Source organism: Salvelinus sp. IW2-2015, linkage group LG20 (genome assembly GCF_002910315.2).
Source record: "Salvelinus sp. IW2-2015 linkage group LG20, ASM291031v2, whole genome shotgun sequence".
Classification (NCBI taxonomy): Eukaryota; Metazoa; Chordata; class Actinopteri; order Salmoniformes; family Salmonidae; genus Salvelinus; species Salvelinus sp. IW2-2015.
Genome location: NC_036860.1, coordinates 9,748,876 through 9,820,964, shown reverse-complemented (window position 1 = coordinate 9,820,964; position 72,089 = coordinate 9,748,876). Strand labels below are relative to the sequence as shown.

The 72,089-nt window shown below is 42.2% G+C and overlaps 3 protein-coding genes across 5 annotated transcripts; 1 reads left to right on the top strand and 2 right to left on the bottom strand.

The window, feature by feature from the left end:
• Positions 1-20,541: 20,541 nt before the first annotated feature.
• Positions 20,542-29,588, bottom strand: LOC111981503 (coatomer subunit zeta-1). The gene is made up of 11 exons (XM_024012791.2): positions 29,480-29,588; positions 27,849-27,917; positions 27,616-27,700; positions 26,727-26,787; positions 26,509-26,521; positions 24,691-24,746; positions 23,880-23,957; positions 23,529-23,580; positions 22,563-22,601; positions 21,667-21,699; positions 20,542-20,740 (listed from the first exon to the last, which is right to left on the bottom strand). The coding sequence occupies exons 1-11, from the start codon at positions 29,537-29,539 to the stop codon at positions 20,693-20,695; spliced, it is 594 nt and encodes a 197-aa protein (XP_023868559.1). The 5' UTR covers positions 29,540-29,588; the 3' UTR covers positions 20,542-20,692.
• Positions 29,589-32,000: 2,412 nt separating this feature from the next.
• On the top strand, positions 32,001-41,396 carry LOC111981506 (endoplasmic reticulum membrane sensor NFE2L1). 2 transcript variants are annotated; one of them, XM_024012794.2, is made up of 5 exons: positions 32,001-32,678; positions 38,312-38,464; positions 39,132-39,221; positions 39,321-39,479; positions 39,626-41,396. In XM_024012794.2, exons 1-5 carry the CDS (start codon positions 32,133-32,135, stop codon positions 40,946-40,948), a joined length of 2,271 nt encoding a protein of 756 aa, XP_023868562.1. In that variant the 5' UTR covers positions 32,001-32,132; the 3' UTR covers positions 40,949-41,396. The 2 variants fall into 2 exon arrangements, with proteins under 2 accessions (XP_023868562.1, XP_023868563.1); XM_024012795.2 differs by having other exon boundaries at positions 32,033-32,678; positions 39,671-41,396.
• A 5,348-nt stretch (positions 41,397-46,744) lies between these two features.
• LOC111980392 (chromobox protein homolog 1) lies at positions 46,745-64,161 on the bottom strand. 2 transcript variants are annotated; one of them, XM_024011118.2, is made up of 6 exons: positions 63,951-64,161; positions 61,675-61,833; positions 51,073-51,247; positions 47,412-47,595; positions 47,193-47,287; positions 46,745-47,070 (listed from the first exon to the last, which is right to left on the bottom strand). In XM_024011118.2, exons 2-6 carry the CDS (start codon positions 61,781-61,783, stop codon positions 46,926-46,928), a joined length of 708 nt encoding a protein of 235 aa, XP_023866886.1. In that variant the 5' UTR covers positions 61,784-61,833; positions 63,951-64,161; the 3' UTR covers positions 46,745-46,925. The 2 variants fall into 2 exon arrangements, with proteins under 2 accessions (XP_023866886.1, XP_023866887.1); XM_024011119.2 differs by lacking the exon at positions 63,951-64,161 and adding an exon at positions 62,069-62,133.
• Positions 64,162-72,089: the final 7,928 nt, after the last annotated feature.

Genomic DNA, 72,089 nt, shown 5'->3' with positions numbered 1-72,089 from the left:
GAGCAGGTTGAGAGCTTCAAGGTCCTTGGTGTCCACATCACCAACAAACGAACATGGTCCAACCACCACACAATGGTCCAAGCACACCAAGACAGTCGTGAAGAGGCACGACAAACCCATTCCCCCTCAGGAGACTGAAAATATTTGCATGGGTCCTCAGATCCTCAAAAGGTTCTACAGCTGCACCATCGAGAGCATCCTGACTGTTGCATCATTACCTGATATAGCAACTGCTCAGCCTTTGACCGCAAGTACTACAGAGGGTAGTGCGTACGGCCCAGTACATCACTGTGGCCAAGCTTCCTGCCATCCAGACCTCATACCAGGAATATCAGAGGAAGGCCCTAAAATTGTCAAGACTCCAGCCACCCTAGTCATAGACTGTTCTCTCTGGTACCGCTGGAGCGCCAAGTCTAGGTCCAAGAGGCTTCTAAACAGCTTCTAACCCTAAGCCATAAGACTCCTGAACATCTAATCAAATGGCTACCCAGAACTATTGCATCCCCCATTCTTTTACACTGCTGCTACTCTCTGTTATTATCTATGCATAGTCACTTAATAACCTCAATTACCTCAAACTAACCCGGTGACCCGCACATTGACTCTGTACTGTACCCCTGTATATAGCCTCGCTATTGTTATTTTACTGCTGCTCTTTAATTATTTGTTACTTCTATATCTTATTCTTATTTATTTTCTTTACTACATTGTTGGTAAGTAAGCATTTCACTGTAAGGTCTACACCTGTTGTATTCGGCTCATGTGACAAATTCAATTTGATTTGATCAGCAAAACACCCCCACACCATCACACCTCTTCCTCCATACTTCTAGGGGGAACCACACACGCAGAGATCATCCGTTCACCTACTCTGCGTCTCACAAAGACACCAACAATCTTAAAGGACAGATTTCCACTTTTAACAAGGCACACCTGTTAATTGAAAATGCATCCAGTCATCTCCTTTGTCTTGATCACGTTGAGGGAGAGGTTGTTTTCCTGGCACCACACGGCCAGGTCTCTGACCTCCTCCCTATAGGCTGTCTCATCGTTGTCGGTGATCAGGCCTACCACTGTTGTGTCATCGGCAAACTTAATGATGGATTTGGAGTCGTGCCTGGCCGTGCAGTCATGAGTGAACAGGGAGTACAGGAGGGGACTGAGCACGTACCCCTGAGGGGCCCCAGTGTTGAGGATCAGCATTGAGAATGTGTTGTTACCTACCCTTACCACCTGGGGGTGGCCCGTCAGGAAGTCCAGGATCCAGTTGMACAGGGGAGTGTTTAGTCCCAGGGTCCTTAGCTTAGTGATGAGCTTTGAGGGCACTATGGTGTTAAACGCTGAGCTGTAGTCAATRAATAGCATTCTCACATAGGTGTTCCTTTTGTCCAGGTGGTACAGGGCAGTGTGGAGTGCAATGGAGATTGCATCATCTGTGGATCTGTTAGGACGTTATGCAAATGGATGTTGGTCTAGGGTTTCTGGTATAATGGTGTTGATGTGAGCCATGACCAGCCTTTCAAAGCTCTTCATGGCTACAGACGTGAGTGCTACGGGTCGGTAGTCATTTAGGCAGGTTACCTTAGTGCTCTTGGGCACAGGGACTATGGGGGTCTGCTTGAAACATGTTGGTATTACAGACTCAGACAGGGAGAGGTTGAAAATGTTAGTGAAGACACTTGCCAGTTGGTCAGCGCATGCTCGGAGTATGCCTCAAATGACCTGGCCTCCAAAATCACCGGACCTCAAACCAATTGAGATGGTTTGGGATAGGTTGGACCGCAAAGTGAAGGAAAAGCAGCCAACAAGTGCTCAGCATATGTGGGAACTTCTTCAAGACTGTTGGAAAAGCATTCATCATGAATGCTGGTTGAGAGAATGCCCATAGTGTGCAAAGCTGTCATCAAGGCATCAAGTGTGGCTACTTTGAAGAATCTAAAATCTAAAATCTATATTTTTTTGTTAAACACTTTTTTGGTTACTACATGATTCCACATGTGTTATTTCATAGTTTTGATGTCTTCACGCTTATTATAAAATGTAGAAAATAGTAAAAATAAAGAAACACCCTTGAATGATTAGGTGTGTCCAAACTTTTGACTGGTACTGTATATAGATCTAACTTCATTGGAATATTTAAAAAAAATTATAATAAATGTTATCAATTTACCACAAAATCGTTTTGTTGAAATATCTCCAAAAGTTGTTATGACACAGAGGACATGTTTTGTTGAGCAGAGGCAGTGGCAGCCAGTGAGTGTTGGAAAATAACATCTTGTGTTGTTATTGTAAATTACAGGGGGGGCAGTTACCCCAGGGGGCTAGTTACCCCCTAGTACACTACAGTTTAGGCTAGGCTACTGTCCCTTACAAAAAACACATGATTTTGATGTGATCTTATGTGAAATGATAACATGTAAAAGCAACATGTGATGACATGAAACTACACATGTGAAAACATTTGAACACATGACCTCGTCAAATATATGTGACAACATAGGGATGCAAAATGTCAACATGTGATACCATGAAACCACACGTGACAAAATTTGGAACATTTTTCATGTGAAAATGCAATTCCACATGTAAGAGTTCGATTTTCATGTGACATTTTTCCACATTTGAAACTGAAAATTCCACTTGAGAGTTAGATTTTCACGTGAAAATTGTTCACGTGAAAGTGCACATACGTTTTCACACGTGAAAATGCAATTCGATATGTGAGAGTTAGGTTTCACATGTAAAATGGCAAATTTCACATGTGAATCTACAATTCACGTGACGTGTGTCACGATCGTGTGGAAGAGATTCGGACCAAAACGCAGCATGAGGAAAATAAGCCATCTTCTTTTAATAAATGAACGAAGATGAACATGAAACGAAAACACTATACAAACAAACAAACAAAAAACAACAAATGATCGTGAAGCTAAATAACGCAAGTGCACAGACAAGCAACAAACGTTAAACAAGACAACTACCCACAAAAGCCTACTGCCTATGGCTACCTTAAATATGGCTCCCAATCAGAGACAAATGAATGACAGCTGTCTCTGATTGAGACCCAATCTAGGCAGCCATAGACATAACTAGACAACCTAACAAACTCTATCCCATACACATACAACACCCATAGACTAACCAAAACACACACAACATACAATGCCCACCCCAACTCACGCCCTGACCAACTAAACAATAATCAAAATAACATAAAAATAGGTCAGGAACGTGACAACGTGAAAACATGTTGTCCTCCTCACATGCGAAAAGTTGGTGTGAACTCTATATTGAATACATGTGAACATGTAGTTTCACATGTGAACAACTGACCTCACGTGTCTCTTTTGTTTTCACATGAACATTTCAGCTCAATATGTGAAAACAGTTATTTCACATGTGAAACTGAAAATGTCAMATTTTTGTTTGTTTGTAAGGCAAGTAATTCAATGGTATGGGGATTTTAAGTTATGTTCAGCTAAAATGTGTACAAAAAAATACATCTTTAATCAATGAGAATATGATTACATTTGACGTGATCACTTAGYGCTGACTATTCAATATGACCCCACCTAGGATTTAAASACATAACCTTTWGATTTGGGGTACGCTGATCTTTCTGCTGCGCTACAAAATCTATAGCATTTTCTGAAGTCCCCTACACATTCATTATCTATAATACATCTCYGCACTTGGCAAAAGTGCCAWCTGCACTGCTATTTTAGTTATCAGTTAATCTGGCTATTCTCTATTCCTTGATTTCATTGACTTATYTTAGCAATTCAAGGGTTTTCTGTATAGTTGTCTAATGTTGTAGGGGYRTATTACTCCTGAATCACTATGATGAATATAATAGTTTTTCTTGAGTGTATTATACAAAGCTGAGAATTACTTTGAAGTCTAAAGTGTAGGACTACAGGTGAAATCAGTCAWTSACACAGACWTGATGGCATAGCAGGAAGACTGKAATGCTGTGAACCAAGAGTATGTGAGTTAAAGTCCCAGGTGAGGACATGTTGAATAATAATGCTTGTATAAATAAACAYACACAATGYATGTCAAAGTGTGTCAAGTAAGTGGGAAACACTGTGCTATTTTGTAATGTTCCAGGGACATCYTAACGACTAGTATTTSTTTGCAGGGCATCATGTGAAGATTTKAATCCACATGTGAAACTWCATGTGAAATATCATCACATGTAAWGTTTTCCAAAACGACATGGGTCATATGAGTAGCATTTKTCTCCTCTAATATTGGAGWTAKAAAGGCCTAGTTCACAAATTTTGCACCACAGGAGTCGCTAGTGTGCAATGGGACAAGGACATCCCTGCCAGCCAAACCCTCTCCTAACTCGRACAACGCTGGGCCAATTGTGCGCCGCCCCTGGGTCTCCAGTCGCGGCCGGCTGCAACAAAGCCTGGACTCAAACCCAGAATCTCTAGAGGCACAGTTAGCACTGCGATGCAGTGCCTTAGACCACTGTGCCACTCGGGAGGCCCTTTCTTGGTGTTTTCTACCCATTGGGCAAAAACTGGTTGAATCAACATTGTTTCCATGTCATTTCAACAACAAAAATGCAATGTGATGATGTTGGATCAATGTGGAAAACTGATTGGATTTGCAAAAGGTCATCAACGTAAGAATTTGGTCTTTTTTTCACCCAACTTTTAACCAATTTTTTTTTTTTGTTGATTTCACGTTTAATTCATGCTAGTTTTCAACTCAACCAAATGTAAATCCAAACTAGACGTTGAAATTACGTTTGTGCCTAACTGGTAGTGACTCATAATAACCACTGAAGTAAACAATATGACCCACAACTTGTCTCCTGATGTGCAATATGAATCAATAGCCTATTCATTAATGTACAGTTCATTCCTAATATCCTGATAGTTCCCCTTGTGCTCTTCTAATAAAATGTTTGTAGAACTTAATCTCATCGTGACCTAAAATGTCAGAACTTATATAAAGTGTGGCATTGAACTATGACATGGATATTGAGTAAGTCTATCCAAGAAGTGTACAGTTTYACTCTAGCTAGACACAAAGGAGCTACATAAATGTAACAGTCCCTTTCCCTAGCAATTGTGTCACAGATAGCACAGGGCAGCTCCCCCTAGGAATAACCTATTGATTCATCCACTGCATATTTTTCACACTTAAGTGGGTCTGACACTGAAAGAGGAGGAATATTGATAATGCATCGACGTCTATTGTTCTCTCTGAGGAGTGTTCGCCTGCAGAGCACCAGCAAGCAATCTACTCTATACTCTGCCTCCTGTCTTTGATGGAGAACAAAAATAGAGAGAGCGAGAGAGAGAGAGAGAGAGAGAGAGAGAGAGAGAAAGAGAGAGAGAGCACACAAAATACACAAACCCAACCCCAGCTATTGCGTGTTGCTTCACGCCCCTCCTTCCCATGCAATCACACTTCTTTTTAGAAGCCTATCTCCGCCAAGCCAGGTGACTGGCCCCTGCTCAGAGCTCTGACTTCCCCACTCAGGGGTGTCCCTATTGACAGCTGAGGAGCCAAACACAGATTATAGCAATATTAGAGGGGCCAGGGGTTCAAAGGAAAAAGTMATGTTTATCAGGCGGCGATAAGGTTACACACGGAACCTCTCCTCCAGAGTGAAATTGAAACTGTGGCCCCATGCCCCTGGAGATAATTGAAAAACRAAGGCTCCATCCAACAGAAGCAGGACTTTTTTCCTCCCTCCCCGGCCTGGCCCCCATTACAGATTGATAGAATGAATGGGGCTATAAAAAGAGAGGCTGGACTTTGGCATTGAGTGGGTTTTGATTGACCAGACGGGGGCATCAGGTTTGAACTTTAACCCCTTCCCCCAGCAGCCCTGTAGGGCTGTAAATGATTTCTGTGCTGATGAACAGAGCCGGTGGGGGCCGAGGTGGACACACACAAGCACTCTCATACAAACTGTAATCCACTATCATACAAACACACACACACACATACACATTCACATGGGATCAGTGACCACTGCTGAGGCCTAGACACACACAAATAGAAACACACACACACACACACACGAGAACACATACGTTACACATGAATGAAAGAAGTCATGCTTATAGACATAACACAACCCAATGTAGATGTATCTAATCATTTGTTACCCTCTTCCTGTATTTCTATCTAGTGTGTGATTGTGAATCAATRAAATGTGAGTCTGTTTGTTTCATTGTGCTGGGCATATGTGTCTGTGAGCGTAGCTTATCTGTGTGTGCCTGGCTGTCTGTGCTTCTCTGACTGTAGCATGAGTGAGTCTGTGGCTACCTGCTGTGCTTCAAGTCCACAGGCCTACCGTTGATGGACAGGTTGAAGGCTAATGTTTAGAGAACGTTCCACGCTCTGTCTCTCAGATCTGCCCCCCGCCGTGCCGATTCTTCCYCTCCGCTGACACCGTTTTGTTCGCCCCTCATGAATATGCAGCGGCTGATTTCTGGGAGAAATGATGTTTTCTGGGAGAAGCATGCTCTGGCCATAACTAAGACTGACACATGGTGTTGTGGGACAATGCTCTGGCATTCTGTGTCGCAGGCATGGCCAGGCTGTGAACAGTGAATGTCTCTCCCTGAGACACAAGTAGAGGGAAAGGCCTCAGACACGAGGAACCATGTGGAGAGCAGAAGCTCCAGCTGCTCAGCAACCCTTATAAAGACAGTGTTTTCTATTTCTCCAATGGGACTAATTCTGTTTGATAATATATGGAGGTAGTTTGGTTGAAAATGTATGGAGGTAGTTTGGTTGAAAATGTATGGAGGTAGTTTGGTTGAAAATGTATGGAGGTAGTTTTGTTTAATAATATAGGAATGTAGTTTGTTTGGCCAAGGTGCATTACTGTGATAGTTGTGAGCACAGTCATATAAAAATACAATATGGCAATGTATAGCCTTGGTATAAATCTGAAGAGAATTTAAATTCATCTGCTGAATCGATTGATACTGAGACTGGATTGACCCCAAACGTGCCAGATACAGTACATTACTACAAATGTCTTAGAGAAGTTAGCCATTGTGTCTTCAGGTGTCTGACTAGTAGTATAGTTTTGGGTGCTTTAGTTGTCCAGATGCCATTCACCCAGCCAAAAACCCTGTCAGCCAGTCTGTCACGTTTTATGTCAGCCATCTTAGCCTCTGTGTCAGCCATTTTAGCCTCTGTGTAAGCATCTTAGAGTCCTTTTTTCCTCTCTCCTCAGTGATGTCACCGATGGGAGTTTCACCGAGTCCGGATAGTGGGCTTTTTGCATGTGCTATAATTCACAGTGTTACTTTGATGATAATAGCACTAATAGTGGTGTGACAGTGACGGATGGGGCAGAGCGGCTTTAGAGGCCTACAGACTGACCCCTGGTCCAATCAGAGCACTTCCAGGTTAAAAGGCTTCTACAGCCCACCAAAGGCCTTCCTCACTGTGAATGAATGAATGGGAGAGAGAGAGAGAGAGAGAGAGAAAGAGGGGGGGGAAGAGACAGGTGCTTGGAGGTTCAATCAAGAACCCTTAGTCAGGACTATAGACAATAGACACACACACACACCAATACCTTCAAACACCATCCATCCAAACATAAATGATTTTCCTATTCATCGGAAACCACCCCACCACCATTGCTAACCAAAATGCAAAAGCGGGAAAAAAATCCCTTGGCCCGAACCAAACCACACGTCAAAATCCCTGAGAAAATCCTGTTTTGTTTGCCGCTTGCCAGAGCGGTGGTCTACGACGCCTGGCTTTCGGTTGGTTCCTCTCTTGATCAGAGAGGGCGTCTCTTCTGGAGCTCTGGTGGGAAAGTTGCGCCGGCCGATCAGGACCATGTGTTTGACATTAAGCCCAATCAGGCTGGGTCTCGTTTCTGGTGAGTGCCGAGAGATTGAGAGGACGGCAGATCCAGCGGGTGATAGATGGCTGGGCCTACTTTCCAGTGGGCGGATGGAAATCAAACATCACGACAGAACCATGGGGGCTGTTTGCTTTATTTGCAAGGCCCGTCAAGACCCTGAGATTTATTGTAAGCGCACGCGGGGTCCTGATTAGCAGAAACACGGCTCTGCGTCAAGAGAGAAGAAAGACCCACGGTGGGATGTGTGACCTGTGTCAGTCGTAGAGGTGTATTTTTATTCCTGTATGACGTAAACGAGCGTTCCAACCCGTGGAGGTTGGATCCTTTACCGTGCGTAATTGTTTCATACGTGGAGAGCTGACGTGGGGGGTAAGAGAAGACTAGAGCTCCAGCCTCACACTGCTGGGTGCAATTAGCATAATTTCCATCATAAATCTCAGCCCTCCGCCAGTATGGCCTCACACACTGATACTAATGCCTGCTTGTACTTAGAATTAGGCACTACACTCTCGGAGGTCCATTGACTTGAGATGTGCCAGTAAGTCAAAGCTTTCAATCAAATCTTCCACTGACATCAGCATAGGCTACATATTATGCATCGATGCCAATAGAAGATTCCCTTGACAGTTCGGGCCACGCCGTGACAATCAAGTCAGTCGCTTCCTTACGTGCATTTACTATTACGAGCACGTCTGACATGAGTCAGGATTTTGCTCTTCCTTCGGGCGGGAATACGTCCTCGACTCTCACTCAGCCTCACACACTCCTTCATGTAACTGCCTGCCTGTGCTTTCCTCCATGGTTCTCCTCAGAGGTCTCAATACATCAACCTGCACTCCAGGGCCTGCTGTCCCATCCCGCCCTGCTCATTGATCCTCATCCCTCTACCCCGTAACGTCTTGCACATTAAATCCATTCTAATATCATAACAGGAGCCTGCCCTGCAATTAGTTCAATTAGAATCCTCCGCCCACCCCCCCCCCCCCACCCCCCCCAACGCCATTAAATACGGACGTCCTCTGCTCGTCTGCCACTCCGACGCTCTTCCATTGATCCCCGTTCATCCTCCGGTCAGCCTTAGTCACCGACCACGGTCCCCTCGACCATAAACACCCCGCTAGACCGTGCCTTGTCAAAACCCCTAGGGGGTGGCGGAATTTATCGGATCCTTAAAGGTAGGAGTTTGCACAGGGGAAGGAGAGGAGGCCAGCGGAGTGGGCAACTTGGCGGACACCTTTGCGGGCTGCCTAGCGTGTCATAATTCAGCGCCTAAGAGACAGAGGCCCCGGGATGAAGCGTGGTTGGCGGATTGATTTAGTGTCACGGCAGGTCTCGCCCCCTTCATATGATTATGTGCCTTACTAAGTGATCCATTGAGCGTGACAGATTGACGTTATTGAGGAGCACCCACTCACTTGCCCGTCTTTTTTTATCCACCAGTGTATTGGCATTACCTTTCTTCTACCTTCAGTCACATCTGAGGTCTTCCTCTTTATTTTCAGGGAGCAACATTGGTTAGTCGTTGTTCCATTTTGTGGCGGCCATTTTGGTCTCCAGCTTTCCAGTGTTGGCATGGCCTCAAGGGGACTTGGGAGGCAGGCTGCGTTCGGTCACATCACACCTGGAGGGATTATTTTGCTGAGCTTGTACCTCTATATGTAACACAAAAGGGGTCTTTGTTCCCCATTGGTGCAGCATGTGAGCCARTTAAAATCTTTAGTACTTAATCTCTTGTTCTTCAAGTGATTTTCAGATCCTTATGCTACCATATCAAGCGGTCTTTCTTTTTTTYTTYTTTTTTTTTTACATTTCATTGAACAGTTTAGATGCAGTTAGTTAGAAGAAAAGGGAGACAAAGAAAGTAAAACTCGAACTYGAAGAAAAACTCATCAAAGCCTCAGAGCGGGGAGAACTTTACTATCTGTGGTGGATGATTCCTGGTACCCGCTAGCCACTCATGGCATCTGATTTCCTAGAAGAATAGAGCAGTTCCATCCARAGCGAGTCAGCTGAATCACCAGTTAGCAGAAATAGACAAAGCACACATAGTTGAAAGTGTGTCATCCATTTTTTACATTGAGCATTACTGCACACCTCCAGGCAAAGCTGAGGTGTCTTACGTGCTTTAACGAAACATGTTCTTTGATGTTATCTATATCTGGTACTGTTGTCCACGGAATGCAAAGAAATATCTAAGAATCTCTGAGTGTCTGAATGTAGTGTGATGTCGCTGTAATTTGCCACAGTGGTCTGCTGTGAACTCTTCTCAACACTTACAGAGAGACACATTTTGCAGGACTAATCAAACATTTGATAACAGTGTCATGCTGTATATGTATGCTCTCCAGACCGGTGGTTAATCTTACTCCGAGTTCACTATACTCCCAAGGGGGATCATGGGTCTCTATGTGGCCCGCAACAATCTCCAAAGGTAGGTAACAGCTTGAACTACTCTCTCTGAATGGGGGACATCTTCATTCAGCAGGTGTGTAACCTGGACGCTGTGTAAACCTTTCTCTCTATCACTTTTGCTTTCCCTCTCAACCTTTTTCTCTGGCGCTAACCACCCCTCTCCCCGCCTCTCTCTTGCTAAGGCTGCCCCATTACATGTGTATGTGTGTGTGATAGTCACACCCATCGTCAGACATCACAACACTCCGACTGCCCTCCACCAATTTCTGACAGACAGACAGCACAGACAGACAGACAGACAGACAGACAGACAGACAGACAACAGACAGCCAGACAGACAGACAGACAGACAGACAGAGAAATGTGTTTGTTTGTGCCTGTGTGAGCATTCTGACAAGCCTTTGTTGACTCTGTCGGCCTTTGTAAATCTGTCCAGTGACGGGGTACTGAGGCTACATCAGTCTCCCACACAACCAGCCTAACTGCCATGCTCTGTCAATCATAGCCAGCCACAGCCAAGCGAGAAGCCTTCACTTCCCAGTCACCACCACTATTTGGTCCAGCTAAATAACAGCAGTTGAAGGCATGTGACGGCCATTGAAAGCATTTGACGGCGGCAGCGTTTGAAAGTTGAATAAGCTTTGGTCCCCATCTGACCCGATCAGAYTAGACCCATGGGTGTCAAAYCCCAAAGTAACGTCATGGCAACGTTTTAAGAAYGCTGCATTCCACATATGCCTTCCTATTGACTTTATCATGTACAGGATGGGGGTGAGAGAGTGCTTGTTTACAAAACTCACACCATGACATTTTCATAATRCTCTGGCAATGGTTTGATATGCATTGTAAACCAATGGTTTGTAATTGTACTGGAAAGAACACATAAATACACTACAGCTCTGTAAACTTCTACCATGTATGTTTACCTTGTGTTTCCCACACTGTGTAACTRTTTATGTTTTAATCCTCYTCCTTTGTCTTCAAACTGTCTCACGTTTGAAGTAAATATCTTTGTTTTGGGAAGGTTCTTCTGGAACGGCAGTGACCACAATTTGCTATTGAAAACAAGTTTGATATGTCTGGGTTCATACTTTGAACTGAATGTAAGCCAATGTATGTAAGAAAGAAGCTCTAAATATGCATTGTCAGTCAAGGTGGATACCATCATTATATATCATGATAAAGATATGAGCCCACGTTGGTTGCTTTTGGTGTCGTTTTTATGTAACACACGTCACCAGTTTCATTTTACGTACAGATTGAGCGAGAGATGTGCCGGCGAGAGACTGAGGAGTGATTATAGTATGCTTGGCTTTTCTGAAGACCATTGTACTCTTCTGCCATCTACTGGTCAAAAGGAGGYACCACTTGCATGCCCATCATGTTTACGTAGCCTATCTATACACTGAGTATACAAATATTAGGAACATCTAAATATTGAGTGGCCTGTCATGGAAAGAGCAGGTGTTCTTAATGTTTGGTATACTCAGTGTATAGGGAAAACAGCTGTTGTTTCTATGAGATACTACAAATGATTATTGTTCCCCAAAATCGAATAATTATGAATAAGCCTTTAAATATGTAAGTTTAATACATATTACTAATTGATTAAGGGTTACTTAGTTATAAACAAACAAATCATAGCGTACCAAATTCATTTTTGTCAATCATGTGCGTTAGAGTGTATGCAKTGAAGGAATAAAAACTCCATAATTGGCCCTCAATATTTTGCATGAAATGGACCTTGATGTGAACTATTAAAAACATATAAACATTTGGTAGGCAAAACAATTACAATGTCCAGATTTGGGGAAATATAGGCCCTTTTTTAATTTCAATAGATTATCAAATGTAACTAATGCCTACATGTTTATTTTTCAAATAGCTTACCATATACATTACAAAATTTGAATGAATTTGAAACGGAATTCAAAGTTTATGTGTAGGGTATAGCCCTAAAGCAGGGCTATATGCTATGTTATATATATATATATATATTATTGGACGCTCTGGGCCTTTTAGTGACAGCGTGTGGCGTTTTGGAGACCGAGTGGCCAGGTCCAATATTGGGGAAATAGCCTACAAGCTTCGGCCTTATATGGCATTGAGAATCCCATTTTCAAAACAAGGTAGTCTAGGTTAGCCTACTTTAGCCTTTAATTTCCAACATAAGGCTCGAATTTACTTTGGCTTGATTGACTTCCTGTTTATTATATTTTCTGTGAAACCTCTCAGCCCCGCCTGTCACCTCATATTTTCAGAAACCTGTCGCCTTGTTTACCTTTCAAGACGACAAATCGTTTTCTTTTTTCTAATTCGGCTCCATTTTACGAAGATTGTGTGCGTCCGCGGTCTGAGATTGTGTGCGAGTTTATTTGTTTAAGAATGGGCCATCATTTATATCCCGCGCGCTCTGTTTGGGCAGATGGCTGGCTTTGGTGCGCCAAACAGGGCTGTTTATTTGAAATGGAGCATGTGGCACGCTAGGGTAAAAAAACGGCCCCAATGAGCATGTGGTCCTCCCGTCGCTGATTGAGAGACGAGAGTTTGGCAGCCTGGCTCGACTTTTGACAAGATGCAGGAGACAGGACTGGTGTTCTGTTGAAACAGACCCGACTGTTTCCACGGGCCAGGGCGCGCGGGGCACAGAGAATGACTGGCCTCGAATACTGGCTGTCCGTATTCTTTATGGCGTCGTTCGCAACCCGGTGTGGATGTGATAATTAATTTTATATGTCCAGCTGGAACTTCATATAAATGTAATTACATTTCAAGATGACATTAAATATGACATTTCACAGACTAAAGCATTTGGCAATGGAAAAATATTGGAGAGTAAAAAATKTGCACATTTTAGGACATATTGTGCTTCCATAGTGCAGGTGAGAATATGAAATTAAACTTTCATATTCAACGAATTCAATCTTTGCAAGATAATTAGATTGGGAAGGGGGTTATTGATTGTTCAATTAAAACCAATGCACTCATTAAAACATAATAGATATAGGGACTACTATCAGWCAAATTATAGTTGCAAAAATGATTATGGTCTATACTCCACAGACCGTCAATAATAGACCCACAGGGTGGAARGGCTCACATTAAAGTGTACAAMAATAAGGCAGAGGCATTTGACAGTTATAGCCTAGAAAATACAGTGTAGTTCATGAAAATGTTACGATCTTATTTAAATTGTAATTGCATAARATGTTTTAATTATCATAGGCTAGTTTAGCAGTAAAGCACTTTCCATTTTTATTGTTCATTAACAAGACGTTAGACTACAGAYACAACCTATATGTAATCCCACAGTCTTATTTAAAGAAAACAAAAAAATAGCACGTCTTTGACCACAGTTGATGATTGACAGTGTACCCCCTATTCCACCCCACCCTTCCCTGTCTCCATCCAGCTCAGCCCACTTTTACATCATCACTGGAATATCCAATCAGCTGTAGACCAATTTGTCAATGTCAGGTCACACACCAATCAGCAAAGGATATGGTAATACATTCCAACCAATAAGAGTCAGCCTTTGCACTTCATGGCTATATATATATATATATATATAGGACCTGGGCTGCATCTGTCACATAGACAGTTGGGAGCCAGCTGGATCATCTTATGGAACTAAATTAAACTGAGCAGAACAAACCTTGAGGCTGATGTTATAGGCGTATTGGTGGAGCCAGGCATGGAGTTGATCTAACTAGATTACTTGTGTATTGGGATGTAGGCCTATTTTTAGGGGAACAGAAAGGCAGAAAGAAATAATATACACACCTATTTATGTGGGGGTCCTTTCTGAATTAGATTTTGTCAATACCAACTACTTAAGTAGCCTACATTAAGAACATTAAAAACGTTAATAACACATTAGTAACATTACACAACACAACAGACGGAAAATACATTGAGTGGACAAGGGCAGGATTTACAGAATGACATAACCACATTCTATGTCTGTCTGTAACATTGTCCAGTGTTGTCTTAGCTAAGTGCTCCCTAGATAATCCTATGACCCAGCTTTGGGAGAATCTGACCCAACGGCCCGACTGCGGTCCACGTATCTTAGGAATCCCAGCCCCAAATCCCCATTCCACTCCTGAACCCCTCCCATTACCCAGAGCACCATGGCCCCATCATGGCCATGCACTGCCTCTGCCTGGCTTGTACAAATCACCCCCTGTCACTCTGTCAGATCTGTGTAACATAATTCACCCTATTTGACTTGGCTYTCTCTCACAAAGGGGGCTGAATGTGTGTAAGTGTGCGCTTCCCACCTCTACGTCACACCTGCTTTGATGGAGGCCAGACCATGGGGCTGCAGAGCCAGTGTGTGTGTGTGTGTGCGTGTGCATGTCTATTGTCCATAGTTTCTCTCTCTCCCATCAATGCTTTCCTCTCTCACTCCCTCTCAATTTCACTCCCTGTGTATTTTCTCTCTTTCACTCATTCCATTTCTCTGTATTTTTCTTTCTTTCTCACTCACTCTCTCTCTCTCTCATATTGTAGCCTATCCCTGTGTGAAACCCCCTTGTCAAACTCCCACTGCCACTTAGGCTTTGTCAGTGGGAGTCACTGGGATGGGGGCTAGGGAGATTGTGTTGCCAGAGAGCCCTCCTCACTCTCTCCATCTTCCCCCCACCTCATTCATCCTCTCACCAGTCACTKGCAGCTTTTTGAGGGCACATTTTGACTGATGATATGGCCACTTCTCTGAACTCAAGCTGCTTAAAGATCATACAACCTAAATAAGCTGTTGTCTTTTTTAGGTCTTTATGGCAAAGGGTGGCGTTGTGGGTTTGTGGTTCTCAAATGAAGTTGGCTGTGAAAGGCATTTGTATTTTTTTTATCTCTCTCTATATTTACTGTATATATATATATATATCTATACATGTTTTATTATTTTACTTTTCTCTGATTAGCTCTGTGGCTGAAACCAATATGAATTCATAATTTTACTTAGTAAGCCTATATGATAGGCCAAGGCCTATCGGTCTATCAATCCATAAAAAAAACAATTRATATCTGATGTGTATTAAAGTGTCTGTTTCAATTTAATTATGGGGCTATTGCTAGCCTACAGTTGTTGTTATTTTATTCTTCCTCTCGTGAAGTTGAACTATCGCTGACCTTTCAGCATTCTCTATTGCCTCTGTCTGATATGAGATGACGGAACCACGTGTTTGTGTGGGTTTTATTGCCCATACAGTTCAGACAGTGGCGGAACGTGAACACATTTGAGAAAACGTCCGGTAAACAGATGTTAGTAGGCTTTAAAAAATGATCTCATAAAAAGGCCAGCTGGGTTGCTTTTGAGTTCGCTGTGACAGATGGAGATGTATCTGATATCTATTAAAAACACTCACGCCTCGCTTCTAAAAGGCCATAATGGATGTTGCGAGTTTCCTGAGGATGTGGCACACGTGCRTCGCGTGCTCACAGTCAACTGGTGCGTTGATGACGTTAGCTTGTGCTGAGTGCAGCGAAGGACAAGAGAGATAGAGGATGTTATGACGGACCCTTTCGCTCAGGAAATGTATCATCCTCTGTAATTAACCAATTAATGCCATGTAATGCCACAGACTGGAATATATTCCGGAATTCATCTGATAACATTGAGGAGTTTACCACATCAGTCACCAGTTCCATTAGTGCATCGACAACATGACCATACGAAAATACCCCAACCAGAAGCTATGGATTACAGGCAACATCCACACTRAGCTAAAGGATAGAGGTGCCGCTTTCAAGGAGTGGGACACTATTCCGGACGCTTATAAGAAATCCAGCTACGACCTCCGACGAGCGATCAAACAGGCAAAGCGTCAATACAGGGTTAAGATCAAATCCTACTATGCCTGCTCTGACGCTCAACAAATGTGATAGGGCTTGCAAACTATCACAGATTACAACGGGATACCCAGCCGCAAGCTTCCTAGCAAGGCCGCAGAKCTAGACAGAATACCAGGACGTGTACTTAGAGCATGCGCTGACCAGCTGGCAAGTGTCTTCATTGACATTTTCAATCTATCCCTGACCTGGTCTGTAATATCAACTTGTTTCAAGCAGACCACCATAGTCCCCKTGCCCAGGAATGCCAAGCTAACCTGCCTAAATGACTCCCGCCCAGTAGCACTCACATCTATAGCCATGAAATTCTTTGAAGGCTAGTCATGGCTCACATCACCCTGGACCCACTCCAATTCGCATACCACCCCCACAGGTGACCAGCCTTTCAAAGAAATGTCATGGCTATAAATGTGAGTGCTACGGGATGATTGTCTTTTAGGCAGGTTAGTCCCCTCAAAGCTCATCACCAAGCTCAGGACTCTGGGACTGAAAACCTCCCGCTACAACAGGATCGTGAACTTCCTGACGGGTCGCCACCAAGCGGTGAGGGTAGGCAACAACACATCCGCCACGCTGACCATCAACACGGGGCCCCTCAGGGGTGAGCGCTGCTTAGTCCCCTMCTGTACTACCCTGTTCAGCCATGACACCATGGCCGAGCACGACTCCAACACCATCATCAAGTTTGCTGAYGACACRACAGTGGTAGGACTGATCACCGACAACGATGAGGCAGAGCTTCAAGTTCCTCGGTGTCCACATCACTAAGGAATTAAYATGCTCCACAAAACACCCACACAGTTRTGAAGAGTGCACGACAGCGCCTCTTCCCCCTMYGAAAAGATTTAGCATGGGCCCTCAGATCCTCAAAAAGTTCTACAGCTGCACCATTGAGTTTTGACTGGCTGCATCACCGCTTGGTACGGCAACTGCAAAGCACCCAACCAAAGGCGCTTACAAAGGATGGTGAGTTCGGATCAGTACATCACTGTGTACTGATCATTTTGCAGGAGAATGTAAGGCTAAACTTAGGAATTCATTTTCTGTTGATGATAGCAAGCTGTCCAGGCCCTGAGGCAGCAAAGCAGCCCCAATCCATGACGCTCCCTCCACCATACTTTTCAGTTGGGGATGAGGTTTTGATGTTGGTGTGCTGTGCCTTTTTTTCTCCACACATAGTGTTATGTGTTCCTTCCAAACAACTCAACTTTAGTTTCATCTGTCCACAGAATATTTTGCTACTGGAATATCCAGGTGCTCTTTTGCGAACTTCAGACGTGCATCAATATTTTTTGGGACAGCAGTGGCTTCTTCCATGGTGTCCTCCCACGAACACCATTCTTGTTAAGTGTTTTACATATCGTAGACTCATCAACAGAGATGTTCGCATGTTCCAGAGATTTCCGTAAGTCTTTAGCAGACACTCTAGGATTCTTCTTAACCTCATTGAGCATTCTGCGCTGTGCTCTTGCAGTCACCTTTGCAGGACGGCCACTCCTAGGGAGAGTAGCAACAGTGCTGAACTTTCTCCATRTATAGACAATTTGTCTTACCGTGGACCGATGAACATCAAGGCTTTTAGAGATACTTTTGTAACCCTTTCCAGCTTTATGCAAGTCAGCAATTCTTAATCGTAGGTCTTCTGACATCTCTTTTGTTGGAGGCAGGGTTCACATCAGGCAATGCTTCTTGTGAACAGCAAACTCACATTGTGTGAGTGTTTATTATAGCGCAGGGCAGCTCTAACCAACGTCTCCAACTGATTGGACTCCAGGTTAGCTGACTCCTGACTCCGATTAGCTTTTAGCCGAGGGGTTCACATACTTTTTCCATGTTTAAATGATGTATAAAATAGACAAGAAAAATACCACAATTTGTGTGTTATTAATTTAAGCACACTATGTTTGTCTATTGTTGTGACTTAGATGAAGATAAGATCACATTTTATGACCAATTTATGCAGAAACCCAGGTAATTCCAAGGGGTTCACATACTTTTTCTTGCCACTGTAGCTACTTCAATGACCTCGTACCCCTGCACATCGGCTCAGTACTGGTACCCCCTGTATATMGCCATTTGATTTTGACTCTTTATTKTTATTTGTTATTCCCTGTGTCACTATTTCTATTTTATCTTTAAATTGTTTTGAAAAAGGACCTGTAGCCTATGTTTCTGGAAATTGCACTAAGCCTAATGGTAATGAAAAAAAAACACGATAGGCTATAAGCATAGGCCTACCTTACAAGGCACTAGTTATAGGCAATCCATGATGAGATGGAAATATTCCTCAAATATTTGATTGGACTTTAATGATATTGATTGTCATGGTAGTTTTTCATTCTGATACTATGTCAACGATATCCCTCAGTGACTTTTCATTGGGGAGAGAGGAAATTACTCCACATGAGATGCTRCAAGGCGGTGATAGGCCACTAGATGGCAGCAATGGCATGGTTGGGGAAACTAATCCTTGGTGGGCACAGTGTATGCAGACAGGTTTTATCATCAGGCCGATTATAATTATGAGCAGGCAATTTCATGCGTTCAATAAAAGATTMTTTCGTTTTTGTCGCCGTTAAAACTAATGAATGGACCACTGTCGCCTAACACAATGTATAGCTTACATACCCTGTGTAGTGAATATGTTGCCTTTGTCTTCCTATTAMACATTTATTTCCATATAGGTACATTTAAAAACGCCAGATTGACAAGCGTTTTGTAGCGTGTGTAGCCGGTAGCCTATAATAAAATGTTTCAATTATAATGCAATTGTGATGCAATTATAATGCAATTCAAACGAAAATAGGCTAAACACGAATGGCAGTAAAATTGCATATAACATCGTAAACTAAAGATTTAGAGAGTTAGTAAGATTCTTTAGAGGTGTAGGCCAAATAAAGAATTTCATCCGTTTCYGTTTCTTCCATCCTTATATGAAAGTAGCAGGTGCTCCTTGTACATTTGAACAATTATTCATTTTAAAGAGACCTACATGCCCTCTTGCCATCAAACTCGTTCAACATTATCATTTCAAAATCGAAATAATTCTTAAAYCTATAATGTTTTCCAATTATATAATATCGTACCAGTTCTACCAATTCCTAAATCTAAAGCATCGCAATGTAATCTAAAATAGGCCTACAAGCTACTTTTGTATGGTAATCAATTTCTTTACATTTACTACAGACACATCTTCATTGTCCATGCATAATTTCACGTAATATTGAAACAATTAAAACGATATTTAGCGCAGAGTGATATGGAATATAGAAAGCTCCACCCTGCACCAGACACGTCCAATCACATTTTGAGATTTAACATCTGAAACGCTTCATTGGCTCATGATATGAAGGCGGGGGATGTTGACGTAAGACCCTAACGTCCAATCAAAAMCGACACCACACCCCATGTCTCATGACTATTCACAACTGAGATTACCATTGAAAATATTCATTTCAAAAGACACTGTGGGCTACAGCCTTCACTGCTCACAGGAACCCTTTTCGAGGACACAAGAAAAAACAGTGTCAAATTAGGTATGATATATATGGAACAAGAACCATTTTGACAACACAAAATATACATTTTAATTAGCTTGACAACAGGCAGACTAAATTTGAAAAAAAGCTGTCAATAGAAATCAACAAAGCAAAAAAAATATTAGCCTCTCTTCTTCGTTGGCATTAAAAATTGAAATATTAAAAGTGTATTTGTCCATTAGACTAGTAACAAAATATGTTATTATTATAGTCCTAATGGTGTTCTCAGTGCTTTAGAAAAAACATAGGCCTACCTACACCAACTTCGTTTTAGTATGAACACAAAATAAATGCCCCCCAGTGTTAACTAGCTGATTTTCTTCGTTGTCATTAAAAATGGAAATATTAAAAGTGTATTTGTCCATTAGACTAGTAACAAAATATGTTATTATTATAGTCCTAATGGTGTTCTCAGTGCTTTAGAAAAAACATAGGCCTACCTACACCAACTTCGTTTTAGTATGAACACAAAATAAATCTAAAACATAAATTAACCTGCGGTAACCTGACTTTCAAATAGAAACAGGACTACTGTAACACTACACAGGCTATTGCCTTTTTCTGTTAAACTTACAAMGCTTTAAAAATGTAGTATAACATAACTTTAAATATGAAGTTCTCTGTAACATAACTTCATAATTATTGATGCCTAAGCAACAGTTTCCCTARTTGTGTAGGCCTGCACACATTACAACAAAATGCAGTTGTTTTCTTGGTTTGGTTAAAACATTTCTTAACAGAGTATTTTGGTGAGTTRAGGGAAATTAACAAAATCAYATGCTATAATCTAGCATAATATCTTCCGACTTATTGCRAATCAAATAAATTAAATAGATTATTTCCAATATAATTACATACAAATGTCAGCTTGCCTTCATATGAAAAATGCCTATATTTGCCACTAATTACCATASATATAGCCTATTTAAGCATAAAACGCTAAATACACCCTTTAATATTTACACATAAATTCGTACTGTCCATTCCACTSTTAGACATTTGACCTTTGGACAGGCGGTGTAGATCATTTGAGTATTGACCACTTTATTTGTTCTTTGGCAGACTGCATTATCTGGAGAGARAAAACCCAGARAGAACACTTTTTCAGATTGAGTGTGGAAAAACAACATTAACACAGATCATATAGTATATAGTATGCAGTGTGTTATATTTATTGTTCATTGTGACACACTTCAACCAGTAGGTGTCACTATTGTATTAATGTGAATTTGAATGGAACTGCTCACGCATTCATCATTTACATGAAATATGAGCTCCTTAAACTTGCAAGTGTAACATCAAACGTTGTACGTGTATTTGGTGTAGTAGACACAAAAGTGACAGTCAGCTTCTCTAAGCAGACTTAAATGTATTTTCATCTTGCTTAGAAACACAATTTAATACTATTCAACATCGGCAATGACCTGATGGAAGTGTGCCTCAGTGATTTATAAATGTCACTCTTCCTGCTAAAATGAAATTCCACAAGAGAAACAAACTGCATTTTTTGGGCTGTTGAAACAGAGATGCATAGCATAAAATGATACACCAGGGGGCGCAAGGAACCCAGCTAAAATTATGAACTTGTGTCTAGTGTTTACTGTCTACCTCCAGTCATTTACTGTTTCGTTTAGTGTTAGTGTTTATTGTTTTAGSTTTATTGTCTAGGTCTAGTGTTTTTATACAGGCACCATGACAATTCCATTTCTATTAGAGGATYGAAAGGTATTGTCATTGACGTTTGGTTCCAACAAGGGAGAGAAACTGCCACAAGACAAATAGTTAATAGCTTTGGATATGAACCCTTCCTTGCAAGCAGGGTCTGACTCAGGAGTACAGGGCAGTCTGAAAGTCACACATAGAGATGACCAGTATAGAACAGTCATGATGTGTCCATTCTATACACTTCATATCTATCTGCAACATTCTGGTCTTCTGAACACACCCCARGAGACTCAAAATGTCCCATGTTGGAGGGTGAGGAGTGAGAGGACTTACATTGGAGGTCATAGCCAATTTGTCCGTAATGTGCTGTGAGGGTTAAAGTAGAGGGTTAGGAGAAGAAGGAAAGAGGAAGTAACAGGCAGAACATTGCATGAAGGTAAGAGCMATTCAGCAGTCATGTTGATCATGCAATATGGCCCATTCTATAATTTACTATGCAGGTGKGAGCATGGCATCAAATCCAGATGCAGGTTAGTACATGCTGGCAAAGCTGGCAAAATGATATTGAAAGCATTCTGTATGAATGCAGTGTGTTTGGCACTCATAAAGAATACATGATTCAAATGGATGAATCTATGTCTGAATGCAGTGACTTTAGTCAAATGGAAACCCTATTGTAGTATGATGACATGTCATAACTGGASCCTATCCTTTAAATCAACCTTCAAACAATCAGGTACTATGAGTAGTAATATTTCATCATTTTCAAATTGAACAATACTGGGAGACAATTATCCATATATTGTGTACTGTGGCTTTATTCTACAGAACATTTAGTATAGAAATGATGAAAATGGGTAACTGGAAAGACACGAATCAGGGTTGGGGTCAATTCCATTTCAATTCCAGTCCAYTCAGGAAGTACACCAAATTCCAATTCCAAAGCATTGAAGATAATTGGAATTTTGGTGTACTTCCTGAATTGACTCAAATTAAAAATGGAACTGACCCCAACCCTGATAAGAATCATGTTATAGTTTATATGCAATTAATGTACTGTGTATGACAGTAGAATAGAAGGTTATGTCAACAGGTGTGAGCTGAAATGAATGGCTAAAGCTGTATCAATGGAAAAGATAATCATAGTCTATATATGCAGTGACATTGCTTTGTGTGTGTGTGTGTGTGTGTGTGTGTGTGTGTGTGTGTGTGCGTGTGTATGACCTCACCTGAGCCACACTCTGCTCCGACAGTGGGTTCTCATCCGCCTGGAATAGATACAGTAAAAGAGGGGACATGACGTCATAGCAATCACACACACCATAAGGGGCTATATGTGTGTAAAGAGTCAAGCACATAAACCAAGCAACAACTAAGATAACATAATACCCTTATAACAGTCATTTGATGCCTTGCGTTGCTAATGTAAATGCACTCTGACACTGGTGAATATGTCAATGACCACCGCAATCCAATCAAAATGGCTGCCTCACACAAGGCATGCATTGTGCAAGGGAGTACTACAAAGGGCCCTGCTGCTCTTAAAGTGTACCAACACCTATGGTACTTCCTGGATCCTCATACGGACTCCTTGAAACACTCCGGGTAACCTCAGTCTAACCACTGACAAACCCAAGCAAAGACAGACTTAGTGGACGGTTGTTCCAACATTGTGAACCTAAAGTGCCATGCTCTCTCACCATGCAGTTACCTGCACTGGATCACCCTCCCTCACCCCCTCCCTCACTCGCCCTCTCTGGTTGTAGGGGCAGACTGTTGCTATGCACACTGGCTTCTGTCCGTCTGTCCATCAATGTTACCAACGATGTAWTCAAAGAGGTCGAAGCCGTAGGCTTGCTCTGAACCATCCAGCTGACAGTGTGAGGAGATGGGTGGGGTCGGGGGAGAGAGAGGACACATGTAAGAGGAAGATGGACTTGGGTGTTGAGGGGATGGTGGGGAGGGGGGCTGAAGACTGGCATTTGGTGTTGTGACATCAAATAAGTGAATTCATTTTCCTCAAACAAACAGGTTATCAGATTCCACAACAATCCACTAAACACAATCCCTACCTCAGTCGGTCCGAAAATATCATAATTTCCTATAGTCATCTGTGTCTTCGAGTATTGTACCCATATCAGAATCTACGTATTCATCCATACAGTAGACACAGTCAGTGATTGTAGATGTCTTACCCTGTAATTGACCTTCTGGATGACCTGTTGGGGGTCGCTTTCCAAGATCACCCTGGTAACACAATGGTAGGGTCAGTAACTCAGAGAACACAAGATATTGTACCAGTAACTCCCACCTCCATCCCATGAATGATACCTCAAATCAAAGTTTATTGGTCGTGTACACAGTTTAACAGATGTTATAGCGGGTGCAGTTAAATTATTATGTTAATAACTCCTAACGAGGCAGTACAATTTTAAACAAGGACACAAATAATCCAAAAAATTTTCAAAACAAGAAATGTGGGAAAGAATCCAATTATCAACACAAATAGCAATGTAACAGTAATCCAAATGCAATCTATACGTTACCCCCCGTCRATAATTTCGTCCACTACTAAGAAGACTCCGTCCATGTTGTCCAATAGACACCTTCTCTCCACATTTTTCCTGGAAGGAAGAAAACTTGATTGACGGACTTGAATTGTAGTTAGTACGTGGAGCCCAATCTGCGATTGGGTCTCGTATCATTGCCTTGTGACCAGAAATGTAGGGAACACTACTGCTCATATCAACGTAGGCTATTCTATACATTTCAAACACTGACTTAAATTAACTTCCTGTAGTACCAGTTGTCAAGGCTTGAAATGATACTAAACAGTTGGCTTTTTTTTTTTAAATAGGAGAAAAACTGCATGAAATGAGTAGAGAGAGCAAATAGATGAATTCACTCTCTCCCTCCCTGCATTGCTACTGCATTGGTTTCTATGGTAACGGCTCCAGCCCCTGTCAAGCTGTTCCACTACACTGAGAGGGCTCTGGGTGTGTCACTGTCATCCTATCATAATTTAACCCAAAAATAAACAATCACTAACTTACTGCGGGCATCAACTGTTTCGGTTCCCCATATTTTGAACGCATGAAGGAAACAATTACACCAGAGTTACTCAAATCAGAAATGAACTTTTCTAATTTTGTTGACCTGTCCCCATATTTACAAGAGCGATGTTTTGACTAATTATTTACCCCAAAAAATTTGAATAAATCGTTTCTTGCGTGGCTGTTGACTTTGTCACGTTTTTCTCCTCGATGTTTCTACAATCGTTAGCCTCTAAAGGTTGACTGACCTCCTCACATTTTAAAAGTGAAGTTACTTCAACATAGACAACACTTGACCGCTTACCTTAGGATTTGACCGAGGGACTCAAACAGACAGTTCAGCACAGCCATGAGCATGAGCTATAGGAAGAGAGAGCGGTGCAGTGGAGGAGGGGAGGATGAAAGGAAAACAAGATAATTGAGAGGTATAGATGGAAGCCAGGAGAAATAAACAGAGAAAGGGTGTGGGGAAGAGAGAGCAAAAAAAGTCAGGTGTGGTTGAATCACTCTGCTTGTTGTATATAAATGCTGATATGCCATAAAGGGACTGGTCTTTCGCTAGCAATGTACACAGCAACAAGAAGTGCTAAAGAAAATCTAATTATCAGCCATTTATTCTCATGGGCATTTTCTATATATAGGGTCTCCATTGATGACGTCATGCCGACAAATGACCAGTGGCGTGTATTCATGGATGCCAAGGGCAGTCAGGCTTCCCCCAAAAATGTACCAATATATAGAGTATATATTTTTTTACATCTTTTGTCTCTCTGTTTAATAATTTTCATTCCATTTTCAAAAGAGGCTGAATGTATCTCACCGGAGAAAGCATCCGAGCGAGCCAAACAGCAGCCCTCTGTCTCTCTACGTATAGGCCATCTATCTGATGCTGTCTGGTCCAAACTAGTATGACAWTGTTGCCACCTGTCGCATTGAATGCAAGGGAAGTCAGTGAGCATTTGGCCTCCCTTGATTTAAAAAGTATTTGAAAAAATTGCCAATCAACGTTGAGCTCAACTGTGAATAGTCCTGGAACACCAAAAAAAGAAAAAAAGAAAGGGAAGCCAGTCTGGATATTCGCATCACTCCTATCAAATCCCATAGTGAGCATACGTCATTGACAGAAACAACTTCAATTGTTGCATATCATTGTATTGTTGTCCTCCGGTGCCTAGCTAGCTAGCTCAAATTGGCACTTTCCTAAATTAGCCATGGATGGAGATAGGGATTTGGACTTGTGGTTGTAATTAATTGGCCAATGTACTGGCCAATGATTATAATGGCGATTCTGATCCAACCATTAATTAATACATTGTGCCCCTGGCCTGAGAGGATGGAAGTTCAATATGTAGCTAGGTGTAGTAGGCTAATGTTAACTAGCTAACGTTGCYTATGAAAGGAAGTTAGGCTAGCTAGCAAGCATTTTTGCCAGGTAGTCTAGGACAACAAAAAATAAGTGTGTACTGTATAACAGAGTGATAGACCGTTTTGTCAACATGAAAGAGAGGAGGATGGCATTGGCGTTTCTCTACAAGTAGGGTGAGTCAACATGTTTTTCTACTCACACGAATGCGCACGCACACTCACACAGAAATCAGAACCATGGACAGCCACATCATATATTGCTTACGTTGATTGGACTAAATTGTTTTTGGTATCTTTTAGTTGTCACTGTATTAGACTAATCAGGGGTGACTTGATGATGTTGAAGTTGAAATGGTGCTGGAATAGTGGAGGCAGCGCTTTGTGGATTTCACCAGACAGAGGTTGCTCTCCGGTTGTGTGATAAAACAAAGGTGTGGTTGAATTTATTCTGCCACTGAGTCTTCTTGTTGTCTCGGCTTTCAGGCACACATATGTGTGTGTGTATATATACATGTATGTATGTATGTATGTATGTATGTATGTATGTATATATATATATATATGTATGCATACACATATGTGTATGTATATATACATACATACATACACACACACACATATATATATACATACACACACATACATATATATATATCACGGTCGCAAGACATTAATTAGCAGGTTAAAGATGAAACAACGCAATTATCACAACACAGGTAGTAATAGGGGGGGGGGGGGCTTCCCCAGTGATGTTTACCCATGCACCACTACTGCAAATGACATGTTGCTTTCTGAGATCCGAATTCTAAATTGATATGCGACGGCTTAACTCAGACTTTGTGTGAATTATGCATTGATGTCAATGCAAGATTAGTGCAAAAACTTGAGTTGCATGCGGACTGCGTATCTCAAGTCAGGATCCGGGCCATAATGTAGTCTCTGTCTCTTATACACATCTAGATGTGTATAAGAGACAAGAACAGGTCAATGCTGCACTTATACACGATCGTCATCCCCTCCACGAAGGCAATCTCATCTGCTTAGAGAGAATGAGAGAGCAAGAGAGATAGAGAGCGAGACAGAGCGAGAGGCTGAGATTTCAAGGCACCAAGTGATCTTTATTGACATGTTAAAGCACATCCACACCTTATTCACATATACAGACATACCCAAGTGAGAGGTTTCATGGATGTCGCCAATAATGGAGGCTTTCAATTTAAATGAGTGTTGTCATATAAAATGCTAATCTCCTATGTGTGTGGGGAAGAAGGGATGGAGAGGAAGGAGGGATATCGAGATAGAGAGTGGGCATCCTCCTTAGGGGCAGGTGGACCCGGGGTGTCAGATGACTGCTGTGAMCTTCATTGGAACAAAAGAGTGTGAGAGCTGTCTGTCGCTGAACTGGTTCCCTCCCCTTTTGTTCACTGTAACGTGAGCTTGGGAGGACTGAAGAACCAATACGGTTTCTCAACTTTTAGACAAACTAACCAATGAGGGATGAGCCACAGGCTAATACTATACAGCTAACACTGCCTCATGGTTTTCTATGGTGGAGGATACACAGAAGGTGTGTGTACAACGGGTCATGACCTAATAATGCTTTACACACAGTTTCCTATTGACGAGAAGCCAAAGAAGACTGGTACATATATGCAATGATTTACATTATGATCCTGTTGATACTGATTTCACKGACAGTGCACATCTTCTCAACTCTCACCACATTGCTAGAAGCTTTAAAAAAAATAAAAATATCTTAGTGGTTCATTAAAACTATAATATGGAACAGAATATCAGGCCTCAAGCTCAACTATCCACTCCAATAGTCTCCTGAGCAGGGACATTTTTATGGGGTAAAACTTACTGTCAGCTTTGTGTGTCTTGTTGAAAACGTTCTTTTCAAAGTTCTTCTGCTCCTTCATGGAGGGGTAGAGCTCTTTGTCATAGTACTAAAACACAACAAAGACAGACATTAGATTCATTAGTTATGATTAATACACCATCTACAACAAGTGCTCATTTGGGGCAGTTCTCACAATGTCGACTCCACAACAATAACCAAAGTGGGTCGCTATTGGACAACTGTTATTAGCATACCTTTGATAGAAGTCTATTACCATCGTTATCCAGAATGAAGACCGCTTTCACTGTGTACAGTGAGGGTTCCTGAAAGACAGTATGACCRCATGTTGACCAGAATCAAGGACAATTTGCATTTCCATAGGACCTAGGCATACTGAACAYATTCCTAACAGTTATTACTAGARCATTGATGATGATGATCATGATGATGAAGATGATATTGGTGATGATAATACAGTCAAGTTATTCAAAAACATGAGGAAAACGACAATATCAGGAAGAGGTGTATATGACGATGGTCCCAGATCCTTCAGTTATTTCCATCCCACGGTGTCTTGGTTGAACCGGGCCAAAGTTCTGTTATGCACTGACTACCACAGACTCAGAGCCTAAGTGTATCACAGAACTTGGGCCAGGAACATCACATTCAGGACTTTAGAGTTGAACTGGAGGAAARGTCCAAACCAGTCATCCAGGTGTCTATGGCAATTAGAAACAGTCAATAGTGGAACTAATTCCTTGAACAGTTCAATGAGGTGCAGGTGTCAGGTAACAAAGTCCTATGGTCCTTTGTGCAACATTACTTTATGCATTAACAGTGAATATCAATATCAAGAGTGCATAACTTATTGAAGTCCACATCCAGACACTGTACTGTGCAGCCATAATGACTGCCTACTAACAAAAAACACTGCAATTTACATAGAGCAATACATCAGTTAAAATGATATCAGTTTTTAAAAAAAGTGTATATAAACGAGAGAGATCTTTTGAGGCTGGGGTCAAGTACTGTACAGCAGGTGTTAATCAACGAAAAGTAATTGCGGCCTTGTCCAGCGCTGCTTGTATTATTAGTTTAAATTAGTTTTTTTTTTTTACTGTAAAGTCGAAGCGTAAACGTTMATTTATCTTAGTACAATGATAATCTGTCTAGAGTTTAGCTCAAAAGTGTAAAATTATTCTATACATATTTTGTTTGAAAAACCCACCTGTGGAATCAAGTTTTTGGTAAGCGTAAAATGCTGCGCAACGCACCTCCTCCGGTTGAAACCAAATATCGTAGACGTGGCACACAATATATTCAGTGTTCACCCTTCAATGCTTGGGCAGGRTGATGTCACAGTTATAGTAAAAGTATAACGGATAACCGACACCTCATGCCATTAATTTAAGTGTAAATCATAACAAATTGAGTTATAATAYCAGATATGTGACATGKGGTAGCTTTTCAGACAGTATGACCCTCTCTCTGGGATAATTTGGCAACTGTTCGAGTTTGTACAACAGCAATTGCCCATTGMCGAGGAAAAAGTGCAACACATGTTGCTGCTGGTTGTGRAATTTCAGTACGCTACACTCAAATAGCGCATAGACTACATTCAGATTACAACGATAGTCGTGCAGAATACAGTACCTCCTAATGTCTGCTATCGTACCTGAAAATATTAGATCCAGCCAGTTAGAGACCACAAACAATCACTTCTTAGGCTGGCCATACTGCAAAATTCTGAATACAACATCTTACGCAGCAAAGGGCTATAATGAATGCTATTCAAGCAATGGCCGRCGAGGCCTAATCATGCGTTTGCAAGGTAATGCTCGTTTAGAAATATGTTTAAAGCGCCATATCCCTACCGCTTGCTTACCAGAGACGCGATCTCCATAGTGGTTCTCTGGTGTTGACGTGGACAGGTTTGAGCTGTCATTCTAGAAGACCTCGCAAAATCCTCTGACTCATGGGTGGGCGGATCTTCTGCAGGCCTGGAGGAGGCTCCGCGAAACCAAGCCCATCATTCGGCCATGTTGGCTCCCTCTAGTTCGTGAATGATGTTAGGTCCTTGTTCTCTAGGAACCACAATGGTGTCCGTTTCTTATAGCGGTGCTTTTACGCGTTACTCCAAAATTAACAYCGATGAGGTTTTTGGTGACTTCACCTAATTCATATGACCAAGCAGTGCATTATGGGACATTATGCATATAAATCCTATCAGTAGTATATTTAATCGCATGTGTTTAGTACATGTCATACATKAACTACTCTTGTTACAAGTGATAGCCTACTTTATTCTAAAATATGTGATTCAATCCATGTTGCGAGGCTTGTCTGGATTACCCAGCGCGGATGTCATTATTTTCTAGTTCATTCTAGCACGGCAGATGGCAGCAATGCACATAGAGATGGATTGACAGACAGCACAGACAGTATGATATTCTACTTTGGAGCCTGCGCACCGCGTGGCTGTGTGTGTGTGTTTAGCCATTGATTTGGCAGGGTTGGGAGGTATAGYCTATAGAGGGGCATGGTTTTTGACGCCGCAGAGTTATAGAAAAAATAAAAGTGAAACGGTAGGCTTTACGTCATGTAGGGAGGGGACAGCGAACTGCGTGGTGAACTGAGCAGGGTTTAAAAGTCTTCACTCTCCGATTTGGAGTCAGAATACAAAATCTTCCAAAAGGATTGGGTTTGCTGCTTTTCCACTGATGTGCCTATTGTTGACAACTTTTGTCTCCATAGTCCGGTAAGAGAATCAAAACAAGACACTGACATTACCTACACTCGTTTGTGTTATTTGGCGGTTATGTCGGCCTWATATTGGTGTTATTAATGTAAATAAATATGTAAACAGGCTATACACATTGTAGACCTTAAATTGAGATGAAGTGGAGTTTATGGCACAGTTAATAATAACAGTTAATAACAGTTTTACATTGGATATTCAGTTGCTGGACCCATTTCTATTTGCCAATTAAAGTTGAAAACTTCTGAAGAACGTGGGTGAAAAAGTATTGTCAACAGTTTTTAGATCCTTGACGTTCATACATAATTCCAGATATTTTTTAATGAACCTCTAATGATTTCGCGGGATTGTTCAGTGCCCTTTGATGAAGTAGCCTACAGGTTAAATTCTCAACGTTCTTCCTGTCAGACAGCTTCATGTTCAGTAATTTAAACCATATTTTGTTGAACAGTCTCCTCATATRACACGATGTTCCATGCAGGAACAACTGCATATAGCAGAATACCATTCATTGGTCACTAGTTTATTTACATGGCATAATACATTACAAACAGTAGTCTACAGTTGCCGAAGTAATGCTGAGGAAATGTGTTGTGAAGTTATTCATTGACCCATTGATTGRCAGAATATGCTTGTTATTTCCCGGGTAACAGTGTGATTACATCATGTGGTGTAACCTTCAMCACTGTCTGTCTAGTACCCGCCCTAGCGCTATCTACCAAACAATTTCTAGAACGAATAGAAGGAAATAGGTCGAAGTGAAGTCACTGGTATCTGTTGATAACAAGAACACTTCCCTGTTTGTTATCTTTAGGGAGAATGTTTCAAAATTCCCAATGTGTCATACTCTTATAAGTGTACAACAATCTTATATAGGGCAGACTTAAGCCTTTTGGGGGCCCAAAGCGAGATTTGGTTGGGGGGCCCCCCACCTCGCTCAAAACATTTTAGTGGCCCCCCTCTTGACAGTGGAGAGAAAAAATGAAAGTTTTAAAGTTAATTTCCTGCAACTCTACATATTTTGCCATGGGGCAGAGAAAAAAACAAMTCTGTTTACAGCAAATTTCCTGCAATTCTACACATTTTGCTATGGGGTGGAGAAATGTCTGCTGTTTTAGAGCACATTCATGCAATGCTACACATTTTGTAATGACTTAWGCCATATTAATATAGTATCCGAGTGAGAATGACTAACAAAATCATTGGGGGCCCCATGGGGGTCAGGGCCCACGTGCCCAGTCGGTATTCGGCCATGATTACTAACTACTAATCTAAAAATATTTTATTTTTGGGTTGTGGGCCCCCTAGCGGCCGGAGGCCCTAAGCGACCCTGATCTATGCCTGGAAGCGGCCCTGATATTATAGCAGTGTTGAATTCAGCAGCCTCTTCCTCTGCTATTACATCAATTACGTTTGATTCACTACTTTTTCTTTTATGAATGATCATTTCAATGTGATATTCCTTTGAAATAACTTGTCAATTCATTGTATTATCTAACTTTATTTTTTCATGTKGTGTTTTTCTGTATAGGATTTAACGATATTTGGAAGAGTGAAGAGGAGAGGATACACWATTTTTAATTTCACCATAGTGTCTATTTTGGTGTATCCTAAATAGCCTWATTTTCCCTCTTTATTACATTGACTTGAAGCTATAGATAACCCATCAACAGACAATAAGTCATCGGAGGCTTACACTTGGCATTTTGCCACCCCACCACGTCTCCATTCCYTTTCCCCTCATTTCTTGCACTCACCCTGTWAACTCCGAAGACAAGACATGGTGTGTCTGAAGAAATATTTCACAGAGGGCTTGATCCAGGTAGCTATCCTGCTCAGTCTGGTTGGCGTCAGAGTAGATGTCGGCCCTTACCTGCCCCCCTGGAACGAGATGATCTTGGGCCCCACCTCRGCCCTCACCCAGACTCAGTTCCACAACCTCCACAACCAGCTGGATGGCCAGGACCTCCACCCCAAGAGTGTAGACCTGGACGGCTTCTTCACAACCCGGAGGCTCCTGGGCTGGGTCCGCTCCCTGGACCGCCTCCGGGTGCCTAGCTCGGAGCTAGAAACCTGGCTGGTGCGGCGCGAGCCTGATGCCCTGGTGGTGGGGGCTCCTGGTCAGCCAGCCCCCCTGGAGGGAGGGGCAGGTGGGTTGGAGGATCATGCGGGTGACCAGGTGGAGTCGGTCATGAGGTCAAGCGTGGTGGCGGGGTCGCAGGAGTCGGGTTACGGGCCAATCAGAGAGGACAGTCTGGACACCACGGCGCCGCTTCTAAGAAGAAGCCATGAGGAGGAGGATGAGGATGAAGAGCTCTATGAAGAGGTAAACTATGGTGAACTCTTCTACACTCTATGTCGGTAAGACCAGTGRCAGCATAGAGTGGTGTTCAAGAGAATTGGCTGTGTCAGAGCTTATTCAATGTTCAAATACAATGCCGTGCCTTAAACATATGAATTCCAACCTTAGATACACAATAGTGAACTACATTACTGCAAACCAGTCCAAGACTCTGCCACTGGAGAAGTGTGTTCAATTAGGCAACTATCAAACTGTTGATTTACAGAAGGCAAGCGATACGCCTGTCATATATCATTAGGGATCAAGGGCGGGATATACTGGAGGCTGAGATCACTCTATAAAAGGAGGCTTAACTGGGAGAAAAGAACACCCTTGTATGAAAACAGCCTTTCAGTAAACAGAGTGGGGATTCCCACCCTCCTCGGATTCAAGCAAGTGAAAGCTTCCTGGTTGTATTTGCTGTATCATGCTGTTAATTTCAAACCTGCATAAGAGATTGCAAGATATTTACAACTCCCTTAATTTACAGCATTAGGGAATACATCTAAGATTGCAAGTCAAGAATGAAGAAGTGTAGGTTACTTTTCAGAATAAGTGACTGATAACTAATCCTAAAGGCCCGTTCAGACTGTACAATTTTAGCCGTCTTATGCCACAATTTCCACGTTGTGCGCAAATTCTTAGGTTGTAAACGATTGTCAGACGTCTTGGCTTATTCAGTGTGACTAACAAATCAAATCAAACATAACTTAGCAGGCGTAAAAGACATTCCTGAAATTAGATCCCCTACCTACTGGTCTTGACGAGAAGGGAAAAAATGTTGGGGGAGGTTCCATTCTGCACTGTTCAACCAATCTAGTAAATRTGGAGGAGGAGTTAAAATGGAGTGTAGCCTTGTTAACATCCAAAAGAGGAAGTCGTGTCACAGGCTCTTTCCATTTCCCCTGAAAACCGGAACATCCGGTTGTTGTGTGACAGGGTCTAGGTCTGCCGATCAAGTACCACTATGTGCGGTCGTAGCCTCCGACAAAGTGTTGAGATTTATCGTGTAGTGTGGCTGGTGTTACAAGCCAATCCCAGTGACTGACCAATAGGAACACAGCTGGCACTGAGCGTGCACACAATAATATGATTGAATAGTCAGATTAGTATAATAGTTTGATTTAAACGTTTACATGCTTTGCAAGAAGAACGATTTCTCTAATAATCTTTACATGACTTCAGAAATCAGCTTACCTAATGGGATTTTGATAAATGGACAAAATCGCAAATCAAAATAAACGTTTTACCACATGTTCTTTTTGGGAAGCATGTTTGATTCTGTGAAAACAATTAGACACATCATTTCAGTGTTTCTGAACTCACTTCACTAGTGCATAAGCGTAGGAGACCTGCATGCRCTGATCAAATACACCGCTGCAGTTGGTCAAGCTTACGTCAGCTGACGTAACCTCTCAAGCCAATCGCAGAATGTGATGACAAAACTGAAGCAAATCATACAATCTGACCAGGTTGATAAAGATTTTGATTTGGTAGCATGTAAAAGACTGAATCCGACACAGTGTGCGAAGGCCTGAAAGTGAAATATTTTTCATGTTATAACGTTTCTTTTATTCTAGTAAAACAGWTCAGGGAAATGTATATTAGGCATGGTGTTTGGTGGGCTGACCTCTTCAGATTTCAAGAGGGACGCAGAAGTATAATATCCAATATGACGAGGCAAATTATTTAGGTCATTAGTCAATGTTTATTCTCTGAGGACTTGCTGAACTTGAAAACAAGACATAAATCACTTTAAAGACAGGAAGAATATCAACAGTCTTGTTTTATCCAGTCTATTTTTGATAAGTGTGGATATCCAACTGTATTGCAACAGTTACATTTGTTTAATTGTAAGAAATTAGAATTAACCCAAGTCACAACCCCATCATTATGTTTTAGCATTTGCTCACTTTTGGTCGAGCCTGTGTTTTGGCACCCAAAACACTCATTGAGCAATGGTTTTGGGCATTGAATGACAGAATCACGAGTTAACGCAGCAGCGTGCTAAAAGCTTAGCTGCACTTCCCCTTGTTTTTCAACAGCTGACGGAGAGCTGCTTGTTGATATGTTCAAATAACTGTGAGGGGTGCGCTGGCCAGGCCCTGGCTGCTGTGTGTCWGGGGAAAGTAGACCAGAGAGGGGTGTGTGACAGGAAATGTGTCCCACTTTAGCCACTGGCTGTTCAGATTTGCCCCATACATACAGCTTTCCAAGCCCATCGCAGCCCAGCTGATTTGGTGTAGGAATAAACTGGCTGGCATAGTCATCATAAGTACACACATTCTGTGTAGGCTTATTGTATTTGTACACCAATCACATTTAGAAGTGGCATCACAATAATATTTTAATTTACTATGGAAATAAAAGTATCAGAAGATACCTAAAATATTACGGTTAAAACATGTATTTATTTATTGAATATTGCAAACACGGGGGACAGTTTTTTTATGCTCTAACTTAGACTTTGAAGGGGAATTCCCAAATCACTTTAATTTAGCACTGAGGCACACTATTAGTCACTTTGGGAGTGTATGGAGTTTTCAGTCACTGTAGGGTCTAAATATATATCTGCTTGGCAACATGCCTGAGTATGCACCCTACACTGGACTCATCAACACTCCATAATGAGCTTGTTTTGAATTGGGGAAAGTATGGGGGTTGTTTTGTTTTAGTCCTCTGCGTGTCATTGCTATCTCCTGGCTTCTTTCTTTTGGGCCATTTGACTGCGTACCCAGTCTCAGCCACAATGACTGCAGACACCGGAGGCTTTAGTTTTAGCCTCCCAAATCAGCTGCCACTCTCAGGGCAGAGAAAGTGGTGTCATTTGGCCTGTCCAATGTCACAGTTGACCAAGTATGCAGTTCAGACTGGACATGTAGCCCTGTTGGCTATTTCTGGACAGGAGGGCATGTTTCTTGGCATTGCTAACTGGTACTCAGTTCAAAATTGACATGCCTCATGTTTTCCTACCAACCCCCCATGGATGTATTCCTGCTGAAAAATATTTGGTTTTGGAACATAGTTATGCTCTTCCTTCCATCGATGGTTATGCTTTCTGGGTCAACCAAGATCCCAGTAAGTGATATTGAACTGACCATCTGAGACTAAGTTAGGGGCTGCAATCGTGATGTAACAATTCAGACATACTGATAATCTTAGTTCCCTCCAAGGAACGAAGCGTCCCTGATAATGACCTTCACCCAGACTAACTCATCCGGGAAGCAGCAACCGCACAGAGACAGCTGGGCTGTATTTTTTTGTAAACTCCAGCTGCATCATATTATGGCAGCAATTTGTGGTACTGTCTGGGGAATGCCACCACATCTCCCCCTCTTATAGATGTTGTTATTGGTACAGGGCTAGGCTGGACATGTCTAAAGTGCCAGACATCACCAGTCCTACAGTATTATTTTTGAGGAGAAAGGTCAACAAAGCTTCCTCTGGGATACTGCTCTGTGAACCCTTTGCCCTCCCCTCTCTCTATGCATTCGTACAGAGAGAGGGGTCAAGGACCTCTCCTAAGGCCATGAGCTATAATTAAGCAATAAGGCCGGAGGGGGTGTGGTATATGGCCAATATACCACGGCTAAGGGCCAATATACCAAGGCGAAGGGCTGTTCTTAGGCCACAGCCCTTAGCCGTGGTATATTGGCCATCAGTGGGGCGGCAGGTAGCCTAGTGGTTAGAGCGTTGGTCCAGTAACCGCAAGGTTGCTAGATCGAATCCCCGAGCTAGGTAAAAATCTGCCATTCTACCCCTGAACAAAGCAGTTCACCCACTGTTCCTAGGCCGTCATTGTAAATAAGAATTTGTTCTTAACTGACTTGCCTAGTTAAAAAGGTTAAATAAAARTATCACAAACCCCCAAGGTGCGTTATTGCTATTATAAACTGGTTACCAACGTAATTAGAGCAGTAAAAATAAATGTTTAGTCATGCCCGTGGTATACGGTCTGATATACCACAGCATTCAGGGCTCGAACCATTCAGTTTATAATTTGTCTTATCTTCCCGGACTTATTATTCAGTTCTATTACAACTAATCTCTGCTCTATTACCTTGACTTGCTCAATGAAACACTGAAGTGCTGCCAGGCTCATTTGTCTGAGCCTCTCAGGGCAGTAACATTGTGACATGTCAATATTGTGGAAGGTGGCAAACTGACAACGTCAGTGTTGACTCGCCAGCTCGGCTGTAACTACAGATGTTTGTCTTGGAAACTTGGACTCGGAGTGCTTTGTAGGTATATTTCACTCAGAACATTACCCCTATGACCACAGCTTGTTTGTTTTGTAACACAAGGTGGCATCATTCTAGCACACATTCATACCTTTGATTTCACAATGCTTGTTTACTAGCTTAGGCTAGTAGTATATCACCTCTTCAGACAGGCACATGTATATGTATAGCCCTATACCCAGAGCCCTCTGGACCCCATCCAATGCCCAAATCTGTCCAGAGCTGCCTTCTTTTCCCCCTCCTTGCCCCCTCCTCCTTACCTAGCAATTCTCATGTTGTGAATATGCTTGAGGAAAACATGCTGTGCAATCCCTTCCAGGTACACATTGACCCAAACCCATAAGTGATTGCAGAGTAGCAGGACCACAGGCCTCAGGGAATGGTCAAAGGCAGGAGTTGGAACCAGTTCAGGAAACAGAACAGAAAAGCAGACCCAAAAAATTGAGAAAGGGATACAGAACCAGGAACAAAAGTGATCTATATTCTTCCGGAACAGAACCTTTATTTTCTAACCTTGAGAGCCGGTTAATAATGTTATTTTCTGTTACCAAAATATTCCTAATGTGTAGTATATAATTTCAGTTCCAACCCCTGGTCAGACCTCAAACATGTTGTCAAATACTGTTCAAGGGGTCACAAGATCAGAATGTTCCAAACAGTCACTAAACAGCCAAACACAGTCAGTTTCACTCAGGTTGCTGTACTGTCAGGTTAGAATCGGGGCATCACAAATGGCAACATCCCAAACTCCAATAGTCCCTTTCGGTGGAGGGCGAGAGGATCAGCTGCAAATTTAGAACTGGTTTAGGGACATGACTGGAACAGTTGGTATCACTAAGCTCCAACTTAAGGAAAAGGTTAAGTCTATTCATAGCCATCTCACTGTTTGTATGCAATGTCTACTAATGTATGGGCCTGTATGGCAAAAATAAACTGTAGTAGATTAAATGCAAGGTGGCTGCGATCACCTTTCTCTTTTTGTCTTATCTAACAATACTGCCCTACCRAGCAAAAAGGCAGTAACTGCTCATAGCGTGGAACTGAGGGAAAAAAATTGCTTTTATTTACCTTGGTTTCACAGTAACCTTATGCAGTTACTGCTAATATGACCCCCATTTTCTCAAACACAATAGAGGCAGGATACTTGTCCACATGATTAAGCATGTATTTAATGCAGCAAAAATGACATTTTCAACCAAATGAGCAGTTACTGCCTTTTTGCTTGGTAGGGCAGAATAGTACAGCGAGAACTTGAATAAAACATACAAGGATACATAGGGCATTGTATGGATGATTGATTTTCATAGTTAATATGCTTAATAAGGTGTAGATAACATCGCTACACCTGACATTTCAATTATTATCATGTGTTCACAGGATACAGATATGCTTTGGCAGGATCACTCTGATCTTGGACGTCAGAGGCCTGAGGAGGAGCTGGTGGGGGACACCTGGAGAGAAATCTGGAGGGATAGTGGACGCTCTTACGACCGTGCGAATAGAGAACTCGCACAGGATTTATCTGATCAGGTGGGACTCAGTCCTGAGGCTTATAAAAATGTCCATATGTCATACATACCTGTACCCTTGGACTTGTTCTTAGACATCCTGGTTCAATTATGTTATAAAACGCACATGTTGAAATGTAAGACATGGTGCACTTTGGGAAAGAGTAATGCTCCAGTTGCTTGAAACCAAATATGAGTTTTCTATCCTGGCTGTGCGTCGTGAAGCAGGATAGAGTGTTTGGAGTAGATGAGGTGGAGATGGGAAGCAGTCTTCCCATGTCTGTACAATAAGAACATAACCCAGAAACCTGCAGTTTCTAACCCCAATCTCTTGCACTCCTATGGGTTAGAAGAGACCTGAAACTCTTGCTAATCCACTATACCTAATTTTGGAAACAGGAGCAGCCACATATCATTAAAAGGAATTTGCACTCATCAGTGGTGTATAGCTAGAGCTCCTTGACCCAAGGAGAAATACAGTACAGTGAAATGAAATTAACATTTGATACCACACTACAAAACGTTTCAGATAAAGCCACGCTGTTCCAACTGTTGAGTTTTACCCTCTTGCTATAACATGTTCTGTAAAAGCCTAATCATTTCCGCCATCTGCATCAGTTCAGCTCAGAAGAAAAGGAACCATTGTCACCATCCAGTTAGCTCTCTGCTCACTCCTGTTCTCTTCTCAGTTTGCCAGCTTGGAAGCTCAGTCCTCAATGTCCTTCCAGGAATGTCTACAGCTCTTGGAAGACACCTTCCCTTTTGGAGAGGAGACAGAGGTACAGTACAGTTGTTTTATTTGATRGTACTAGGGTAAGAGATGAACATTGATATGTTTGTTAACCACTGGATAACCATTGTGATGTTTCTGTTTTTAGCTGTCAGACCCAGTTGGCGAAGATCGGAGGGAAGCCGCCAGCGGAGAGGACCCAACCCCTGTCCGAGAGCTTCTTCTGTCCCCCCTGCTGTCCCACGAGGATCCCTCTCTGGACTTGGAGCAGCAGTGGCGTGATATTCTCGCCACCATGGAGCCAGAAGTAAGTCCTATGTGGTTTCTGATTTTATCCCCTTCACAAAATCATAATTTATTTAAAATGTCAATAAGTATATMAACTTTGAAATACCCTTGCCCTGAAAGTAATTCAAAATAAATGTAATCCAACTTCTTGTACTATTTTGGAAGGATATGGATCTTGGCAGAGATGTAATGCAATCTGGATCTATTCAGAGTTCCAGCTTGATGGACCCCGTTCACCAGGATGTCAGCCTTCATCAGGCAATCCTGCCCGGAAGCAGCCAGGATAGTTACCCCTTCAACTCCAGCTTTGGGGGCAGTGTTCCCCTGGAGGCCCCACTCCAGCCAGCCCTGCTCAGTCAGTCCTCCAGCGGACCTGACTTTGACCTTAACTTGACCTTTGGCCCATCTGACCTGACAGATACCACTCTTCCTTTGGCACTCAATGGCACAGTTGGCAACCCCATGACTTCCATTCAGTCAAGCCTCTTTCTGGAGGAACCAGTCCTGCCTAGCCCACTCGGCTCCATATTGGATGATGCCTTGCTGGATGAGATTAGTTTCCTGGACCTGGCTCTGGAGGAAGGCTTCAACCMAACACAGGCCTCCCAACATGAGGAGGAGCTAGACTCGGACTCTGGACTTTCTCTGAACTTCAGCCACAGCCCTGCATCCCCTAGCAGCTCGGAGGCATCCTATTCCTCTTCTTCATCCTCTTCATCMTCTGACTCTTCTGTGTTTTCTGACGAAGGGGCTATGGACTACAGCTCTGACATGGAGGTTATTGTGACGCGAGAGGAAGGTGCCGTGGGAGGCTACTCCCCAGAAGTCCGTAAGATGTGCAGCACAAGCTACCAGAAGCCTGGGCGTTTCAACAACCTCCCTTGGCTGGAACAAGTGGGCCACGACCATACCTACAACCAGCCAAGGGCCACCTCTCCCACGCAGGGAAAATCACGTTACAGCAAAACCTATGAGCATGACATTTCCGATAAGCTTTGGGGCCGTGATGAGCGCCGGGCTCTCGCCATGAAAATCCCCTTCTCCAACGATCTCATTGTCAACCTGCCCGTGGAGGAGTTCAACGAACTTCTGACCAAGCATTGTCTCAGTGAGGCCCAGCTCAACCTGATCCGAGACATTCGCAGGCGGGGCAAAAACAAGATGGCCGCTCAGAACTGCCGCCGACGCAAGCTTGATGTCCTGTTTGAGCTCGAGGAGGGAGTAGAAGGATTATGCCGCCACAAGGCCCGTCTGTTGAAGCAAAAGGCAGAGAACCTTCGCTCTGTCCGGGAAATGAAGCAGCGGCTCAGTGGTCTTTACCAGGAGGTTTTTTCCCGTCTGCGGGATGAGCAAGGAAGACCCTTGCCTGCCACTGACTACACCCTCCAATTTGGAAATGATGGACAGGTCCTACTTGCTACACGGAACAGTTCAGCCAGTGAGCAAAACCGCAAGCCCCACAAGAAACAGAAGAACAGAAAAAAGTGAACATTTGTTGGGTGTGCAGTTTGGTGTAGCACTCAAGGAGTCGCTTGACAAGGGGATGGCTGTAAAGAGTCAAGAATTTCTCACAATAAGAGGGAACTGAAAAGGAAAGATGTAAGAGGAAACCTAAATCAGTTTAATATGCTCTGATAGTTTATTTGCTGGAAAGGACATGTAGCACAAATATATCATGCAAGAATCTTGTGAGCATCTTGGAAAAACAAAGGGAAAACCTGTCTCAGGAGCAACATAACTGTTGGGAGGACCATGTCAGCCTTCCAAATAAATACAGTACATAAAACACTAAGGTGACAAGGAGGAAGGGCTAGCCTAYGGCCTTCAGCCAACAGACACAAGACTGGGCTCTTGGCGCAATGCGGGCACATTGCTGTCCCGGTCTTCCAGTGCCTATATGTTGAGGGTAGGCCTAGGTTCCTTGAAGTCATCACTCACCGGACAGTTTATTAGGTACACATCTAGTACCAGCTCAGAGCCACCTTTGCCTCCAGAACAACCCGAACTCGTCGGTGCATGGATTCTACAACGTGTCGGAAACGTTTGTTGCTCAATTGGTATCAAGGAAAAACATTCCCCACACCAGCTTGTACCAGGCATGATGGGTCCATGGACTCATGCTGTTTATGCCAAGTCCTGACTCTGACGCAACAGGAACTGGGATTCAACAGACCAATGTTTTTCCAGTCCTCAATTGTCCAGTGTTGGTGATGACATGCCCACTAGAGCCACTTCTTGTTTTTAGCTAATAGGAGTGGAACACGGTATGGTGTCTGCTGCAATAGTCCATCTGTGACAAGGATGAACAAGTTGTGCGTTCCGAGATGCCGTTCTGCACACCACTGTTGTACTGCAGCATTATTTGTCTGTTTGTGGCCCGCCTGTTAGCTTGCACGATTCTTGCCATTCTCCTTCGACCTCTCTCATCAACGAGCTGATTTCACCCACAGGACTGCCGCTGACTGGAAGTTTTTTGTTTGTCGCACCATTCTCKGTAAACCCTAGACACTGTTGTGTGTGAAAAGCTCTGGAGGGTGGGAGTTTGAGATACTGGATCTGGTGAGCCTGGCACCGACGATCATACCACGCTCAGGTCACACGTTGCCCATTCTAACGTTCAATCAAATAGTAACTGAATGCCTCGATGCCAATCTGCCAGCTTTACAAAGCAAGCCTCAGCCACAAGACTCACTGTCTGTAGGAGTGATCCATTTTCATGAACAGGGTGGTGTACCTGTTCATCCTGTTATAAATTGACCGGTGAGTGTATACCCAAGTAAAAAGGACAGGGGAGCCTGGTTGAGAACAAAAGGGAACCAAAAAGATTTGCTCCAGYCTAAAAACTGAACACAAGTTACCATTAACTGGTGCATTATGGCTTTTAGTGAAAAAGTTGGATAGTGCTTTTAGTAAAGCCTTAGTTACCCACACAGCTATCTGTGGTTGTCAGGGGATGTGACTACATGACATGATGCAGACAATGGTACAATGATATTCAGAAAATAGACTGGTTTAAAGTACCTGAATATAATATTTACTCAGGCTGTGCCAACAATATTGTGTTAATGATATGGTTGTGGACTTTTATTTGTAACAAGTTGAAATTGAATGCCTTATCACCGGTATCATACTGGAATATAACTTAATGCTGCATAAAAYATCGCAGCATTTTCATAAATGTTAAAAAGTCAAATGTATGAAATGCCACTACAAGTACTGTGATTGTGGCTTCACACTACTTCTATGCTTTGTCAAGTGTCCAATATCATCAACAGAAAAGTATAAAAAACAATTTAAAACCCTGAATTTGGTGCTTTATGGTATTATTTGTTTTAAAAGAACAATATTTTGTTTTAGGAGGTTCTCACCTTATTCTGTTTCCTACTTTTGAGTACTTGCTGGCGACCAAGGGATATTACTTTTGGGTGAATAAAACATTTTCAACCTACATCTTCTTGATCCCTTTTGCCTTGACGATTGAGTGATATGACTAATAATACTTATACGTACTAAAGAATTACAAGTTAACTTGTTTCATCAAATTATATGAAACACCATTGTTAACAAAAAAGATTTATTGTCCAAAAACATTTAAACAAGTAAAAGTAACCACTGCAAATGGTGACATTGATTGAAAGCAAGAAACATGCAACGAGATGCATCTTCAGTAGACACGAGAAAGAGTCAAAGACAAAATAACTAAAAAGGTTACATATGAGCCACTTTTCTAGGATATACTGTATATATAGAAATCTTCCGGTCTAGTATATTAGAAAAGATATACAGCCCTCTTAGACTTGTAATGTTAAAATGAGCAGTAAAATGCCAATGCAAAATCAATCCAAGGCAACAGGCTCTATACCAGGGCTGTAAAACCCCTGGTACTGGTGGTTGTCTTCAGTACCTCAACATTTAAAATGTTAGTCACGATTAATCAGTTAAATCGATTAACACTTTCATTCAAGCTATTGTTAGCTGTGATTAATCGATTAAATCAATTACTTAATTTAGGATTTTTTTTTTAAATTTAGGAATATTCAGACGCAGTAGAGCAGTGAACAATTCTGCAATTAAGCCAGCGGTAGCAAAGCCCCACAAACCAAACTTGAATATAATCCACCCACCTCTGTGAGGGTGTCAGATGTTTCATATAACCCGCTCACCTCTGTGAGGGTGTCAGATGTTTAATTGGCAGCTCATTTTAATATAACAGGTCCAGACTCGGCGAGTATTAACATCAGAGCTCAAAGGTAAAGTCTGAAAGTAGAATTAGCTTAGTTGGAGAGGTCATCGTGATCTGGTCTTGCCATTTCTTGGGCAGGAGGCCCATAATCTTTTTGTCAGTTGTGTGAGAGGTATAAGTTGCTAGATTGATCTATATTCACATGGCTGTCAACACCTTGAATATATTTACTTTACACTATAGACAGATCACCATAAAACCGTTGTATTTACTTTGAGTCACAATATAGACTATACCTAGGGACCAGTCTTTATTTAAAACAGGGGTTTAGTAAAACAGAAGCATGTGCATAGACCAGGGCATTCCAACCCTGTTCCTGGAGAGCTACTCTCCAGTAGGTTCTCTTCAACCCGTTTTTAATTTACCTGATTCAGCTTATCAACCAGCTAATTATTAGAATCAGGTACAYTAGATTAGAGTTGGAGCAAAAATATAAAGGACTGTAGMTCTCCAGGTACAGGGTTGGAGAGCCCTGGCATAGACACTACATTTACCTCTGTGTATACCTCTTGGGAGAGATTTGACACTTGAATTACTGGCTTATGTTGGTTGCATTGCAAGAAAACACTTTTTTTTGTCCATCCCTCATCTTCACAACCACAGCCAACCATAGGCCTTGACTGGGCCCAACCCTTCCCACCCCCTTAATCCAAATCCATGTATTTACAGTGCAGTTTGATCGCAATACCAAACCTTCTAAAAGCCCCAATCACCTCAAGGAAGCCTGTGAATGGTGAGCATGTGCTGCACATGGGAAGAGCTCGACAAGAAAGCGGGACAGACTATGTGGACGTTATAGTAAATCAAGCTTTCCACCAAAGATGAATCTGAGTGAAAGCCCAWCTTTCGCATCTTCGTCTGTAGCTTCTTACTTATTGGCGGTTTTCTGAGGGTGTTATCTGACAGGAAAGTGGATCACACCAATCAAGTTTTATTAGCCATGGGTATGAGCTTACATAGGTCATACTGGTGCTCTACAACAAAGTGAGTTGCTCCATACCAGGGTTTCTGTTGGCTAGTAATAGCTGGCTTTTGGCCAATAAAAAAAAAAGGTGAAAAGCCGATAAATAAAATTGCTGCCGGCCAATTTTCGGTGAAAAAAAATAATAATCCCATTGGAAAAAAATGCCTTTTCACCTATTMATTGATGGAAATACCAGTCGATGCAAATACATCTGACCKGTCAAGATTATCGGTATATAGGTTCATTTGCTGTTTGTGTATTTTCGTTAGTCTTTATGCATCTTAWCACATGCACACAGCATACAGATGCAGAGCGTAATTTGAGCGGAAAATCTGTCAGAACAGAGGAGCTGCTGGTACAGCTTCTCAAACAGCGTGTTCCTTGCTGCTGGAGTCAAACGTGCTTTTACAAGCCCAATCATTGCACAACTAAATGCAATCGTGTGTTAAAATAAGATGATGGCCATCATTAAAAATAGCTACTATTTTATTTATTAACTGGCAATTGAAGCGCCCTTATTTTAAGTGCCTAGGCAACGATATGCAGGCTTCAGCGCATCACACACCACTTAGCAATGAAATGGAGGCAGTATGCATTTAAAAAAACATTCATTGTTTGAAACCTGAATGTTTTACTTCATATTATGAGGCATGTCTTCCCTCGCTTCAAAGTAGCCTAGCCAACATCCGACCGTAGAAACGTAAAGGCAATTGTTTTAGAGTTCCATATGCCATTGAAACCAGCAGCCTATTTCTCTCATGTTCTAGTGGTTGTCAAAGGCACAATCCTAGTCATATTAGCAACCCATGCTAGTTGTTGCATCTTYAGATTAAGAGGGGAGATCAAATGGATATTTTCATCTCATGAAACCGCTCGCATGTGCATTGCGCATTTCACARCAGTGTTTTCTTGCCAATTGCATTACGGAACAAACATTCACGAAGGGTGAAGAAATAATAGTTTATCAACATKTTAAGCTAAACGTTCTGATCGGTAGCATCAGCCTCATTGCTTTAACGTTTCTGTTTTGTTTTATGTAGCCTAGGCCTACTGGTTGTATGAATTTGGGAGTTCGTTTGGAGTAGACCATTTCTTTATCGCACAGAACGACAAGCTGACCAATAAATAGGTTTATTGTTCCACTATGGGGGATAGTAGACTGACATAGGCAGGTGATTTTGCTGTTCGTTACTCGTCTTGTTGGCTGAGGAAAAGTACATGTGGACAGTTGTTCTAACATCTTCAAAGTGCGCATTGGAATACGGTAGGGACGCACGCCGTTGCATCCTCGATTTGCATGTTCTTTTTAGATGAATTACCATAATGTAAAAGTMATTTCTATCATACGGAGCACCATGGCTGTAAGCCCTAATCAGGTTACKCACACAATGTATATGGGTCGGGAAAATGTCTCAAATGTCCGGTAAATTAAAATGCTGCCAGTCAAATGTCCAGCACCACATTTTCCTAACGGAAACCCTGCTCCACACCATTGTTCACAACTCTATACACCTATGCGTAACACTTAAAGACCAGAATCTAGGTTAACTCCAGTCTGAACAGCCAAAACACTTCTTAGATCGCTCTCATAACCAAATAAAACCACAACTATTTACACATTATATGATAATGATATGGCAAGGGAGGGCAGGTGCCAACACTTAAAACAGAGTTTCTGAAAAAGTCGAAAGAGAAACAAAAAGCACTGCAAGTTGCTCGATGAGGGATGTGTCGGTACAAGATAATGTTCTGACTAGAAATCAACTTCGACATTTCACGCAGGAAAACTGGAAATTAAGATTGGCTATTTCAATTGAATTAGCTGAGAACGTTTGCTGGATCATGTTTTGGAATCTGACCCTTCTATTTTGTAAACTCAGCTGCTGTAGTGATACCTCGCTCACTCAAAAGTGTATCATCTCGACAAAAGCTTTTCTGAGGCGAAGCTACAGTAAGAGGAGCTGGTGATTTTAAAGCAATTCAGTGCTCAGGGACTGAAAACTACATATCCCATGGTCCTAGCTGGTGAGGCCTGATAAAGTGATCTTGAGACTTACGAGTTCTATTTACCCATGCCCCCCAACCCACCTCCTTGACAAGTCTTCCCATCATCCCTACCCATCTGTCAACCTCTGTTTTAGTTTCAACAGTCCGGGTTTGCAGAATGAAGCTTTTGAAACAAATCAGCTTCTCTGTCCCTCCCCACCACTCTAAACCCCACCCTCTGTACCCCCTTCCCCTTCATCCTGGACCTGTGGCTAGTTCTTATCATCCTTCTTCTCTTCCTCCTCGGTGGGGTAGGAGTGCCATGTCAGACGCTCCTCGTAGAAGGATATGACCACCTGTGGACATTTAATGTTTGCCTCCTTGGCCGGCACCAGGTCCGCCTCATCACTGTTCTTCCTGCGGAGACAGAATTTAAGGGTGAAGCCACTTTAACCAGTTTTATGTCCCACAAACATTTTCCACTCTCCCAGTAACGTATAGCGAAAAGTGTCAAAATTCCAATGCTGCCCAGAACTCACCATTTCATGAGGAACATCAGCTCTCCACTGGAGTCTGTGGCTCCAATGATCCGTTCGGGGTCAAGTCCACGAGCAAAGCCTCTGGGCTTCTCTGCCTGGAAGAATGATAGATAAGGAGAGCGAAGAAGAGAAGGGGGAATAGGTTCAGTACAGGACTACGTTCACGGTCTATAGTATCAGGCATGTTCTTTAATATTGAAGCGAAGTACAGGCTCTCACCTCATCTTTCCTCTTCTTGGGCCTGCCTTCTTCACCCCCTGCCTCTGTGTCAGACTCACCAGCTTTCCTCTTGCCACCAGACTCTTTCTTGTAACTTTCTTTTTTGTTATGATGATTCTGCATGTACTCAGCAATCAGGTCAGGGCAATCCAGGTTGTCCTGCGGTTCCCATGTATTGTCCTCACTGTGGTAAACAAAGTGTAAAAAAGGTCCATTTATACCTGGGCTACAACCATCAGATTCCATTTCAACCCCCCCCCATGAAAAAAAAGGGGCAGGGCCCAGGGTGGCAGGACTACCACCGCAACACTGGAGGACGAAGTAGTAACAGACCGATGCCAAATATACAGCAGCTGAAGACCAACCAAGCAAGTCACTGTGTCACCATGGACCAGAACAAGCTGGAAGTGTTTGAGATGGCTATTGACTTTTGTAGAACGATGAGAGCAACCAACARGAGCAAAAACAACTAACCAAAAGGAAAGGAGATTAGGTAGCAGGCTTTGGCTTATGCAGTGCCAAGCCCAAAGAGTAGGGTCCTATAAAAATCTACGATATGGAGAACCCGACAGAATCCAGACATTAAAATGGAATTCAACATTCAAACATGTATTGAACTTAGGACATCAACTAAATGTATTGTATTTATTGGAAAATSTATTTACCCAAGATTATAATAAAGACCTGAACAAATAGCATAAGGGATTCATATTTTCCTTTAACTTAGAAGAGGCAACGGTGCGGGAAAGCCCCTGTGTGCGCGCGTTTGTCTACCACAAAGCCATTAGCGATGATGTGAATTACAACCGTCTTCTGGTAGATGGAAAGGCTTTCCCAAAAACCTTCTCATTGAAATGTTAACTGCAAAAGTAGTATATGCCTACCTGGCAGAATTATATTATTATTTGCATGAATCCAGCAGTGATTTGTTTAACAAATCTGAAATAATGTGTGCTATAGGTCTCTTGCTGGTGCCAGACTGCACACTTGAATTTAAAGGGTATCTACACCCAAAAATGTAAATGTCTTAGATTTTTCCCAGACCTCAAAAGTGGTCTCCTGGTATGGTTTAAGCATTGTTGTGTACATACAACATCCAATTTTGTTGTTTTATATTTAAAAWATTGATTTTTGGAGCGAAAAATTGAAGGAAAAAACAGGGAAAATCTAGGGAAAATATCAAACGGAATTAGGTAAAGATTTTTTTTATTTTTTAGAAGGCCCTAAAGGAGCCTATGCAAACTTGTGTAGCGAGCTGGAGTTGGGTGATGTAGCCCAGTTCCATAATCTTTCCCAGCTGGTGGAGTTGGTGGCCCCTCTAATCGGGAAGCAAGACACTCATTTCAAAGACAGCATCTCTGCGATTCCTGGCAACTGGCGAGCGATAGCTGTCCTAATGTTTAAATGTTTGATGTTGATATTAGATAGGCATCGTGACAAAGAGACAACTATGAAGACAAGTAAAAACTAGCCAGCTGACTTTGTATGCTCATTTGCTAACCACACAAAACATGTAAACAATACATTAGCTAGCATTATTTAAAATGTTTCTTGCAGATATATATCAAATGTTTGGAGTTGGCTAGCATGTGGGCATACATAGCCAGCTGGCTTCATGGTTGTCTTTTTCTCACGATGCCCATATAATGTTCTGAGCTGTGTATCTGTGAGCTAGTTGTGTGTATCTGTTAGCTAGTTAAGTTTGCAGCTAGCTGGGTTGACTTGTTGTCTTGGTTTTTAACCCTTATTTGGTAATCAGTGTCTTTGTGCAGGTGAGACCTACAAGAGCCTGTCCTTCCAATTTTGTATTGGACCTGCAACCGTCTCTAAAATCATTCCAGAGACTTGCAATGCCATTCATAAGGTGTTGAAATACCAATATCTGAAAGTAAGTTTTGGCTGAGGGGAATTCCTGTGTAATTCATTATACATGAGGTTGTAGTCCTTTAATATTTATGTGCTATAGTCCTGGGGACCCAAAAATGTTAACCCCTTTGATTCCAACTTTATTTACATAAGTATTCAGACCCTTTRCTATGAAACTTAAATTGAGCTCAGGTGCATCCGGTTTCCATTTATCATCCTGGAGATGTTACTACAACTTGATTGGAGTCCACCGGTGGTAAATTCAATTGATTGGACATGATTTGGAAAGGCACACACACCTGTCTATATAAAAAAAGTCCCACAGTTGACAGTGCATGTCAGGGCAAAAACCAAGACATGAGGTCGAAGGAATTGTGCTTAGAGCTCCAGAGACCGGATTGTGTCGAGGCACAGATCTGGTGAAGGGTATCAAAAAAAATCTGCAGCATTGAAGGTTCTCAAGAACACAGTGGCCTCCATCATTCTTAAAATGGAAGAAGTTTGGAACCACAAAGACTCTTCCTAGAGCTGGCCGCCTAGCCAAACTGAGCCATCGGGGGAGAAGGACCTTGGTCAGGGAGGTGACCAAGAGAACCCRATGGTCACTCTGACAGAGCTCTAGAGTTACTCTGTGGAGATGGGAGAATTTTCCAGAAGGACAACCATCTCTGCAGCACTCCACCAATCAGACCTTTATGGTAGAGTGGCCAGATGGAAGCCACTCTGCAATAAAAGACTTGGCAAACTCCCAAGCTGGCTGTCATAAGGCAACTAAAGACTCAGACCATGAGAAACAAGATTCTCTGGTCTGATGAAACCAAGATTGAACTTTTTGGCCTGAATGCCAAGCGTCACATCTGGAGGAAACCTTCCCTACGGTGAAGCATGGTGGTGGCAGCATCATGCTGTGGGGATGTTTATCAGCTGCAGGTACTGGGAGACTAGTCAGGATCGAGGTAAAGATGAACGGAGCAAAGTACAGAGAAATTCTTGATAAACCTGCTACAGAGTGATCAGGACCTCAGACTGGAGTGAAGGTTCACCTTCCAACAGGACAACAACCCTAAGCACACAGCGAAAACAACACAGGAGTGGCTTCTGAATGTCCTTGAGTGGCCCAGCAGGAGCTCGGACTTGAACTCAATCTAACATCTCTGGAGAGACTTGAAAATAGCTGTGCAGCAACGCTTACCATCCAACCTGACAGAGCTTGAGAGGATCTGCAGGGAGGAATGGGAGACACTCACCAAATACAGGTGTGCCAAGCTTGTAGTGTCATACCCAAGAAGACTCAAGGCTGTAATTGCAGCCAAAGGTCCTTCAACAAAGTACTAAGTAAAGGGTCTGAATACTTAAGTAAATGTGATATCCGTTTTTTATTTTGTATACATTTTTAAAAACGTGTTTTTGCTTCGTCAATTTTAGAACAAGGCTGTAAAGTAACAAAACGTGGAAAAAGGGGTCTGAATACGTTCCGAACGCACTGTACTTGCCAACCGCTGACAAGTGTTCCACACGACCACTTGTCTCAAGCCAGAGACAGTGGAGACCATTGTTGACCTTGCACAACATGCTCTGTGAGGAAAACGGCAACCAATATGCCCAACCTGTTGAGGGCCCAGGGGGTATGACAAATCCTGTTGCATGGTTGCATGGTGACAAGACCCCCGGCTACCCCATGGGTACCAATAAAGAGAAGCAAAATTATAAATCAATAAATGTATACAGGATTGTATGTAATGTATGCCAATATAATTTATGTGACTAGCATTACAAGCATAAAATCTTCACTCACTCTGAGAAGCCTTTCCATTTGAGCAGAAACTCAACGCGTCCCTTTACCACCCGTCGGTCCAGCACCTTCTCCACCACATATTCCTCCTCCTCTTCCTCTACCACCTCTTCCACCTTCTTCTTGGTCTGCTTCTTGCCTGCTGTTGCCACCAACTTGACCTCTTCCTTGGGCGGCTCTGGTGAAGGGGTGGAGTGCAGAACAGTTTGGTTAGACTTCATAGACTTCATAGACTTCATAGACTCACAGCTTTAAGTCCCAATGATTATGGGCACACTTCACTATGGTCAGGTTGAGTCAGATTACACAGATTGGATTCATCCCAAAAACATTTGTTGGACTTGCTTTGCCAATCAAAATACAAATTGTGTCTTTTCTGCAATTAAGCAGCAGTGCCAGCATGGCAACTACGGGGATGCAAACTAACGAGGGCCCAAAAAGGTAACACTTTTTTTTTTTATACATTGAAACATTAAACAAACAAAAAACCCTGCTAGGGGGAAATGCATGTTTTAACTAATTAAACAACAAAGAAAATGATCTACATGATCAGTCTCTGTGCGTAAAATAAAGTGGTTAATGTGAATATTACTCACAGCTAAAAAAAAATGTAAAGAAAGCAATCCAATGTTATTTGTTGCCTAGACTTCACTGCAAATGACACAAAAATCTTGAGAAAAAAACAATACACTAATATTACAGTTAGCCAAGACAGCCTTTATAATAGAACGCTTGTGACCACACACCTAAATATTGCACTTTGGRAAAAAACATCTTAAAGTAGAACTAGAATGAAACAGGCATTCTATTTTTGCTCTATTATAGTGGCCAATATAGACGTCGAACAAGTGCGCAAGGCTACATGTGTGCAAAAATAACGTTCACTAAGTTAAAAATATATATTATCCCCCCTCACACGTTACTGTTAAGTTCAACACAACAAAAACAATATATTTGGGCTACATTGCACATGATACACTTTCCGCATGTGGACACCTGTCCTACAATATGACAGAAAAAGTGAGAAAGAGGGAAAGTGTGTGGTGTTCCTTTCACCTCTATAGTGGCATCCAGCTTAAGCCAGGCCCAGCTACACTTGATCCCTGAATCCACTTGTTTAACGAGCAATGCATCACTTTCACCTAATTCTCTCATTCTGAAAATTAACCACATACTGTAGAGGGAAAACATTCGTTAACAGATAGTGGTTAGCTAGTTAGCTAGTTAACATTTCACAGATTACCAGGGTCCAGTAAGCAACGTTAACACATTATTACTTGAGGAACGGCAAGGAGTCATAAACCAGTTAATACTATAGCGAATTGGTTAGGTTACTAATGTTAGCTCATCTGATGTTGCTGACTTTATTAGCCAGCTCATTTTCACACATTAAACTCAATTATTTGAYCAGTTAAGTTGGCTAATGTGGCTCAACATTTCTCTGGCTAGCTAACGGAGAATTTGATCCAGCTAGCAAGATACTTAATGCTTGTTCCACCCCACTTTCTCCCTCACCTCAAACTTTCCAAATGCCAGTTGTTTTTCGGTTAACGTAAACTCACTCACTTTTGTACATCGCCTTGGTCCGTACAATTGACCTTATTTTAGCGCCCCAAAAACGTAATACTTCCAGATCAACTGTAATGTCAATACCATTGTAAAGCACAATTTCTCCCCTGTCCAACAAAATTAATGACATGACCTCCACGCTGCCCGTTTCTGCATAATTCAAGRMGGCAATGAGCTCCTTCGGGTCTTTTTAAAAATGGCGGGTGGGGAAGCGAAACTAATGCGTGATAGTGAGAAGGAGAGGAGATGTGTGGGAAAACTTGCTTTTTTTCACTCGATCTGTCCAACTTATCACCTTATCGCCTCTAAAAAGTAAATAAAACACTATAAAGAGTTTATATAATGTGTCATTACATACCTATTTGAAGGTTTGTGTCGAATTTGTGTCGGTTTTTAGGGCGGTGCTAATGTGATCTTCAGAAGTAAACAGTCATGATCGCTTAGTGATGACGCAAAAAATGACTAGGTATCCCCCCTTACCCCTGTCCATTTCTTGTTTTTAAACAATGAGAAGTGCTACACCTGGTGGAGAGAGATTGTAAGACAGAAATAGTTGCTTTATGCGTGCTGTACGTTATGGCATGACACGTCACGATGTAACGGAGGGTCAATTTTTTCTACTTTTCTCCAATACTATAGAGCGATTACCATGTCGATCAACGCTTGAATAGAAACGTAGTTCACACCTCAGATTTTGAAGTCAACACAGTCGCTACAGTCCCATTAGTTTTCTTTGTAGCCTCGTTTGAATGTCGCGGTTACGCACATTTGTACGGAATGGGGTGAGTTTACGTTACAGGTTACAGCTCATGAAGTACGCTTCTTCACCTTCTCACCCCCGTCTCCGTGGTCAGGCTGCTCACCTAACGTTACCTCTTCATTATCGTTCAGGGAACGAGCTGCTGTAACTGCCTTTCTACTCTATGCTGTCTTTCCGGATCGCGCACTGATGTTGTAACTAGCAAATTGGTTGTCTCTGCAGTCGCTTGCTGCGCTGCATTCTGTTGTTATGTAAACCATTGGCTGAGCCTTTGATACAGCCAGTATTGCTCCAAACGCACATCACTCGTAGGCTTACAGCCAGTAGTGATCCAACCCCCCCTTTCGCCGAAAGGTGACTAGTTTACGTCCCTGCAACCTTCGTACCTTTTTATTATCAACCCTGTTTGCCAACCCGTTCTTCATTACAGTTCATGGAATTGTAGAGGACTATGCTGAGACGGGCTATCTGATGTAGGCTTCAGTGTGCCTCAAGATCTCTGGCTCTGAATCACTAACATCTGACTGATCCACTTTCAAATTGGGTTTTTGTAACTCTGTAAATATAACCAAATCATGGCAATGGGTTTCTGTATTCAAAGAGAGATCCTCCAACTGACCCTCGAAGATTTGTTTTTAGAGGGAGCTAAATTAGTTTGGTATGCTCCTGGGGTAGTTTTAAGGTGTCCGGTATGGGGACTTGACCCAAGGATTTAACATTTCAAGGACATATAGTTGGACATACAGGTTGGGCAAAGGATAAGAAAAAAAAACAATGAAAGGTTTCGGTCACTTTATTTGGATAGAATCTGTGGAGCATCTACAGATGGTCTATCAACAAACTGTTCATCTGTTGATAAGCAACTGCATGCTAAGGTTAGGTTTAGAATAAGGGTTAGGGTAAAGGTTACGTTTAGAGTTAGGATAAAGGTTAAGGTTAGGCTTAGCAGATAATTCGTTTAAATGTTACTGATAGAGCATCTACAGATAGTCTGTAGTAGAGGTCGACCGATTAAATCGGAATGGCCGATTAATTAGGGCCGATTTCAAGTTTTCATAACAATCGGTAATCGTTATTTTTGGACACCGATTTGCCGATTTAAAAAATAATAATAATAATTTTACACCTTTATTTAACTAGGCAAGTCAGGTAAGAACACATTATTTTCAATGACGACCTTGGAACGGTGGGTTACCTGCCTTGTTCAGGGGCAGGACGACAGATTTACACCTTGTCAGCTCGGGGATTCGTTTTGGCAACCTTCCGGTTACTAGTCCAACGCTCTAACCACCTGCCTTACATTGCACTCCTGACTACCTGTTACGCGAGGGCAGCAAGAAGCCAAGGTAAGTTGCTAGCTAGCATTAAACTTATCTTATAAAAAACAATCTATCTTCACATAATCACTAGTTAACTACACATGGTTGATGATATTACTAGTTTATCTAGCGTGTCCTGCGTTGCATATAATCGATGCGGTGCCTGTTAATTTCTCATCGAATCACAGCTTACTTTGACAAACGGGTGATGATTTAACTAGTGCATTTGCGAAAAAAGCACTGTCGTTGCACCAMTGTACCTAACCATAAACATCAATGCCTTTCTTTAAAATCAATACACAAGTCTTATATTTTTTAACCTGCATATTTAGTTAATATTGCCTGCTAACATTAATTTCTTATAACTAGGGAAATTGTGTCACCTCTTTTGCGTTCCGTGCAAGCAGTCAGGGTATATGCAGCAGTTTGGGCCACCTGGCTCATTGCGAACTGTGTGAAGTCCATTTTTTCCTAACAAAGGCCGTAATTAATTTGCCAGATTTGTACATAATTATGACATAACATTGAAGGTTGTGCAATGTACCAGCAATATTTAGACTTTGGGTTGCCACCCGTTAAGATAAAACACGTAACGGTTCAGTATTTCACTGAAAGAATAAACGTTTTGTTTTCGAAATGATAGTTTCCGGATTCGACCATATTAATGACCAAAGGCTCGTATTTCTGTGTGTTATTATGTTATAATTAAGTCTATGATTTGATAGAGCAGTCTGACTGAGCGATGRTATGCAGCAGCAGGCTCGTAAGCATTAATTCAAACAGCACTTTYGTGCATTTGCCAGCAGCTCTTCGCAATTCTTCAAGCTATGCGCTGTTTATGACTTCAAGCCTATCAACTCCTGATATTAGGCTGGTGTAACCGATGTGAAATGGCTAGCTAGTTAGCGGGGTGCGCGCTAATAGTGTTTCAAACGTCACTCGCTCTGAGACTTGGAGTGGTTGTTCCCCTTGCTCTGCATGGGTAACGCTGCTTCGAGGGTGGCTGTTGTCGATGTGTTCCTGGTTCAAGCCCAGGTAGGAGCGAGGAGAGGGATGGAAGCTATACTGTTACACTGGCAATACTAAAGTGTCTATAAGAACATCCAATAGTCAAAGGTATATGAAATACAAATCGTATAGAGAGAAATAGTCCTGTAATTCCTATAATAACTACAACCTAAAACTTCTCACCTGGGAATATTGAAGACTCATGTTAAAAGGAACCACCAGCTTTCATATGTTCTCATGTTCTGAGCAAGGAACTTAAGTTAGCTTTTTTACATGGCACATATTGCACTTTTACTTTCTTCTCCAAAACTTTGTTTTTGCATTATTTAAACCAAATTGAACATGTTTCATTATTTATTTGAGGCTAAATTTATATTATTGATGTATTATATTAAGTTAAAATAAGTGTTCATTCAGTATTGTTGTAAATGTCATTATTACAAATAAAAAATAAATGTTCTTTTATAAAAAAAAAATTTTTTAAATTGGCCGATTAAAATCGGTATCGGCTTTCTTGGTCCTCCAATAATCGGCGTTGAAAAATCATAATTGGTCGACCTCTAGTCTATCCCAAAAAAGAGTAACCAAGGTTTCTGAAACTATGGTCCACCTCTAGCTTGGACCATAACATTAAAGAGCTGGACTGCACCCTTGAAAAAGTAAAGGGCACAACGTAAACTTAGCAAAAAAAGAAACGTCCCTTATTCAGGACCCTGTCTTTCAAAGATAATTTGTAAAAATCCAAATAACTTCACAGATCTTCATTGTACAGGGTTTAAACACTGTTTCCCATGCTTGTTCAACGAACCACAAATAATTAATGAACATGCACCTGTGGAACGGTGGTTAAGACACTAACAGCTTACAGACGGTAGRCAATTAAGGTCACAGTTATGAAAACTTGGGACACTATAGAGGCATTTCTACTGACTCTGAAAAACACCAAAATAAAGATGTCCCTGCTCATCCGTGTGAACGTCCCTTAGGCATGCTACAAGGAGGCATGAGGACTGCAGATGTGGCCAGGGCAATAAATTGCAATGACCATACTGTGAGACGCATAAGACAGCGCTACAGGGAGACAGGATGGACAGCTGATCGTCCTCRCAGTGGCAGATCATGTGTAACGACACCTGCACAGGATCGGTACATCCGAACATCACACCTGCGGGACAGATACAGGATGGCAACAACAACTGCTCGAGTTACACCAGGAACGCACAATCCCTCCATCAGTGCTCAGACTGTCCGCAATAGGCTGAGAGAGGCTGGACTGAGGGCTTGTAGGCCTGTTGTAAAGGCAGGTCCTCACCAGACATCACCGGCAACAACGTCGCCCATGGGCACAAACCCACCGTCTCTGGACCAGACAGGACTGGCAAAAAGTGCTCTTCACTGACGAGTCGCGGTTTTGTCTCACCAGGGGTGATGGCCGGATTCGCGTTTATCGTCGAAGGATGGAGCGTTACACCGAGGCCTGTACTCTGGAGCGGGATCGAGGTGGAGGGTCTGTCATGGTCTGGCGGTGTGTCACAGGATCATCAGACTGGGCTTGTTGTCATTGCAGGCAATCGTAATGCTGTGCGTTACAGGGAAGACATCCTCCTCCCTCATGTGGTACCCTTCCTGCAGGCTCATCCYGACATGACCCTCCAGCATGACAATGCCACCAGCCATACTGCTCATTCTGTGCGTGATTTCCTGCAAGACAGGAATGTCAGTGTTCTGCCATGGCCTAGCGAAGAGCCTGGATCTCAATCCCATTAAGCACGTCTGGGACCTGTTGGATCGGAGGGTGAGGGCTAGGGCCATTCCGCCCAGAAGTGTCCGGGAACTTGCAGGTGCCTTGGTGGAAGAGTGGGGTAACATCTCACAGCAAGAACTGGCAAATATGGTGCAGTCCATGAGGAGATGCACTGCAGTACTTAATGCAGCTGGTGGCCACACCAGATACTGACTGTTACTTTTGATCTCAGTTGTTGAATCTTGTTATGTTCATACAAATATTTACACATGTTAAGTTTGCTGAAAATAAACACAGTTGACAGTGAGGACGTTTTTTTTTTGCTGAGTTTATATGATTCATGGATATCTGAAATCTGAGGACAGACGAGATCGTGTAAAGGATGATGATCAAAGCAAACAGTAACAGATGAGTGCATAGTTGACAAATGTGTGTGGAGGGTGGACACAATGCAGTACATATTAGGCTTGGGCGCTATACCGTATACCGGGGTATTAGTAAAAAGCTACGGAATGGTTTTTCAATACCATTTAAGCTAGTGATGCACCGATATTACATTTTTGGGCCGATACCGATATCTGATATTTTCCTTGCCAAAAAACCTGATACCGATAACCRATATTTAAAATTTGAGCAGCMTTAAGCATTCTAGTACAGTTAAATAGTTAACACACACACGGACGCAGTGGTCTCTAAAGCACTGCATCACTACAGTCCCAGGTTTGAATCCAGGCTGTATCACATCAGGCCGTGATTGGGAGTCCCATAGGGTGGCGCACAATTGGCCCAGCGTCGTCCGGGTTTGGCCGTCATTGTAAATAAGAATTTGTTCTTAACTGACTTGCCTAGTTAAAGGTTACACACACACACTGACCAAAAAGTTATTTTGTTGGCATTTGCATTTATCCCCATTACCAATAAAACATCATCAAAACCTATTTCTTTCACTTACTTGCTGTGCTGTTTTGTTGTTCAGTTGTTTCATTCTCAACCAGGATTTCTATGGAACGCCGTTTGGGTCTTTGCATGTCAAATAAGATACGTCAAATAACACTATTTGACGTGTCAAATAAGCTTGTTGACCAATCAGGACCTGAATATGACTGCATGTCACATAATAATTTAACACGTTCATATTTTTTTTWACGTAGTTACACTATCACTCGTATTTCATATGTCACGATTCATCGATACGTATGCTATGATGCTGGTAAAGTTCTCGCACATCTACAGTGCTGGTCATAAAAAAAGCTAGCTAGCTCACGGATGCAAACAATGTTCTTCCCCAAAAACATATCAAAACGACACTCTGTTTCAGTAGCTATAGTTAGCKAGCTAACTATATAAATAGGTGTAATCTAAAATAACCCTAATTTATAAGACTGTTCTTATTTGATTAATGGTAGTCGGACCCATCTATGTGAAGCTAGCCACAATAAGGATTAGCCACAATATTGGACATTGCGGTTTGCCTTCAAAATAAAAGTATGTTATTGACAGTGATGCAAATGCATACAATTAGTAGAATTATGCCATAATTGAATAGATCATGCTAAACGAGGTTGGAATGTTGTTATATAAAAACAAAAGACAATGTTAATTTGACAAAAATCTGTTGAAATCACACAATGTATTATACTTTAGAATGGCATTGGGGGCATACTTATTTCACTGTACAGCCTTACCTATGGATTGTGGATCAATGACATGACGTATCAGTCTACTCAGTGACACCGAGAGAGCATTAGCATCGTAGTTCTTATTGCAGGACTCTGAAAAAACTGTGAATTGAGCCACATTTCTGGTCAACCTATGTGTATTGAACACTATTCCCGAGGAAAAACAATACTGTGTGGATGTCTTGGAGTCTGATAACTGAGGACGTTGGGAAAAAATATATTGGGTATTGAATAGCYGGTTACCCCATTTCATTGATCCCCAATTCTTAAGTAAAGCTGTACAGTGCAGTATGAATGTCAATACACACAATAGCTTGACTGGGGAGGTGATTTCACACAGTCACAGTCACACAATAAGAGCTACAACGCTAATATTTGCRTAAACCSTTCACAGTTGTGTTGTGTGGGTGTCAGCGAGTAGACTGATAACCCRTTTCATAGCTTCACATAAGTGATTAGCTTCTTCCAAAATCAAGCATTCGCTTGGTAACAGCAGAGAATCCCCTCCTGCATCAAGAACCTTGCTGGCTAATATTTGCTATTCGCGTGCAGCAAACTGTGTATCATTTGAGTTTCTTGTATAGTTTAGGTCAGAAGCTGTACAAAAGGTTTTCAATGCGCTTGTTAGCATTTAGTTAGCATTCTCTATGGAATTTTAACTGTACTTGTTAGTATTGCTAACCTTCAGATTACAGAGTATCAGTGGGGTTTGAAAACAGCGCCCCCTGTGTTCAGTGCCGGTATTACCGAATATCCCAGTATGGCACAAGGTCGGTTTGAAGGTATGACAATCTGGATAGCGCCCAAGCCTAGTACATATCCCCCTAATCTTGTCAAGGTGGGCAGCCAAGTCAGAGAGAATCCTCTGGATGCCCCACACAAAAATATTGAGGTAATTCCTGTTCTAGAGCAGAAGAGCTTGTTTAGGTTCAACTTCTGAAGAATGACGCAGGCTACATTACATATTCAAGAATTGGAGGTGAGTAGGAATGCAGAGGGAAAGATCTCAATTGAGTAATCTTCGCGTCCTCTCTCTTTCTCAAAACCCATTGGATGAGCAAGCCAGTGGTCTCTCCCCTCTGACCTTATCCTCCAATGGGTTTTGCGAAGGAGACGAGGAGAGGAAGCGAGCATTWWGCAATTGAGATCTTCCAGAGGTGATTTCCACATGGAGTGGAGAAACATCAACAAATATGGCACTGACAGCTGTCAGTGTAGCTAGCTAGCATGATAACCTTATCTAGCTAACCTTATCTAGCTAGCTAATGTTATCGGTTGTTGCTAGGTCTTTTTAACTAGACCATATTCAAAAGATTAGCCAGGTGGCTAGGGCTGGTTCTGGATATGTCATAAGCATTTAGAGAAAACTTTGCCACAGATGGAAACCACTATCTTTGACTTCGCCATCTATTGTTGTCTCCAAAGTTCTGGGATTTTCCATAAAATTGTGACTGCTAATCCACCATAGAAAGTTTTAAGTTGAAGCTCCTTTAATATCAATAACTATGAAAGGTTTAGAGACATGTTTTTCTACATTGTAATGGACACGGACAGTGCAATATTTGGTAAGTGGGCTCCAAACAGGCATTGGCTGCGTTACAGCCAAGCAAAATTAAGCAGTGCTCATGGTTCTCACAGAGGAAGTGAAATGAGACTTCTATGACTTTGCTGATGATGCACAACGCAAATTAAATGCAACCACACCCTAAGCGCATCGGACACGAAACACCAATACAAATGGAACAGCACAACAAAATATATAACAAGTTCCTTGAATTTTCTTTCGCGGGTGCCTTTTCAATATAGGATATTGTTGTTTCTTGCTGCACCAATCAAAGCAGTGGAGCGTGTTRTGAAGCAATGGGAAAGTTCGTCTTGCCGCAGGTGGGCAGAGAATTCTTCTTAGGACCAATGGAATGGTCAAAAAAGAGCAAACCCCGCACACCTGGGGCACCGTGCCTTGCAAAACGAATTCACCCAAAACTTTAGTGGTCAAAATCATTCATCTTGGGGCGACAGGGTAATCGGGGTTCCAAAATGTTTTAGATTTTTTTTTACAGACTAGCTAAAAAATAATAAGTGAAACTTCACAAATTCTCCAATAGATTATGATAATTTGCTGGTAAATATGTGGAGGTGCAAAAACAACAACTAAYTTTGCAGGTTTATCTTATTATTAAACAATGCCAAGCTAGTTGATTGTAACATTCAAATAAAACCCAGCCCTGAAAAAAAATTGTAGACTGAAAAGTATTAGCACCTCCATCTCAAAGGGGAAAACACACGGCAATGACACGGAAAATAGTTACCACTTCGRATTTCCCACTTCAAGCCCAAATATATCATACATTGACTAAGGCGATCAACTTAAATCCTTGTGCAACATCACGGGTAAGCTATGGGCATTGTCTTTTACCCCCCCCCAAAAAAATGTGAATTTCCACTTGTGTGCGTTTAAGTTCGGCCGAAGCTGGCCAGTCCACCACCCAACCCTATGGCATTCATAAAACAGAAACAATGGATTACCGTTTGCATTAGTAGGAAGTTGATCTACACCTTCAGTGGTAACACCAGTGGTAACACTGGGGATCACATCGCTAGGGGCTTCTGTAGCGGTAGCAGTAGGCTCACTCATTTTCAGACTGGGAGAAGGCAGTGGAACCAGTGGGTTCCTAGTCAACAGAGCTAAACAGGGTCAGAAGGGGGGGGGGGGGGGGTCATGGATCAGAGGCATACGGGAGAAATCACAGTAGGAAGTAGAGAATGGCATTGGTAAGAAGAACACATGGTATCGTCTCTCACAGTCAATCGACTACTAACGTGTAATGCATGCATACCACTACAGCCCAGATTGAAACATCTGTCTCATTGTTCTATCGGATGTATAAATGTGAAGCATCCAGCTGGCATTTCCACTCACCACCAAATATKGTGATGAGAGGAAGAGCAGTGGTCGACAGTGGGAGAAGATGGAGCGAGATGGAGTTTGGCCGTCATCCTGCTAATTTTCTCATCTATAAAACATTTGATCTCAATAGAGTTGTGACCAAAACTACAATCTGTTACAAACAGAATGGACTAAGTTATGTAAACTTTGTCCTTTGCTAGGCTCTCCCTAACAGAAATATGCAAATACGTGCTAGAAAGCGCCAATAAGATCTCGCTAGCTCATSCTTGGCGCTACCAAACTCCTTGCTTGTTCTGCCTAGTATGATTCATTTGTGCCTATTGGAAAACAGGCTATGGTCTATCTTGGGTCAGTTTTTTTTTTTTTTTTTATCTTTGACTACAGTTCCTACTACGYGGTCAGTACTAAAACGCATGGAGCGGCGATATGTTTCTATTAAAAGAGYTGGCATGCATTGATTGTACTGCAAGTCTGCAACTAATGCAAACAAATACATAGAAAAACACATTTGACGAGAATCACTCTCGGTTTGTCATCACTATTTCCAGACATATTTATGACTAYAGTCTAAATGATGGTACACTGTTGGTGTGATTCCCAGAGGAGAGCCCTAGGAGTTGGTACCGGTCTCGAATACATGATTAGGCAGGGGGTAGGGACTACACGAGTTATTGAACATTCCATTGGGCTGTAGCCTTGATGTGGTGTAGACTAATGCACACCTACCAATAAAATGTCAGAAGCACAATCATTTCAATCAGACCAGCAATCATGCAGTCATACACATAACATGAGATTCAGCAGGTGAAGGGGTCAAGCTTCGAATCTGGACATCAATGCACAGTAATGCCACATACAGTCGAATCAACTAAAGCACACAATCACTACAACCCACTGACTGAAAACAACATGGTGAGAACAAGAATGTCTGGAGGAAGAAAAGGGGGGGGGGGGGCACCACACATCCTGGTTCTTATCCTATAGAATACATAACACCAAGAAAACGCTTACCCCCACCCCCTCTTAACTGAACATTGGGGTAAGCTGGGGTAAAACATCACTATCATACAAACACTGACAACGCAAATGTGTTAAAAAACATAATTAAATAGGACATCGTTTTTCAGTGTCATATATTTTGTAGGCTAAACAACGCATTTGAGTGGCAGCTTTGATGTGCATTTAAAAATGTAAGTAATTTCAAGAAGGTGATGATTTCTGATTCCATTGCCCTATTTGGGTAGAATTGAGTTTAGGTGCACGCTGCAGTTCGCTGGTGGCTATAACGTTCTTAACAGACAATGCCAATAAATTATGCAAATTTAGCCACTTGTAAATCGATGCAAATATATTTGTATCATAAGCAGTCCTTTCTTTGCAACAGCACGTTTCCTCTCTTTTATGAGTAGCCAATTCGATGAGGCACATTCCTGCTTGAAAGAATGCAATGAAATGTAGCAACCTAATCGTTTTCCTACATCAATAATAACGGGCAATCAACACAGTGCAACAAAATAACAACATGGTCAAATACACGGTAACTGTAAAGGGCTACACACAATTGCAATTTATTAACCAACCCGTTCCCTCGGCCGCTCCACATTGTGGTGCTAGGTTTTTTTCCCCCCAGAGTTCTCGAGACGGAATGACTAGTCGTCCATGTTGACCTGAATCATAGCACGAGCAATCTACACGAACTCGCGCGAAAACAATGCAATTGAATACTCAAAACAGAATCCGCATGCAACAATGTAGCAAGATGCACATTGCAGGGTCAATATATTGGCCTATTGAAATGTGCTTATCACGCATTGTGCATAATAGAAGGTTAACGCTGGGGGGAGAAACCGCTAAAGAGCAGAAGGCTATTATGGTGAAGTAACTAGTCACTTACCTTTACAGAGAATTGACTCSAATGAATGAATGGTCGGAAATGTAGTAAATGTTATTAAATGGATACCAATGGTTTATCTAAACAATTTTAGTGCTTATCTTATATAAATATCAGCTTGTAAAATCTATTTTAAAAATACTCTCTTCTCATTTAAGCGTAAAGCTACAGACAAAAGCCATCCAGTGYCTCCTTCGTACCCGCCAACTCCGGCCGAGCGTGGCTACGCAGCGTGTTATTGTATGGCACCATGGGAGATGCAGTCTTTAAACATTTTATTTTTCTATCTTTCTTTTCTCGATTATAAACATATTRTTCAGAGATGTTTGATGATCTTTATTTTCAATGTTTAGCTATTGGTCCAGCATGTCAATGGGTAGAGCAATTACTTTACTTACAATGTCTTGTACTTGGTTCTATTCTCTAGAATTCCAGGATTGATTGATGAATTTACCATAAAAAAGTCACATTTTAGAAAGYGGTAGTAATTCAATAACCTATGACACCAACAGTTGTGGATGCCTGAACACGTCTCCCCCCACCTTGCTCTCCATGTTTCTCTCTCTATTCCTGTTGGCTGGCTAGCTTTCACTGACTTCAGCCAGTGAAAAGCGACTGGCAGACTTTCTCTTCTCCATCTCCATTGCCAGATTTATTTTTAACTGACTGCACTTGCATGACTGCACCAACATTTATATCATACATATTCTGAAGGTATAGCATCTTCGATATCCCGACTGACAAACTGCTGTATGTGAAAACACTCAGACCTCTGATGAAGATGTCACCCATGAGAGGTGCCATCTTCACCCTCTCTGTGTCCTTTGGGATATCATTAGAAGCCATCCTGTTAATTGTTTGATTAATTATAATACTTAACAGTCAATAGCCCAGACAAACAGTGCTTCCAGAGATAGACAACAAAATGTGCACTCATTATGTTTTCATGTAAATCAGAAGGAACAGATGAAAAAACACAGAATTAATGTKTAAATGATTTAGAGCTGGGCAGTGATGCATACTAACAAAATATCAGTAAAAGCTTGCATTACCTGCACACGCACTAGTCAAAGTTTTGTTAAAAACAAGACTACACTGCTGCAGAGCTTGGTCTTGCGGCTGACACTGTATCCAACGTGTATGTGTGTGTGTGTGTGTTTGTGTGAATGATGATGATATGTGTGATCTTATTTTTATTATTATTTGTATCTGGAATGCACAAAYAAAAGCCATTAAACAGGATCTCTTCTGCATGCTCTTCCACATCTACAGTATGTGACTTTGTCAACACACATAGGGTCATATCCTCTTTGTTCATTTGACACTAAAAAAAAGAGCTGTACTTTTGGAATGGAAATGCAAATGCCTCTTCATTTCAATCAATCAATCACATTTATTTATCAAGACCTTTGTACATCAGCTGATATCTCAAAGTGCTGTACAGAAACCCAGCCTAAAACCCCAAATAGCAAGCAATGCAGGTGTAGAAGCACGGTGGCTACGAAAACTCCCTAGAAAGGCCAAAACATAGGAAGAAACCTAGAGAGGAACCAGGCTATGAGGGGTGGCCAGTCCTCTTCTGGCTGTGCCGGGTGGAGATTATAGCAGAACATGGCCAAGATGTTCAAATGTTCATAAATGACCAGCATTCAAATAATAATAATCACAGTAGTGTCGAGTGCAGCAAGTCAGCACCTCAGGAGTAAATGTCAGTTGGCTTTTCATAGCCGATCATTAAGAGTATCTCTACCGCTCCTGCGGTCTCTAGAGAGTTGAAACAAGCAGGTCTGGGACAGGTAGCACGTCCGGTGAACAGGTCAGGGTTCCATAGCCGCAGGCAGAACAGTTGAAACTGGAGCAGCAGCACGGCCAGGTGGACTGGGGACAGCAAGGAGTCATCATGCCAGGTAGTCCTGACGCATGGTCCTAGGGCTCAGGTCCTCGCAGAGAGAGGGAGAAAGAGAGAATTAGAGAGAGCATACTTAAATTCACACAGGACACCGGATAAGACAGGAGAAGTACTCCAGATATAACAAACTGACCCTAGCCCCCCGACACATAAAACTACTACAGCATAAATACTGGAGGCTGAGACAGGAGGGGTCAGGAGACACTGTGGCCCCATCCGATGATACCCCCGGACAGGGCCAAACAGGAAGGATATAACCCCACCCACTTTGCCAAGGCACAGCCCCCACACCACTAGAGGGATAACTTCAACCACCAACTTACCATCCTGAGACAAGGCCGAGTATAGCCCACAAGATCTCCGCCACGGCACAAACCAAGGGGGGGCGCCACCCAGACAGGAAGATCACGTCAGTGACTCAACCCACTCAAGTGACGCACCCCTCCTAGGGACGGCATGAAAGAGCACCAGTAAGCCAGTGACTCAGCCCCTGTAATAGGGTTAGAGGCAGAGAATCCCAGTGGAGAGAGTGGAACCGGCCAGGCAGAGACAGCAAGGCGGTTCGTTGCTCCAGACCTTTCCGTTCACCTTCACACTCCTGGGCCAGACTACACTCAATCATATGACCCACTGAAGAGATAAGTCTTCAGTAAAGACTTAAAGGTTGAGACCGAGTCTGCGTCTCTCACATGGGTAGGCAGACCATTCCATAAAAATGGAGATCTATAGGAGAAAGCCCTGCCTCCAGCTGTTTGCTTAGAAATTCTAGGGACAATTAGGAGGGCCTGGCGTCTGGTGACCGTAGCGTACGTGTAGGTATGTACGGCAGGACCAAATCGGAAAGATAGGTAGGAGCAAGCCCATGTAACGCTTTGTAGGTTAACAGTAAAACCTTGAAATCAGCCCTTGCCTTAACAGGAAGCCAGTGTAGGGAGGCTAGCACTGGAGTAATATGATCAAATATTTTGGTTCTAGTCAGGAATCTAGCAGCCGTATTTAGCACTAACTGAAGTTTATTTAGTGCTTTATCCGGTTAGCCGGAAAGTAGAGCATTGCAGTAGTCTAACCTAGAAGTAACAAAAACATGGATTAATTTTTCTGCATCATTTTTGGACAGAAAATCTCAGATTTTTGCAATGTTACGTAGATGGAAAAAAAGCTGTCCTTGAAACAGTCTTGATATGTTCGTCAAAAGAGAGATCAGGGTCCAGAGTAACTGTCACGTTCCTGACCTGTTTTCTGTTGTTTTGTATGTGTTTGATGGTCAGGGCGTGAGTTTTGGGTGGGCAGTCTATGTTTTCTGTTTCTATTTTGGTTTGGGTTGCCTGGTATGGCTCTCAATTAGAGCAGGTGTTTGACGTTTCCTCTGATTGAGAGTCATATTAAGGTAGGTTGTTCTCACTGTTGTTTTGTGGGTGATTGTCTCCTGTGTCAGTGTCTGTATGTTACGCCACACGGGACTGTTCCGGGTTTTGTTTGTTCGTTTATGTAGTCTGTTTCCTGGTTCATGCGTTCTTCACGTTGTATGTAAGTTCGGGTCCGGGTCTGTCTACATTCGTTTATTTGTTTTGTATATTCAAGTGTTCGTCGTGTTCTTCAGTTTTGTTTATTAAATCATTATGTATTCACAACCCGCTGCAGTTTGGTCGAATCACTACTCCTCCTCTTCGTATGAAGAGGAGGAGGAAGCCCGTTACAGTAACGCCGAGGTCCTTCACAGTTTTATTTGAACGACTTTACAACCATCAAGATTAATTGTCAGATTCAACAGAAGATCTCTTTGTTTCTTGGGACCTAGAACAAGCATCTTCTGTTATGTCCGAGTTTAAAAGTAGAAAGTTTCCCATTCAAAACCATGAATTGAATCAATTGGATAGGATTAAAATAGAGGAGAAGGGATTAACTCATAGTCTATATGAGCAGGTGGACAGTATAATGTATATTTGTTTATGTAGATCCCTAATTGATTTGACTGTGTGGCGAAGCGTTAAGGGTCAGGCAGGATGACAAGTGGTGTGATAATGTCCCCTGTCTCCTGAGGCTAGGTAACGCATGTGTTCTTCAAATGCATGAATACATCCCACAACACACACACACGCGCATGTATGCACATACACACGCATGCAAACACACCTATTCCTCTCCAAACACACACGCCACCCCTACCCCCTTTTGCATGTACACAAACACATGCACGCGTATGGTGTCTTAGAAGTATGAGTAAGTGGGAAGAGGAAGAAGATGCAGAGGGGGAGAGGAGGGAGATGGGTAGAGGGAGGAGGACAAACAACACGTTCAGCTTCATTAGCCAATAGCAACCCCTTTTAACAGGAAGCCCATTATTCACCCAGGACCCCAAGTCAATTACAAGTAGGAAGGAGGTGACTTTGGTGGGAACTTTCAACAAACCCTAACTCTCATGGTATATGAAGAAAGAAAACTCATATGTATCGATTATATGGTGGCCAAAGAACTGCTCCGATTGTCTGGTCCAAGTCCTTAGTCTATATAGCTGATGATTGTGTTTTAGTTAGTGTTGACAATTTTTATATTCAAATGTAAGTTGTACTCACAAATCAGCGTGTTGCTGCCACTTGCCACAATRTTCTGTTGAAAAACAGTAAAGAAAACAGCAATCTCAGTTCACCAGGACAAGGAAAAGTTTGAGATCTTACTGAAAGAGGAGAGGATAACCGAGGTTGAGAGGGGTGAAGTCTACCTCAGGAGGATGAAAGCGGGTATAGAGAGAGATGGGGGTGAAGGGAGAGGTGGGGAATGAGGGAGGGGGATAAGGGGTGATAGGGTCTCTCTCAGGTAATGTTGAGGAAAGAAACCTGATTGGGTTTTAGCAGAGAACAAAAGAGGAGAGCACACAGAATTCATCTTGTGTCTGCAGCATGATAGGTCTAATTACCCCATTACTCACTAAGACCAGTGGCCCTGTGTATGAGAGAGAGAGAGAGTGAGAGAGAGGGGTGGGGGGGGAGTGAGAGAGAGAGAGAGAGACAAAGAGGGGTAGATATAGAGAAACAGAGTAATAGAAAAAGAGAGAGTCCGATGAAGAGAGAAAAATAAAGAGGGAGAAAGTAATGTGTTGTCGAAAAAAGTGTCTACAAATCTACATACAGTGATAACAGCACGAGATCAACCTATCATGAGATGATGTGCTACCATTGGAATGACTATTATAATTAAGCAATAAGGCCCGGGGGGGGGTGTGAAATATGACCAATATACCACAGCTAAGTTCTTATGCGCTAAGTGGAGTGCCTGGATACTTCAAGATAAGAAAAATATATAATTTTTAAATATTGAAATAGCAACACGAGGAATAACTACAMAGTGAATAATGAATAATGAATAACAATAACGAGTAAAAATAACATTGCTAATACAGGGAGTACCGAGTCGATGTGCAGGGGTAGCTACACCATACATGCATATTCGCAAATTAAACTTGAGAGCTTGCGAGTGTAAACCTTGAGCGACCACAACTGCATTTCTGCATGCAGTAAATTAATAACAGAGCAGAGATTTTTGTTCGCCTGAAGAAATACCTACTTCATGTCAAGATTCAGAAAGGACTGCGTCCCTACACGGATGTCTTTTCTCCCTCTCACACCAATTTTCCAGTTTGCTCTCCAAAATAAATGTTGCTTTCGCAACTGCTTACTATAATTTTATAACAGGGAAATTCTAGCCAATGAACATAGCCTGTAGCGGTCWACTGAAATAATGGACCATAGAGATAAAAAGGGTCAGTGAAAGGTGAATGATGGCTGACAATAATAAAGAGGTAAATTCAATAGTTTTTCAATAGAGGTCCTAGCTAATCAACTATGATTTCAATATTGAAATTAAAGTAAGTAGTTATTTGGTCTTCTGTTATTAAAGCAGGCTATTGATGAGGCAAGCTAGTTAAACGTCAGCTAGCTAGGAAGCTAACGTTAGCTAACTAATGTTAGCTAGCTAACGTTTAACCATGTGGTTTAGTTTAATAGACCGTCTCTGGTTAAACTAAGCGCATTGTACCTAAATTGAGGAGGTGTTTAATAAAAGAGAAGGACATGGAACACCAGCAAGATGGGTGGCAGAGAGGGGTGAGAGGCAGGGCAAGGTGAGAACCGACAGGGGAGAGGGCTCCCGAGTGGCGCAGTGGCATCTCAGTGCTTGATGCATCACTACAGACACCCTGGTTCGAATCCAGTCTGTATCACAAACGGCCGTGATGGGAGTCCCATATGGAGGCGCACAATTGGCCCAGCGTCTTCCGGGTTTGGACGGTGTAGGCCATCATTGAAAATAAGAATTTGTTCTTAACTGACTTGCCGAGTTAAATAAAGGTTAAATGTAAAAAATATATATTTTTTTTAAAGAGCAGTGATTGAGGGGGAGCCAAGAAGAGGTCAGGCTCTTAACCAAATAACAGTCATATTGTAAACTGCTAACCGCATAATTTGATCTACAATCTGATTGAAATATAGATGAAAGATTTGTATAACTTTCACGCTGTCAGTTTTTGTGCAGTTACAGTAAATGAGAATGACCTTAAACCATTTATCTCACTCCGTCCTTCTTTCCACGCAGGTCCACTGTCACCAAAATGTAGTGGTGAAGTTGTTCTCAGTTGACAGAGACAGGAGATACAGGAGTCCATTCTGTTCCAAGTAGGTTACCTTGGCTCTCTTCTATGCACAGCACTCTGGAGACTTCCTGCAGGTAACCATGCCATCAACAAATCACCCCTTAACTTAGTCATCAGTGGTACTGTGACTTCCTCACATTTCTTTGACGCTGTATGAAGCATTGTGGATAAGACATTTGTCATGTAGAGGGATGTTGACCAGCTGCTGTCTGTTGGTTAGAAAGATGGTATATATATGAATGTAAGTGATAATCATTGCTAAACGATAGCTCTCCACAAGGTGGGTTGGGCATGAAATGGCAGCAGGCTGTTCAATTCTGAACCATGCTGACTGACAAGTGGTGTGGTTGGTACAAGGAAATTCCACAGGTACAGAGTATTTGTATTTGTATTTATTATGGACCCCACTCTTCCTGGGGTCCAGCAAAATGAAGGCAGTTTATACAATTTTAAAAACATTACAATACATTTACCGATTTCACAACACACTGTGTGCCCTCAGGCCCCAACTCCACCACTACCATACCAAAATCCATGTTATCGTGTGTGTAAGGACTGTTGTCCTCCTCCTCAGATGAGGAGAGGAGAGAAGGATCAGTGGACCAATACGCAGCTTAGGGAAATAAGCCATCTCTTTATTTGAAACGATGGCAACACGAAACAAACACTTACAAAATTACAAAACAAGAAAACGACGTAGACGAAACCTGAACATGAATTAAACTAACTAAACGTAGAACTCACGGACAGGAACAGACTAATCAAAAACAACGAACAGCCAAACAGTTCCGTATGGTACATACATAGACGACACAGGAGACAATCACCCACAAACAAACAGTGAGAACACCCTACCTTAATATGACTCTTAATTTGAGGAAACGCAAAACACCTGCCTCTAATTAAGAGCCATACCAGGCAACCCAAAACCAACATAGAACAGAAAACATAGACTGCCCACCCAAAACTCACGCCTGACCATATACACATACAAAAACAACAGAAAACAGGTCGGAACGTTACAGTGTGTGTATGCATGTGTCTGTGCCTAGGTTTGTGTTGCTTCACAGTCACCGCTGCTCCATAAGGTTATTTTCATCATTTTTTTTTTTTTTTAATCTAATTTTACTGATTGCATCAGTTACTTGATGTGGAATAGAGATCCATATAGTCATGGCTCTATGTAGTACTGTGCGTCTCCCATAGTCTGTTCTGGACTTGGGGACTGTGAAGAGACCTCTTGTGGCATGTTTGTGGGGTATGGATGGGTGTCTGAGCTGTACGCCAGTAGTTTAGACAGACAGCTTGGTGCATTCAACATGTCAATACCTCTCATAAATACAAGTAGTGATGAAGTCAACTCTCCTCCACTTTGAGCCAGGAAGATTGACATGCACATTATTATATTAGCTCTCTGTGTACATCCAAGGGCTAGCCGTGCTGCCTGTTCTGAGCCAACTGTAGTTTTCCTAAGTCCCTTTTTGTGGCACCTGACCACACAACTGAACAGTAGTCCAGGTGTGACAAACGAGGGCCTGTAGGACCTGCCTTGTTGATAGTGCTGTTGAGAAGGTAAGCAGAGCTTTAT

What these genes read in the sequence shown, in the direction of transcription:
- LOC111980392 (XM_024011118.2), bottom strand. Translation starts at nt 61,783, where the DNA reads ATGAGTGAGCCTACTGCTACCGCTACAGAAGCCCCTAGCGATGTGATC. An exon ending in ACTTCCTACTAATGCAAACG is followed by an intron (nt 51,248 to 61,674) that starts GTAATCCATTGT and finishes CCCCTTCACCAG; the next exon opens with AGCCGCCCAAGGAAGAGGTC. An exon ending in CCAAGAAGAGGAAAGATGAG is followed by an intron (nt 47,288 to 47,411) that starts GTGAGAGCCTGT and finishes TCATTCTTCCAG; the next exon opens with GCAGAGAAGCCCAGAGGCTT.